The 60,207-nt window shown below is 42.3% G+C and overlaps 5 protein-coding genes across 5 annotated transcripts; 1 reads left to right on the top strand and 4 right to left on the bottom strand.

Moving 5' to 3' along the window:
• The first annotated feature begins 17,780 nt into the window (after positions 1-17,780).
• Positions 17,781-20,086, top strand: cox6a2 (cytochrome c oxidase subunit 6A2). The gene is made up of 4 exons (XM_080524424.1): positions 17,781-17,909; positions 18,824-18,895; positions 19,257-19,399; positions 19,835-20,086. Exons 2-4 carry the CDS (start codon positions 18,826-18,828, stop codon positions 19,922-19,924), a joined length of 303 nt encoding a protein of 100 aa, XP_080380550.1. The 5' UTR covers positions 17,781-17,909; positions 18,824-18,825; the 3' UTR covers positions 19,925-20,086.
• A 422-nt stretch (positions 20,087-20,508) lies between these two features.
• On the bottom strand, positions 20,509-25,534 carry armc5 (armadillo repeat containing 5; the record flags this gene model as incomplete). Its single annotated transcript, XM_080523389.1, has 8 exons — positions 20,509-22,473; positions 22,613-22,745; positions 22,829-23,297; positions 23,565-23,673; positions 23,783-24,677; positions 24,794-24,904; positions 24,997-25,027; positions 25,130-25,534. The coding sequence occupies 8 exons, from the start codon at positions 25,532-25,534 to the stop codon at positions 20,892-20,894; spliced, it is 3,735 nt and encodes a 1,244-aa protein (XP_080379515.1). The 3' UTR covers positions 20,509-20,891.
• A 2,360-nt stretch (positions 25,535-27,894) lies between these two features.
• LOC308150570 (putative nuclease HARBI1) lies at positions 27,895-29,868 on the bottom strand (the record flags this gene model as incomplete). Its single annotated transcript, XM_080523388.1, has 4 exons — positions 29,795-29,868; positions 29,191-29,532; positions 28,824-29,064; positions 27,895-28,616 (listed from the first exon to the last, which is right to left on the bottom strand). Exons 2-4 carry the CDS (start codon positions 29,491-29,493, stop codon positions 27,895-27,897), a joined length of 1,266 nt encoding a protein of 421 aa, XP_080379514.1. The 5' UTR covers positions 29,494-29,532; positions 29,795-29,868.
• A 284-nt stretch (positions 29,869-30,152) lies between these two features.
• elob (elongin B) lies at positions 30,153-34,459 on the bottom strand. Its single transcript, XM_080522557.1, has 4 exons — positions 34,419-34,459; positions 32,566-32,700; positions 31,645-31,753; positions 30,153-31,449 (listed from the first exon to the last, which is right to left on the bottom strand). The coding sequence occupies exons 1-4, from the start codon at positions 34,419-34,421 to the stop codon at positions 31,337-31,339; spliced, it is 360 nt and encodes a 119-aa protein (XP_080378683.1). The 5' UTR covers positions 34,422-34,459; the 3' UTR covers positions 30,153-31,336.
• A 12,143-nt stretch (positions 34,460-46,602) lies between these two features.
• Positions 46,603-51,951, bottom strand: rusf1 (RUS family member 1). The gene is made up of 13 exons (XM_080524880.1): positions 51,544-51,951; positions 51,373-51,450; positions 51,028-51,142; positions 50,857-50,935; positions 50,649-50,754; positions 50,436-50,537; positions 50,262-50,332; positions 49,890-50,074; positions 48,691-48,748; positions 48,532-48,596; positions 47,604-47,750; positions 47,418-47,483; positions 46,603-47,176 (listed from the first exon to the last, which is right to left on the bottom strand). Exons 1-13 carry the CDS (start codon positions 51,688-51,690, stop codon positions 47,091-47,093), a joined length of 1,305 nt encoding a protein of 434 aa, XP_080381006.1. The 5' UTR covers positions 51,691-51,951; the 3' UTR covers positions 46,603-47,090.
• Between the last annotated feature and the right edge of the window lie 8,256 nt (positions 51,952-60,207).

Below are 60,207 nucleotides of genomic sequence, written 5' to 3'. Positions count from 1 at the left end.
ACTATTAAAACATCCTTTTACCATCTAAGAAACATTACTAAGGTACAATCATTTCTCTCCCAGGCAGACACTGAAAAATTAATGCATGCGTTTGTTACTAGTAGGCTAGATTACTGTAATGCTCTCCTGACAGGTCTCCCCAAAAAAATGATAAATAGACTACAAATGGTTCAAAATGCTGCTGCTCGTGTCCTTACTAGGACCAAACGAAGAGCGCACATCACACCTGTCTTGAGATCACTACACTGGCTCCCTGTCAGTCATAGAATAGACTTTAAGATCCTTTTACTAGTTTATAAATCACTTCACTGTGATGCACCCAATTACATGGTGGACATGCTCATAAGATACACACCAGCTAGACCCCTACGGTCTAGTGGCACGGAACTTTTAATAGTGCCAGAGGCTAGGACAAAGAGATTTGGAGGATCAGCTTTTAGCATATATGCTCCTAGATTGTGGAACACCCTACCTGAGGGCCTGAGGTTGTCTAAAACTCAGGACATTTTTAAGCGTGACCTCAAAACCCACTTATTCAATGTCGCCTTTTGATACTACGGGAGACATTGGACATTATAGAACTAGGATCACTAGGCCATTACACCATACTCGTGTTTTGAGATTTGTGTTGACAGGAAAATGGACCCGGGTGCTGATGAGGCACTCTCAGCTCCAAATAGCACCTAGAGCAGTACTGGAACCGGTACAAGGATGTACCAGGACCACCATCAGGTTGTATTGCTGTCATCTTTATTGTCTTTATTGTGTTGTTGCATCATAACTATGCCTAAGATTCTCTTTTGGCAGGACCTGTGACCATCCGGATGCAGAACGATGCAAATATAACACTAAATCTATGGACAGAGTGTACGCCGATAATATGCAAGGAATTTTTCCTGGATACATGGTGTACAGGTTTTTGCCCTTGCTTGCTTGCTTTGTGCCGGTGGTCCTTGGCCTCCCCTTGGGGACCGCTGGGTACTGGTAGGCAAACTGGCTAGTAGTCGCTCTATTGGTAGAGGGCTGCAAGGGAATTTTTTCCTGGCTACATAGTATACAGGTTTTTACTTTTGCCTGCTCGCGGCTCTGTCAGTATTGATTGATTGACTGATTGACTGAACATTTTCATTGTGTGAAGCGCATTGAGTTGCATCTTGTAAGAAATGCGCTATACAAATAAATTTGATGATTTATCATGTTCAATTATGTGTTCAGACTTTATGTCATATTATTATTATTATCATGATTATGTCATAATGCAACTCACCGCCTCCCAGCTGAGCCCCGGGATAGCGTCCACCTGGGATGAAATGAGAGAGGCCATAAGGAATAGATGGATGGAAGATCAACTTCTCTGAAGTCTGTCTTTACTTTTACTTACCCCCAACACCTCCAGTCTTGGCAGGCTTGGCTCCATAACCACGGCCTCCCTGCATCCCCAAAGATCCAATGCCTAAGGTACATCAAAGAAAGACCACAAAGATAAGAGATATCAACCAGGCAAAGCATATCATCTATTAAGAAATTGTGATAAAACTATCACATATACAGTCAGATCCTATTAGTCTATTCAGTCAAATGGGCATGAGTCCAGATGTGTCTTCTGGACTTAATTGCATCACTTCTATAGCAACAACAGGCCAAAAGCAATGAAATCTCAGGCAATAAGATATGAGTCAGAGCAGAGATATGAAAGTACAAAACCACTGACCTCCAGGTTTTACCCCCCCCATTCCCTGGCCTGTACCCAGACCTGCACCTGAGGGAGAGAGAAAGAGAGAATAAGAGATAAAAACCAAAGGCCCAACCTATCACAAACATAAACACACGCACGCACACACACACAGTGAGATGTGGAAGACCTAGTAAAAGCTTTGCACTTACCCCTGCCTGGCATCATTCTCCCCATCCCTCCATTTTGAGGGTTCACTCCTGAGAGATAAAAACAGGATCATCAATCATTACAGTGTCTATCTATTACTCTTGTGTGGATGAGAAATAAGAGGCCATTTTGAAATATTGCCTGCAGTGATTAGAGGTTTCACCAGTAAGAGGTTACAGCAATAGGTTCCTCCTGTGAGCAAATGCCAACATTTGTAAGGTCAGCATTTGCATTTGATTAAATATGACGTCAAAGCGATGAATGGTGCACATCTCACAACCCTCTCATGCAGACTCCGTTCTAACTGGGCAGGAGGAGGAGAGAGAAACAGACCTCTATTGATGGAGCGGAGAGAGACGAAATGGAGAGACTGTGTGCAAGTTGTAAAGTCTCCTCTCACAGCGGGTTGTCAAATTTTGACTGCCTCTGCCATCTCCCATGCTTTGATTCAAAGCTATCAGATGATATAAACTACCGTCATTTGGCAAGATCACTTGACTTGGACGAGATCTATTTCACTGAGATCGAGGACACGTATTTTTTTTTACTTGATCTGACACCATCATCAGATATTTGACACCTTAATGTCAGCTGACAATAAATCAAATATCTGAGCTTGATATTCAAGATGAATGAATGAATGAATGAATGAAAGCATTTATTTCGAACATGTGTAGAGAGAAATAGTTATAACAACAAAAGACAAAACAAAAACAAGAAAAACTAAAAAAACTAAAAAACAAAACAAAACAAAAACAAGAAAAAAACTAAACAAAACAAAAAACACTATTTACTTCACATGTCCGAAAAGGAGTAGGAAGAAGCATAAGCTTATTTAATCCTACCCCTTCTCCAATAATCAGAGATTAATAATTAATAATCAGCAGTTGACTTCAATATAAATATAATATATATATATATATATATATATATATATATTTTAAATTAAATCAAATTTATTTACATATTTACATATTGACCAACAATAGAAAACAGATCATGTAAATAAACAAATAATCTGTGAAAACAACAACTATCAAAGCCCTTCTTCCTCCTCGTACCTGGTGAAAACCATGTTTTTATACCGCTTTTTGAACTGGGTCATGCTTGGACACCGCTTTAGCTCCACACTCAATCCGTTCCACAGCTTCACTCCACATATAGAAATACAAAAACTTTTTAACGTTGTACGTACATAAATATGTTTTAAATTTAACTCCCCCCTCAAATTATAACTCCCATCTCTATCAAAAAACTATTTTTGAATATTCCTAGGGAGTAGGTTGTTATTTGCTTTATACATTATTTGTGCTGTTAGAAGGTGGACCAGATCCGTGAATTTTAATGTTTTTGATTTTAAGAATAATGAATTTGTGTGATCTCTATAACCGGAATTATGAATTAACCTTATGGCTCTTTTTTTGCAATATTAATAGTGATTGTAGTCTACATTTATAAGTGTTGCCCCAAACCTCCGCACAATAATTTAAATATGGTAAAAGCAGTGAGCAGTAGAAAGTGTGGAGTGATTTATGGTCCAGAACGTGTCTTGCCTTACTCAGTACTGAAATGCTTCTTGACAGTTTATTTCGGACATTTTTTATGAGATGAATACTTAATGCTGTATGATAGGCCTTTCAGGCCCAAACAAAGAGAGAAGAACATATGCATATTACCAGGAGTTCAACGTTGAACCATTTAAATAAAACATTATATAATGAGAGACAGTATTAATATTTGCACAAGACCTATCTGGTCAACATTATATGTGTAATGGAGAAAACAAATGATCATTGTTCCCCCCCAAAATCAGCAAAATCATTACATGCCTACAAGACCTCTGAATTGTATAATATCACATGTTAACTACAGCTTTCTGAAGTCTTGATTATCTTTTTGTTTCAGATAAATTATTTGTAGTTTTGTACATGTCATCAATTCCTCTATGGTTATATGCTCAGTGAACAAGAGTTTACACCTGTCAGATTAGATAAACCACACCCAGAGAATTCTTATCAACTTGTAGAGTTTAACTGCTCCTCCTGAGACATCTTCTGACCCTCACCACTACGTCTCCTAAAGACACCCGCTTTCCCCTCTACTGTGTCCCTAAGAACTTCTATTGCCCCCCTTGTACTGTTTCTCAGTTTCTCCAGTAATAAAAAATAAAAAATAAAATAATTTTTTTTTTGGTAGAAGGCGATAATAGGGAGAAGGTTTTTCATTCACATGCTTAGTATTCAAATGTATTGATCGCTTTGGAATAAGGCGTCTGCTAAATGCCAAAAATGTAAATGTAAATGTTGTAGAGTGAGTTCAGTGCTTGTATTATTACTGCACCTAATTATGTCCTCTGTGGTCTTTATGCAATACAGATTCTGGTCTTACAAGGAAATTAATGTACAGCAGGGGAGGCTAGTGGAGGTAGAAAACAGAGAATGGGCTCATGGTAATGCATGGAATGGGATGAGGAATGGTATCAAAAACATTACTTTATATTAAAAAACATTACAAACATGTTTGTTACCATTCCTCATTCCGTTCCATGCTCCTCATTCCATTCCATGGATTACAATGAGTCTGTCCTACGATGTCTACCTCCACCAGCCTCCCTTGGTGTACAGGAAAAGTATGAGTGTGTGGTTTCCCTTAGGCAATTTAATATGATAAAGTATGCTACAACAGCACAATACAAATTAATATAACTGATGAATATTTTACATGATATGTGTTATTAATATCCATGGATAGTCATCAAAATCCCGTTATAAAATTACAACAAAACAACAACGTTAGCAAAAAAGCAAATCCATTGTTCAACAAGAATTACATTTAAAAAGAAATATGAACAGGCTCAATACTGAAGTCAAATTTAAGGTTTAAATAAAACATCTCTTCCTTCTGTTACAGTAGATGCTCACTAGATTATAGTGGAGACTTGAGTTGTTCTCCAGCTGTGCTGTGTTGTGCACTGTTCACATTGACAGTAGATGCTTTTATAACACTAATAGAAGAGCTAACACTTGTCTTTGAAGAACATATTTTGTCAGTTATAATCAATCATTTTTCATTGAGAAGGAAATTCCTGTTTCTGTCTTTTTTCTAATGTGTCTCTTCTGCAGCTTGAAGGAGGCACAACTGAAGTGGCACTCACTTGACTTGGTGTCGTCCTTCTCTTACTTCGGTCAAAGCTCTTTACTAGGCTAATGTTCCCATTATTTTTTCCATTAAATTGGGCCTGACAGGGCCTTCCACTGTAACCTAGTGTCTTTTTTCTCTGCTCTCACCTGCCATCTCCGTCCATCAGACAATAACTTCACACCCTTTCATATTTTCTCACATCCCTCTGCCCATTATTCTCCCCAAATACTGTATATCCTCCTTCTTCCCTCTCTCTCTCTCTCTCTCTCTCTCTCTCTCTCTCTCTCTCTCTCTCTCTCTCTCTCTCTCTCTCTCTCTTGCACACACACACACACACACACACACACACACACACACAGTCACACAACCCTATGCATGTCTTACCTCCTTTTTGCAGGGTCTGCTGTGCCAGCCACAGGACCAGCGAAGTCTGAAGGAGCGCTCGTACCAGCATGATGGAGGATACCTGGTCCGGGAGAGAGGAAGACACACAGACAGACAAGGAGAGAGGAGAGACTGGCCGACTGGACAGGGGCACAGCACAACTAGACAGCCCCAGTGTTTGACCACGTCTTTTATATGATTCTCACTCTGATACCCACCCCCTGATCAGCCCTGCCCTCTACCCTGCAACTGGGCTTCACTGTACCCAAGCACCTGCCCCAACACCCTCCTTTCTCTGGGCAAGGCCAGGCAGACAGCCCCACCTCTGCCCGCCCAAAGACAAGACACACACACACACACACACACACACACACACACACACACACACACCAGGCGAGTGATCAAGGGGAGGGTAGCCTGAGCCAGTATATTAACACTGCAATGTGATGTGTGTGAGTGATGAGAATTCCCTGTCCAAGATGACATACTGCACTTTGCCTTGGTCCCTCCATAGTTCTCCCCTATATTCAACAACCACCACCCCCCCCCCCCCCTGCCCCCTTTCTCATCCACTCACATCCTGACCATTAGTAACCATAAGTGCCCCTTTCTCGCTAAATGAATGAATGAATGGTCTTTATTGTCATTGATATAGTACAGGTACCAAACAACGAAATTTGGGAGGGGGGGGCTCCCCTGGTGCTAGGGGAAAAAAAAAAAAAAAAAACAAGAAGGGAAAAGAGCTGGTTTACATAAATAAAGGCTATGTACACTATCCACTATACTATACTATACAAATAAAACACTGTGCTGTACTCTATGCTATGCTATACCTATTCTAACATTTCCTATCTCTGAACCTTATGTACCCGAGGGTTGTCATATTGCACATAGTGTTATTGCACATTCATTTAAAGTGTCGCAGTTTGCAGGTTTGAAATGTTCACAGTTGTGTTTCAGTGTTGCACTTGATTTCAATCTAGTAGCTGCCATCAAATTGTCTAGATTGTCCAGGGCCTAGAACCTAGGTCTTTGCTGTGTTCAGGGCCTGAATGGCCTGAATGGCCCTGGGGTAGAAGCTGATCTTCAGTCTGTTTGTCCTTGCGAACATGGTCCTGAACCGCCTGTCCGAGGGCAGCCGAGCAAAGTGTTCGTACCCAGGGTGGGATGGGTCTCTGGAGATCTTGGAGGCCTTCCTGAGGCAGCGTGACCTGCCAGCGTGACCCCTCCAGATCCTCATCTTAACCCCCCCACCCTAGACTCAGAGCCACACGGTCACGCCAGCACTGCATTAGGTCACAGTGGCCTAGCTGGAGACATTGATGGACACAGACAGACAAAGAGAAGAACAGAGAGACTGAAGGAGACTGAGGACTGGAAAGGACATTCTTGTCAGTGAGAAAAGCGATGAAGATGCTTCCCAGAGCAAACACATTCAGTGTGTCTTGTCTGACGTCTTCACCACTTACTGCACTGTTTACAGAGAGAAGCCTGGGGATGAGGGGGGAGGGATACACACCATAGACACACACACACACAGACACACATGCACACACATAGACACACACGTATACACACACGCACTCTGTCTCGCACACACAAACACATGCACACACACATACACAGCGCACACACATACTGTATACACACACACACATACTGTATACACACACACACACAAACACACTTTGAACACACCACACACATTTGCAGAACATATACACACTCATACACGACAACACACAATCCCTATACTCCACTGACAGTTCTGAAATGGATGGAGAAGTCGTGCCAGACAGAGAGAAACTGTTAAAGGGAGCTTTCACAGGTGGTATGAACTGAACTTGCTCTTTGTGTTCCAAACAAAACCACAGGGTTCGAGTGACAATTAAGGTCTTGTTTTTGCTAAACAGGCGTGACGTTATGCCTCCTAAAAATTAAGAGAGGGAAAAGAATGAGAACATGCAAACAGAACGTCCGACATTTACACAAACAACCCAGGAGAGAGAAAAAAGCATCGTAAATTGCTGGATAAATATGACGTCATTTCATAGAGTAGTTTCTCTGCCAAGTACTGTTCGTAGTGAATGAAAAACACACTAGTATAAATGTTTAATATGGTCAACCAGTTTGAAATATTCCTCATAGCCGCCTCCTCTATTAAAACCCTTATTTTGAGGATATTTCCATGATTTTTCTAAAGTGTCCCATGATCATCCTTCAAAATAGCCTGTCTAAACTCATTGGGCTCTTTGTAACGACAACTGCTGTTAGTTTTTCAGCTACGGCCATAAAAAAAGAGAAATTGGACAAGAACACTGTGGTCCTTTATTTGAGATTCACCCATCGAGTCCCACAGCATCCACTGTCTGCTTCACTTCCTGCAGGAGTGCTGCTGCCAATATGACCACCTGTTCACTTAAACCACCAAGAGTGTAGAACGAGAGATCAAACTAGATCAAAATGACACAATATCGCAATGTGCTGATACCCAAACTGTGTGTTCAGCACCCAATTTAGTCAACAACACTATATCTTTATACGAGGATTTGGACAAACCTTCGGACACGCCATCACATTGTCTTTCATTGTGGTGCTGACAATCAAAAACAGGTCTTGTTTCAAATCGGAACGTTACATTTTTGCCAATTTTATTTTTGTCATGTCCCGTTTTTTCATGACAATACCCAAGACCACTTCTACCGTGTGCTCATTCATTGGGAATGAATGACAACAGAATGCATTGATGAGAAGACTTATTCCAAGAGCTCTGGTTATTTTCAGAGAAAAGAACGAGGTAGAGGGAGGAAAAGAGAGGTGGAACAGACAGTGTTGGCTCATTGACTCAGAGGAAGTGAGAACAGGGGCTGCAATGTGTGGACAGACATCTGGACAGCAATGTCTGTGCGGTCAGTCAAACTGAAAACACCTTGCCTCACTGAACATACAAATGAGACTGGAACAGAGACAGGAAAAACACTACATACTATCGAGGGTCTTCATATTCTATCAGGTGGCAGCTGAACAGGTCCCCCATGAAAGTCTCCCCCATGCCAGTTGCTGTGTATGTGTGTGTGTGTGTGTGTGTGTGTGTGTGTGTGTGTGTGTGTGTGTGTGTGTCTGTGTCTGTGTCTGTAGGTCTGTGTGTGTGTGTGTGTGTGTGTGTGAGGAACCTGTGCCATCTAGAGAGGCCATCTACACTGACTGCCCCACTCCTAATAACGTAATAACCTCTTACTAACATTTTCAACCCAGGGAAATATGTGATGGTGTTGCACTGTGACATAACATGTAGGGTCATGTCTTCAGTGACATGTCGTGGCCTACCACCCACAGCACTGTGTTATTGCTGGTTTCATGCTCTTCCAGTCTTACACTGCAAACTCCTAAGTTGCTCTGGACACAGCTGGAGGGTCTCAATATTAGTGTTCAGCTCTGTGTAGCATATCCAAAATGGGGTTAGAACACAAAGAACCACAGAAAAACATGAAACACATGCTCATCTTTCTCTCTCTCTCTCTCTCTCTCTCTGTCTCATTCTCTCTCTCTCTCAGTAGCAGGTGTAATGGGCAAAGGATCTGGCTGAGCTAACAATAGTTCAGACTCAACAACTGTAACACATGCTCATTTCTCTCTCTCTCTCTCTCTCTTTCTCTTTATCTCTTTCTCTCTCTCTCTCTCTCTTTCTTGCTGAGCAGCAGGTGTAATGGGCAGGACAAAATAATGAGCTGTTCTAACAATAGTTACGACTCAAGGCGTGGTGGGGGGTGTAAGATGTCAGATCTGTTTACAATAAAGCACTGCTCCGGTCTGTTTCGGTCTGAAAATCACAGTATAAATTATGCTGTAACATGTCTGATACCCACTCACTGATGGACAACTCAAACAGTCACCAGCTGCAGAATCTATAGCTGCATTAGTAATGAATACAGAAGAAGCCTTGACAACAGTAAAAGCATGGAGACATACCGTGGAAGCTATGGTCTCAATACAAACAAAGGTAACATAACTGAGGTCGTCAAGAACACACAAGGCTCATCATGGACAGAGGTTGGTCAGAAAGAATGGACTGCAGTCAGGTCATCAGAACAGGAAGAGCCTCTATGAATCTGGTCATTTTGTCCTAGCTCAGCAGCCTTCAGTCACACCTGATTAAGCTAATCATGGGCTGCGTTCCTAAATTCGCTCTGGAATCTGATCAGCACTCATGGAATGCCTTTTGTCCAATCAAATTACTTGGTCCCTTTATGACGTTGAACCCAGTGTGCGTTCCGGTGCTCTCAGAGCGAATTTACGAACGCAGCCATGGTCTTGAAGATCAGTTGATTAGTTCAGTCAGGTGTGATAGCACTAGGTTGGGACAATCTGCAGCTAATTTGAAGCTTTTCATCTAACAGGAGCTCCACCATTACCCAGAATGACCTCTCCTCTGAGGACACGGAGGGTTGGGCTATTTGAACAGTTCTATGGAATCCTGATTGATGAAAGAGAGTGAAAGAGAGAGGGAGACGGCCACGTACAGACAGGACGGCCTGCCAAATCCCTGTTACTCTGGCCAACATCCCAGTGAGAGAGAATGGCCAAGAGTGTGGCCCAGTCCAGCAATGTACAATGTCCAGCCCCATAGGTCAGGCAAGAAGCAATGGTGAGGTCCATTAACACTGGACCATCAGTAGAACTATTACTGAGGCTCACTGAACCCGCTGACATATTGAGACAATCAATCTTACAGTAATGGGTTGGCATCCAAACATCATCTAATGATTAATGACACTTCACAGCCTCTGCATAGCCATTATTCCCTGTTCAAGAGAATGTTTTATTTACCATGCAATCAACTTGTCAGTCAATTGTTGGAATTTTGTATTTTTTGCTCTAGGCACAGGATCAGCCATCGTCGGTGCCCCTGGAGCAATTATGGGTTAAGTGCCTTGCTCAAGGGCACATGCAGCTCACTCCTGAAGTGGGGATCAAACCAGAGACCTTCTGAATCCTAGCTGGCCACTCTACCCTCTAGGCTACCGCCGCCCCCTAATGTGGTAGAATTCCATTCCGCTGCTTTCAAGCCATTCAACCACTGGTTGAAGTAACTGAGCCCTAGCCTACTGTAGGCCTACATATTATCACTAACAATTTAAATGTAGACGACTTTGAACTTTATTATCAATAGCAAAACCTGTCTCGTCATCATCACCAAAAAGGCAGTGCTATCAGCACAATTAGGCTCGAAGATGAGAGGCATAATCTCGAGTTGGAGTGATTATCTCATATAGTTTGACGGAGTTCAAGTTCACTCAAATTATATATATGTATATCTGCGTGATTTGAAATATGTATAAGTAAATAATATAATATAGTATATATAAATAAATATAAATATCATTCTAGCATGGACTTGGTGTCATATTTATATGTTTATAATATTATTATAGAGGAGGTTGTGGTCTTTAAAACTAAGCAAACTTGTAATGGTAAATCTTCCTTTGTTTTATAGCTATACCCGTTTGTTTAGAATATGTCACAAAATGAGCATTTAACTTTAACTAATTCTCAGTCATCTACAGAAGCATTCTAGAATTCTATTGGGGGCTAGAGGGTTAAGCGCATACATTTTTAAGGTAGGCAAAATGATTTGATTTACTTGCTTCATCAGGCCATATAATATACCACAAATATTTTCATAAGGTAAAAACAATGATCTGACAATAGACACAAAAGTGCCTTTCCATCCACAAATGCCTCAGTTTCCATGCGCCCTGTTGATCCGAGAGAGACAGCTTATGGAAGATTCCATTGTAAAGTAATGTCAGCCCTCGCACCGTTCTCCCCCCTCCCCTCCAAGTCCCCTGCTGACTGAGTCAGACAGTGACAATATTGATGGTGGATTCTCAGTACTAAAGGTTTGTTCAAGTGTCTACAGCCAGGGTTATCCCCAAAACACAGACGGGAAGGATCCCTTTCAAGCACAGGCACATAAAAAGACAGTGAAGGAGAGACACACATTACATTCTTCAGACTATGCTTTTATAGTAGCTCCTTACACCCTTTTAAGTCAACTGAGCGCTTCGTCCATTCCTTGGGTCTTGCATTGGAACTGAATGCAGGATTGTTAATGGCAATGACTTATGGGGCTTTCGATAAGGAGAACATCATTACAGCTCTGAACCCCTTGATTGATGTGAGGCGAGAGTCTCCTTTGATCTTCTGATACAACATGCTGTGAGTCTGACTGTCGTATACTGATTGACGACAGTGAGCGCTTTCAATGTCCACTGAAGTGTTCATTGAAGTGTCCATTGAAATGTCCATTAAACTGTCCATTGCCTCCTGTGCTGTCCATCTATTCTACTTCTCCACCTTCTCCTGAACATCCTCTAGTGTTGGGCATGTCCAATAATACTGTATAGCCTAACCGTGGTATTACCGTGGAAATACTGCCGGTATGATTTTAAATACCATAAGACCTACATTGTTTTGTGTTACTAAATCAGAATATGTTGGGGACTACTGTTCATACTGTAGTAAACACCAACAGTATCAGTGATGCTTTCAAATCATAGATTATCAGGGCATGGAAAAACATCACCCCATTTTGATGTTGTTCTGAGAGACCTAAGATCATAGTATCAAGTATTTTCAATGTTGCTAACCGATGTTGATAAGTTTGTTTTCCATTATTACTAGCTACGGTGGACAGAGGTGTAGAAATGAAGGAAAATAATAATAAACAACACAAACAATAAAAAAAAATATATTTGACCTGACCACTCGGAGAAAGGAGTAAAAGAATGGCCAGACCTGTGAAAATTGTGTTAGTAACAGTTAGATTTTAAAAAATCAATGATACCGGGGTATTACTGTATATTAAGGTATTTTGCCAAGAAGGTCATATGAAACTAGAGAGGTACAATTTCTGTGGAAATTGTGAAGTGTGCTTGCCATGAAACACCATCCAAGCTGCCCATCCCTATCTTAGACCTTATGGTTACCTACCATGGTAACCGGGTCTCAAGCCACTGTGTTAGCTAGCCAACAAACAAACAGCCAAAACGTAAAAACTATTAATGTTATGGCTTATATATTCAAATGTAGAGTGACAGTGTGAAGGGCTGAACATTTTGATGTAAGGTATGTGAATGTGGACATAAAACTGTAGGTGTGGCAGCAGTTTACAAAATGTGTGGACATTTTCAAAAAACCCACAGCCCCAGAGAACACTCTGTTCTGAAGATTCTACCATTCATTCCTATGGGCCAGATTTTGCCACAAAAACCTATATATATTTCATAAACTGTTTGCTAGAACCTTCCACAAAACTATAGCAACAAAATATGCAACGAGACGCACGTTTGACACCTTTCATGTCTACAGTACGTAGTGCAAAAACTGTGGGAGGAGTAGCCGTGTGAAATCTTTTCTTCTTTCTCTCCTTGCCTCTGTATCGCCACATCTACAGCAGTATATCTACCTTGTCCATCCTGTTTGCAATCTCCACTTTCCTAGAATTTCACATTCAGGTGTGTCTGTACAGAGACACTTTATCTTCCTCTTTCACTTATTTTCCCTCTTCCTACTAAACGACAGCCAGACTAGAGAGGCTAGAGAAGTATTCAAAAGTTTAACACGTTTAACATTATGGATGTTATGGTAACTTATACAAATGTTCTATTCTCTCAGATCCTGATATGCCCACTCCCAATCCATTTGCTACACTCCAAACATTAGGTAAAAAGACAAATTATCTTGTATCATCCAAGACAATGATGCCGAAAAATGCTTGAGTTTAGTTCAGGGCCATATAAAAAACAGACACTGCTTTTGACAGATTAGCTGTGCGAGGCGCCCACCATCAAATGCTCAGTATACTATGTTTTGAAGGACCATGTTGTAATGTTTGGATATGCAACTCGGTTGCTAGTGACCATCATCAATAACTTTCAGATAACAATGGTACTCACGCTAGGTATGTTACAGAGAATATAGATGTGAACATGGTTGCCTAGTTGTCATGTTTGGCAGAAAAAGAGAAGGTGAATCTGTAGTGACTTAATTTAGGATTGAGAAGTGGAGAGTTGAAGGACCCATAGGAAGGGTATAGGAATGATAGTCTGGCCAGTGTGTAGTCCCACAGGAGCTGGCTGGGCTTGCTTTGACCCCCGTCCAACGAGGCACAGGAATGCTATAACTTACGCAATGCCAGTCTTTGTCTTGGCATTTTGAAGGCATACAGTGTGTGTATGTGTGTGTGTGTGTGTGTGTGTGTGTGTGTGTGTGTGTGTGTGTGCATTGTACAGTGTTGAGTCTAGAATACTGCAGCGTGTGCCAGGTTTACATAAACAGGTGTGTGAGGGAATGCTGGGCCAGAAGAAGTATGAGTGATTGTGAGATTGAGTTAAAACGTCTTAAAAGAGTTGCTGTGTGTGTGTGTGTGTGTGTGTGTGTGTGTGTGTGTGTGTGTGTGTGTGTGTGTGTGTCTGTATCTGTGTCTGTGTGTGCCTGTATGCAAGTGCATGCCTTTGCTTGGTCTTTTAGCCTTGATGAGTGTGTACACACACATACTGTAACACATGGCGTGTGCCCACAATAACACAGGCCCAGACAGCCAGACTGCCTGCCTGCATGACTGACTCACCCAGGCAGACTGACAGGCTGACTTCACGCCTGGCTGTTGCTGCTGTTTGCACTGGAGCTGGAAGCGCCTCAGACAGAGACGGGAAACGCTCAACAAATAGTGTGAAAATAAAGGATTCACACTTATAAAAGGACAGCCTTGCCATAGAGGAAGCACACTCACAAAGAAAGACAGTCTTCTTTGAAATGGGTTTAGAAGACCTACAGTATATCCTAAATATTACTGTACTACTAGGCAAAAAGTTCCTGGCAAAAAGTTCCTGTTATATCATGGACATATTGCACCATCTTGTGGCCTACCCCTAAAACAGTAGCCTACCCCTATTCTGTATCATGAGGCTAATGCAAAATTATATATTTTTTTCCTTTTGACTGTTTTGGACATTTTGGACGTCCCTATAATGTGTTTCTCTTTACAGTTTTTTACGGTCGCTAAGTCTCAGTGTTCAATACTGAAGTCACAGAGTCACAACTCTTCATACGTTTCATACATGTCTCATACATGCATTACTAACATGCTTGTTGGCCAATCACTGCATTCATGTCTCAAAAGAAGCTCGTTCAACCATACACTGGCAACAAAGTTCACTCAGAAAGCATACGCAGTCATTCATAACATTCTGACTTACAAAACACTAACAACAGGGAGCATTACAGTTTGAATGATTTTCACAAGAATGAATATTTCATTATAAAAATGGTTTGATTTATAGTAATCATAGATGACTGTACAACTGTAAAGTATTAGGCAACAAGAATGAATCACAAATGCTGCAATTTGCTTCTATCCTTTAGTGTATTTTTTTTCAGTATCTTTGCAGAAAGTAAGTTACACTACATTTACTTCAAAGTACACTACATTTACTTGTGTAAAATGAAAAGGAAAATAAAGTGGAAGATGCAAAGTTCAAACAAAAAAGAAAAACAGACATTCCAGGGCTACAATACAATAGCAATCACACCAAAAATGTCTCACTCCTGAGGGTTTTGGTCCACCATCTCCTGTCTGCATCTGGTCACATCTAATGTCTTCCCTGGCAATGCATCTAGTCTATTTCATTTCATTGTATATATTCTGCTAATATTTTCTAGACATTTCAATATGATTACTGCAAATAGTGAAAATACCACCACTCATCCGTTATCAGACTTGCTGAGGTGCTAGAACTGAAGAGTATCAATAGAGTGCAAAATAACAGCATCTGCACACTCAAACACTGTGCAAAAAAACAGTTTATTGCGAGCTTTCTGTCATATATGATAGGAATATGATTACTGCAAAAATGCACCAAATCATTCTGTTTTGAACGTGTTCTTCAGAGTTTTGAACACAGTATGTTAACAATGAAAACATTTGTTGTATAGTGTTTTGCAGGTGGGGGAGTTTGAATGAGAGAAGTGTTATGGATTTTGGAGAACGTGGTCATTGAATGCATTTTGTATGAAAGCAATGCACAAATCACAGAGTAAGAGTCACAGTCTGGTCCACATGGACTTCTGCTTTGCTGACTGTATGAAGAGTTGTGACTCTGTGACTTCAGTATTGAACACTGTGACTTAGCGACCGTAAAAAAACTGTAATTAGACCCCTATACTTTCTTTTATTTATTTGTTTGTTTCTTTTTATTTTACTACTCAATCTTTTCAGTCTGTAAAGCGTCTTTGAGTGTCTAGAAAAGCGCTATATAAGTCTAATGTATTATTATTATTATGATAGATTTATATAAACACACACACACATATAAACACTCACACACAGGCACATAGGCAAATGCACACAAGCACGCACATGTACACACACACACACACACACACACACACACACACACATACCTCCTCATCCTCACCTACTGCATTTGCGTGTGGTTCTCCAGCTGCACAGCCGCGGAGAGGAAAGCGCTACAGAGAGTCGTGAGATCGGCCCAGAAGATCATCGGCGCCCCCTTCCCCTCTGGAAGAGCTGTACAACACACGCTGCCTCAGGAAGGCCTCCAAGATCTCCAGGGACCCATCCCACCCTGGGAACGAACACTTTGAACGAACACTTTGCTCAGGCAGGCGGTTCAGGACCATGTTCGCACGGACAAATAGACTGAAGCTCAGCTTCTACCCTAGGGCCATTCAGGCCCTGAACACAGCAAAGACCTAGAATCTAGGAACTGGACAATCTAGACAATTTGATGGCAGCTACTAGATTGTAAACATAAGTGCAATATTGAAATACAACTGTGAACATTTCAAACCTGCTAACTGCGACACTTTAAATGAATGTGCAAAAATACTATGTGCAATATGACAACCCTCGTGTACATAAGGTTCAGATACAGGAAAAAGTTAGGATATTTATAGCATAGCATAGAGTACAGCACAGTGTTTTATTGTATAGTATAGTAGTATAGTATAGTAGATAGTGTACATAGCCTTTTCCCTTTTTTATTTTACCCTTGGACCTCTTGTTTTTTAGTCTTTTTTACAAGCACCAGGGGAGCCCCTCCTCCTAAATTTCGTTGTATGGTACCTGTACTGTATAAATGACAATAAAGACCATTCATTCATTAAAAAAATACACCTCATTGGTCTCCAATGAAAAAAAAAGAATTCTGACTTTTATTCTGAAAAAAAAGGTTGAGACTTTTACTCTGAAATATTTTTTTTCAGAGTTTTATTCTGAAAAAGAAAATCTGACTTTTATTCTGAAAAACTATTTCTGAGTTTTATTCAGATTTTTTTTTCAGACTTTTATTCTGAAATAAAAAATCTGACTTTTATTCTGAAATAAAAAAAATCAAACTTTTATTCCGATTTGTTTTTGGGCTTTTATTCTGGAAAAAAAAGTTTAGACTTTTATTCTGAAAAAAATCCCATGTTCATAGACTTCATCGATAACCGCCATTTTTAAATACCACAACAGATTTCACTCTGTAAAAATGTCCAATCAAATTACTTGGTCGGAACTAACTGTTGTTTAAAAGTTCAACAATAAGTTCAATATAAGAGGGGGGGGGGGGGGAGTGGCAGCAGTGATATCAATGTTACCCTGTGACACATAGTGGGAGCTATTTCTGACCTGTATGAAGTCCAGCTGGACGAAATTCAAGACAGACTTCAGTAAATTAAAGGGACGAGGGCCAAGCTACGTAATGATTAGCAGACGCACCTCTCAGTCATACTGAACTTCCTATATGGTGTCATGCCTGGGGCTCAATAGAAAGAAAAATGTCAACAGAACAGAAAAGAGACATATTTTAATTCCTAATATGTATATAGTTTGTTGGTGCAACTATGTCACTATTAACTGTTGAAAGAAAAGACGTAATTTCACTCAGAAAAAGGCATGCTTTGGTTTTTCCCGCCAATTATGTTAGTCAATGAACTTCAATGACGCAGAAGGCCCTCTTAACGGGAGGCAATATGCATTTTTAATTTTTAGTCCACTCTCATGTTTGATCAATGTATTGGTAGTCTGGAGATAGAGGATACACTTGTTGAACAATCTAGTTGGTCTAACTCTATTCCAACACACAATGTATAGGCATAGGCCTACTCAAGTGCAAACACACACACACACACACACTTGCATTGCCTTCCATGTAAAAATGTCTCTACTACATGTAAACTAAATATTTAAAAATAACCCCTGTTTCTTCCTAATGTTCTCTATCTCCTCAACACAGATCTGCCCGCCTTTGCACTTGACCAAATATAAACTTCATGTTTCTTGGCAGACAGACAGATTGCAATGGGGAGGAGTCTCCCAATTCAGTTCAGCTCAGGTCAGACCGAAGGACAAACAGCATAAAGGTGGAGAAATAAAAAGTTAGAGAAACAAAGGACTTACCAATTTAAAGGAGACTACACTATCAACTGTACAGTAAGTATTTATATTTACTTCAAGTATTTAAATATATATATTTGTTAGTTTTTTAATTCTCTCATTTGAGATCACAAATAACAGATGTAGGCCTCAGGCATAATTCCTGTTTGTTTTTGTCTTGCTTTTCGTTTTATATGAAATCCACCAAAATGTATTAACATATGTTTGACTTGATCTAAGAAGAATTGGATACGTCATTTTCTGTCAGTGAATATGTATTTTAAGTAATTCTCATGGAGGTCACTGCAAAGTTATTGAACAACAAACACTCACCGAACACTTTATTAGGAACAATATACGAATCCTGGGTAGGGCTCTATATATATATAGATCCTTTGCTCTCAAAACAGCCTCAATTCTTCAGGGCATTGATTCCACAAGATGTTGGTAACATTCCTTTGAGATTCTAGTCCATGATTACATGATTGCATCATGCAATTCCTGAAGATTTTTCAGGTGCACTTTCAAGCTGTGAATCTCCCGTTCTACAACATCCCAAAGGTGTCTATTGGATTCAGATCTGGTGCCTGGGAAGGCCACTGAAGAACACTGAACTCACTGTCATGTTCATGAAACCAGTTTAAGATGACTTTTGTTTTGTGACATGGTGCATTATCATGCTGGAAGTAGCCATTAGAAGATAGGGACATTGTGGACATGAAGGGATACACATGGTGAGCAACAATACTCAAATAGGCTGTGGCATTCAAGTGATGGTTGATTGCTATTAATGGGCCCAAGGTGTGCCAAGAAAACATTCCCCAGACCATTACACCACCTCCATGAATGAGAAGGTGTACAGGTGTACCTAATAAAGTGTTCAGTGAGTGTATATGACAAATTGTTAAAACTCACACACAAACACACTCTCTTCCCCTGTACATTTCTGAGAGTTCTTTCTTTTTGTCAAGGGATGTCTCCTCCTGCGATGGCGGCCCGTCGGGTGTTCGCAGCTGCTTCACACGCAAGCCATGAAGGCGGAGGTCAGTGTGAAATGGCTCTCATTGTTTCTCTCATTATCTCTGCCGTACAGCCTGTGCTAACCATGCATATATAGTTGGAGTTTTGGGTTTAATATTAACTGTGGTGTTTAGAGAGTTGGCAGCCTACCTCCACATTCATGTCATGTTTGTCCAGGGCTGCACTATAATGCCAGCCAAGTTAAATGCGTTATCGATGTCTGTCTTACTATCGTTGTGGTGCTTTTTCCCTGCTGTTCTGAATGTCAGTGCAAGAGACAAGGAACCATGTTTGTGTATAATGATGTTGTAGCTCTGCTGTACCCTTTATTGTGAGTCCAGACTGATCTGCTATATACTATCACTTTGTGTTTCAATTCCACAGCAAAGACCTGGAAGATCCTGTCATTTGTGTTGGCCTTACCTGGTGTGGCCGTTTGCATGGCAAATGTCTACATGAAGATGCAGGCGCACAACCATGAGAATCCTGAGTTTGTGGCCTACCCACACCTGTTCATCCGCACCAAGGTGAGACAGAAGGTGGCAAATGCACTTGAACGCCCTTATGCGCTTGTGGAGATCTGAGATTAGTTCATTATGGTAATGAACTATACTTTTATAGGCCAGATTGAGATTTTGCATTTGGCTTTCACCTGCTCAGTCCTCTTAGGTCCACACAAGTGCATTGGAGGTAGGGGTAAATGGTTGATTTGGGGTTTAGGAATTGGGTTTATCATTTAATGGGGAAAGATAACAAAGCAACATCCTGTGAGTGGGCATTGGGAGTTGTTGATGTGGTACACCCAAGTCTGCCACTCTCCCTTTATTTCAATGCTATATATGCTGTATAAGTATATAAATCTTATCTTAAATAAATGTCTGTCTATGAATGTGAGCTACCTTATCCAATCTATCTAAAACACAATATCATTGAATATCTCTCTCTCTCTCTCTCTCTCTCAGAAATTTCCATGGGGTGATGGAAACCACTCTCTCTTCCACAACTCTCACACTAATGCTCTCCCTGATGGCTATGAGGGAGGTCACCACTGAGAGGAGCACTCCTAAACGTCCATGCTGAGCTGCGTTCCCAATACTGGCGGCTTCAAACTGAATAGCCAATCTGCACTGTATCTGGCTTAATGATGCTGCCCCAGGGAACAATATGCACTTCCACTGTGTGGTCAGATAGAAATAAACCTCGACTTTCCACTGTGTGAGACTTGAGTGGCATTTGTTGTGTTTAACTTGCACTATATTGTCTAGTAGGATAAATAAGAATGGTTCAAATGTGAGGAAATTAAAACACAAAAACATGAATGTTTAAGCAGATTTATTGAGGAGCCTGATTCTACGAGAGAATTGTAATCTCCTTATGTGTGGTCTTAACCTCAACTGCTAGCTAAATTTGCTATATTTACAACATTTACAAAATGACACCTGGTCCAACCCTGATTACGCCAGTCATCCAAGCCAATGCATGACATTTATTTACTGTATCTACATTTGTCAAGTCAAAGGAAAATAACACAGAAACAGTACATAACAAATGGCGTTAGCATATTACATGAAGCTCATATCAATAATAATAATAATAATAATAATAATTCATTGATTTATATAGCGCTTTTCCGAGGCTCAAAGACGCTGAAATAAATTATAATACAACTTATGTTACAGAGAGATTTTCTAATTATACTTCTATATCCCTTTACATGGCAGCTAAGCTCATAAAATCAAAATATAAATGAACTATTTCTGAATTACAAAAATAAAACAAAATTCCAATTACTTTGTAAACATCAATGCTGACATTAAAGCTATGCATTTGAGAAAAAAAAAGATTATATTTTCCAGGTAATCATTTTTGGAAAAACCTATATTATATATTCCTCACTATTTTTGAAAATTAGATATCATTCTATCGATGATTCGATGATTCCATCAAAATTCCATCATAATTCCATCAAAATCTAATTTCTCCATAATACTGTCCTCAAATCCACTCTCCCCCCTCAGCTCAGCTCAGAGCCATGGTAGCCAGGCTCACTAAGTCACGTTTCAGAGTCTCTGTACAGTCTGCCTCCCTGGCCAGTCTTCTGAGGCAGTCGGTAGAGTCAGAGAAAAGCTGTGGGGACCCCGGAGAACCCAGCAGTAAAGACAGACAGGCCCGGCCCAGACCAGGGTAGCTGTAACGCTGGGAGAAGCAGTACACCTGGGGTAGGAGAGCACCAAGAGCCCATCCTCCAGGGCCATCTTCTGAGTCCTGGGTGGGTGCTGAATCTGAGTCCACAACCTGCTGTGTGTTTGAGCCAGTCTGTGGTTTAGAGTGTTTTCTTGAGCGCTTTGAGACCAATCGTGATTCCCTGATTCCCGTTTGAGACACACAACGTGGTCCTAAAACTGATTCGACACAAGAGATTGTCTCCGTGTTTGAGGTTGCATTTGCTGCCTTCTTGCCCTTCTGGTCTGGTCCAGTGGCAGGATGCGCTGTACTCTCTCTTTGGTGACAGGATTTGAGTCCAGGACCGTGAAGTGTCTTAGACTGTCCTACTGTGCGGGCCTGAGAAACTGTGTGTGTGACTTTCTGTGCCTTAGAACCACTGAACTCCAATCCAGATGTACGGCTTGCCAGACTCTCATCAGCAGACTCTCCCCCTGATCCATCATATTGGTTTAGGTTAGAGGTAGACTTTTTTCCAGTGTTTTTCTCAGTGTGAAAAGATGCAGTTCGACCAGAAGACTTTGTAGAGCAGGACATGAGTAGAGCCACACATAGATCCTCCACCTCCTTCTGCAGCTTGGTCACCAAAAACCTGCAAGCACCCATCATTATCTCTGCTATGGGTGTCGTCTGGAAACCCTGGGTCTCCACCACTGAGTGTTCTTCTGCTCCCTCTGTACAGATAACCAGTCCTTTAGAGGCCAAAGATCCCAAAACCTGACAGAGTCCTCTGCCTCCTATCCTTGTCTCACCCTCCTGTTGCATTGTGTTCTTTAAGTCCTTGTTCAGGCGACAACCATGCAGGTAGTGCAGAACTGGTAGCAGCATACCTCTGCTGACGTCCCTAATAGGAATGGCCTCCTTAGTGCTGCCCTGTGCCTCTCCAAAGCCACCCCTCAACAAGGCCCTGAAGTACTCAGACCCCACCTCATCTGAGCCCTCCGCCCCAGCCACTGCCTCCCTGTTGGCTGAAACCTGGGTTCCATCGTCCAGCAAGAAGAGGAGGTCAAAGGTTGATTCATGGTAAGGGCATAGGTTCTCTAGGCGAGGCTTCTTCAAGAGAGGGGGAGAATCTTCAATGATTTCACACACTGATGGGGTTTTCATGGGACTGGGTGCCACAGGCCTTTTTTTGTCCAATTCTGCTTTGGGACCACCCACCAGACTGGAGAGGCATCCAATCAGGAGGGAGAAGTGCAGAGAGTGGTGCTGCGGGGCTGAGACTTGTTGTGGTGAGTTAAGACAGTCTGAGAGCAATCTTTGACACTCACTGGTGTGATGGTCTTCCTCTTCACCATCGTCATGACAACTGAGAGGCTCCAGAGCCAAGAGTAGGCCGCCGTTGTCCAGTAGAAGTTTCTTCAGGAGAACCTTGTTACTGAAAGGGAACAAAATATAATGTTAAGGATTTGAATGAACACACAACAAAGTACTACACAAAGTACTACACATCAGCAGAATGTTAATCAAATTCTATTATCATCAGCAGATGATAAATGATGCAACACTATAATTACCTATTCATAAGTGGTAGAGAGAGAGCACAGTTCAGCTTGTCGGACTCTGAACCAGAAAGCATCACATGGGACAGGACTCCAGTGCCAAATCCAGACTCACACTGAACACGCAGATTACTGAGGAGAGCAAGACCTGTAGAAACATAGACATATAATAATAACTGAATCAACCAAATATAAAATAGAAATATATGGCAGAACAACAATGAAACTTACCAAGCTGTTTCACTTTGGCTTTGACTCTGTCAGTCTGCTTCACTCCCCCTTTCTTGACCCCTTGCTCACCCCCTCTCTCGCAGAGATGGTGCCGGATCAATGCCACAGACCCAGTCCTGACAAGAGCCTGCAGGCAATTTGGGTTGCAGCTCAGCCGGCACAACATGCGAAAGCATCTGCCACTGGGGTCTTGATGCTGGGTGAGGTAGAACAGCAGTCCAGAGATGATGCTGGAGTTAATCAGGGCAGCGCTGGGGTCAGTAGCATGAGAGAAGCGTGAGAGTAGAAGCAGAATGGGAGACTCTGGAGCCCAGGGTTCTGGGTGGTAGGGGTGGTGGTATGCCTGTGATCGTGACAATGTGGGAGGGGTGTCAAGAAGGACCATACTTGTGTGGGCAGCTGGCTGAACACGGGGTCGTTTCCTTGGAGGGGAGGTGAACTTGGATGGGGAGACAGGGGTGAGGTGTGGCTTAGTGGGAGAAGGGAGAGACGGGGGAGAGGAAATGAGCAGGACTTGAGGGGTGGAAGCAGAGGAAGGCTGAGGGGTGCTGGGAGGCGGATCTGTGTTTTTAGAAGGAGATGACATGTGGACCTGAGCTGGGGGGCTCATTGAGGTAGAGGGAGCAGGCAATTGCTGACGGCCAGGTTTGGATGGGGCCAGGGGAGTGGTGGAAGAGACAGATTGGGTAGGGGAGGAGCATTTTAATGGGGATAGACCATCAGAGCAAGGATTTAGGGGAGAGGAGGAGGGAATGGGAAGGTTTCCCCAATCTCCGTCCATGCCCCCAGGGGAGTCGAGAAGATCCCCCTCAGGCGAGATCAAACCCTCAGATACTAGCCAGGACCTGGAGAATCAGGACAGAGAGGTCAGATGACTGAAAAAAAGAATAACAACAATAATAATTTAAACATCATTCTTCCAAGGCCTAATTGGAAAAGAGAGTGTTCACTTACCTCAGGCTAAGAAAGCTGGATGACCCAGGACCCTGCTCCTTCCCAGCTTCCTCTTTCCTGCTCGCCTCGAGGGACGGGAAATCAAATGAATCAAAGCATGATGTGGACAGAATCTCTGAAGTAGACATGGTAGAGGTGAGGTTTATGTCCATCTTCCCAGCAGATGGCTCTTCGCCTTTAGCAAGCTCAACTAATCGAGCAACTAGCAGAGGTACTAGTCCCAATTCTTGCAATTGTTCCAGGGCACTTTCATCATAGACAAAGTCAACACAGGCCAAAATGGCCAATCTGGCAAGGGGGTGGTTCAGATGGGCCCCTAAAATGCCAATAAGCACCTCCAAACCACTGCTCTCTTTCACCTTGGCACGGTTTACTGCCTCCTTGCAACACAAGCAGAGCGCTTTGAGGTACACCCCAGACTTCAGAAGGTCCTTCTTGACCTCCTCAGTAAATTTCGGTATGACCCCCAGTGAACCCACCAGAGGACGCAGGCAGCCTTGGGAGCATAAGTTAGCCAGGGTTTTCAATGCTAGTTCCTCAAAAGGTTTGCCTGCCTCCCCCAATGCCATGACCCCTAGCTGAGCAAGAACCCCAGAACGGGACACCTCTCTGGCACATTCTACTCCGCAGCCTCTGGTAAGCTCGTGGAGGGTCCTAAGAGCTGTCCGCCTCAGTCCGAGAGGGTATTCTGGAGCAATGAGCGGGGCAAGAGCAGGCAGAGTGCCCTGAGTGAGCAGCAAGAGGCGGTTGGAGGGCGTGTCTGACAGGTAGAGGAGAGCACGGGCGGCTGACTGAGCACACTCTATTTTCGGAGAGGCGGCTTCAGAAGAGTCAACAGAGGGAGAGGATGGAGCAGAAGGCAGAGACACACAGAGGAGGAGAAGCGGAACACCACCTGGGTCAGAGAGAAAGGTAATTTACGTTAAATGTTACATATTTCAAAAGGAAGCAAAGAAAAACACAAGCAAATTGTGTGTTCATCGACACACCAGCAGCGATTCTCAGACATACCAGCAGAGTGGATGAGTGTTGAACTCTCCGGGTCCATGGCCAAGTTGCCCAAGGCACGAGCAGCTCTGTTCTGAACTGTCTCCATGGCTACATTCCTTTTCAGAATATCCACTGTTAAAAGCAGAAACACAATTAATTGTCATTGTTTATAAAATATTTATTAACATGGGCATAGAAATGCAATTCCTGGGACAGCGACTTACCCATAATAGATATTCCCCCAAGCTTACGAACCTTTGGAGGGGAGAGAGAAAAAAAAATGTTATCACATGCAATTTAAATTCACATTTAAAATGTGTAGCCCTTATTTGTCCTCCATCTATCATTAAAACTCACCTCAACTCGTGTCGATCTCTCAGTGCAGCAATTGGCCAGGATACTTAGAGCCAGGTCCAGGGTCTTCCTAGAACACTCAGGGTGTTTGAGCAAGTTCAAGAGGGGCTGTGTTCCACCCTGTGTTCTGAATAGGGCAATCCCAGCAGTGCCTCCTTTGATGTGCTGTGTACGGATGGCCACTAGTGCTCGCCACTGGCCAGCTTTAGCTCTCTTCTCCATCTCTCTGCCCCCACCTGTGTCCGGCCCTGGATAGCCTTTGCTCTGGTCCTCGGATGCCAGTCCAGGTTTAGAGAGCTGAGAGAGGCACCACTTCAGCGAAGCCTCTGGGGAGGATGAGGACACTTCTCTAGAGGTGCCCACCCCTGTCGCATGTTTCCGACTTCCTTGTACTGGCAATGAAGCCATGGTACCACTTAGACTCTACCTCACCCACTCCTCTGATCCTATCCTCACTAACGAGTCACCTCAGGCAGATTGTGATGACATGAAGGTTGAGAGGGGGTCTGGGAGCATATGTGGGGATAGTTACTGTTGTATATAACAACTTCCTCATATGTTGTATAAATATCAAATATTGCAAACGATTATTAACATTATTTATTGCAAAAACATTATTGCAAATAATGGTGAGACATCTCCTCTAATTCATTTTTTAAACTGCAACGTTCCAAAGTTAATACACAATTATGGAATTCAACAAAAGACTACAGATACCGGCATGACAAGTGGAAAAATTACCCTCTGACCCCACCTCTCAGCAAAGCTGCTGGGAGTTGAAGTTCGTCTACCTTCGGTCCACTCCCTTAAAAAAGGCCTACGTATGCGAGAAGGCCAAACAAACAAACCGGTTCTTTATGGTGGGAATACAATATCCCATTCTATATTTCAAGCCTATATCTAAAAGATTATACGGTTTTGTCTAGAATTCATAATTTCGACCGGCCTAATTATTTTGTATCAAACTAAAAACAATCGGTGTGGCTAGCCGCTAACGCCATCTTTAGCTGAACGACAAACAGGGGGCGGTGGCGAAAAGGAGGGAGGGATATGTGTAAGGGTACTTTATTTAATCGTGGGTCTTGTAGTCTCCAATTGAAGCATATAGGTTAGATCTCGTTCTAATGAACTACATCTCCCAAAAAAGCACTTCGCATTTCCTCGTTGCTAGTCATAGCTCAAAGTATTCAGGGATTGTAGTTGATAGATCGCACAATAACGCTTCGTTCATTAGTCTACAAGAACTAAGAACTACAATTCCCAAACTCCTCTCCGATGCAATGGATACATGCTGTTGTTGTTATAATCATCGTTTTAGTTGATGCGGAAAAAATCATCGGTGCCATTGAGGAGTTGTTAAATTCGTCGATATCATTGGTTGTTCTACTACAAACAGCTTAAAGTATTTGTCACTATTAGGACTGGTATGGAGGTTATTGAGTCAATTGTAACAGAGAGCGTTGAAGTGGTTGAACATGCAACTGTGTCAAATTTGGATTCTGAAAAATCGAAAGCAGGTGAGTGCTTTCCAACTTATCTCGTCAGCAGATTGCATCCACCGTTAGATGCGAGGAGGGCTCGATGACTTTATTACCGCCAAGCATTGTGTCTGTATTGGTCAATATCTCAATGGTGAAAGTTTCTGTAAACTAACATACCTATGTGAAGCACTTCTGATCATTACAATTATAAAAACAATAACACATATTAAGTAAGTTCAATTTCTTTCATTCTTAATTCATTGAAATCTATTGATTTTAACTTAATATATTCAATATTAACCAGTAACTGTTTTCCAGAGTTTGTGTGGACTTTACAAGCCACATGGGAACTTGTCCATACCCGACTTGAAATGGACCACGCTTTTGACCAGCCAGTGTGCAAGAAGAAGAAACTGTGGGAGACTGTGGCTGAGAGGATGACTACCAAGCTGAGGTCAGCAGGAAACCCTGATATCACCATCAAGGCCTATGAGTGTGACCTTAAGTGGAGGAACATGCTTGCCACATACAGGAAGAACGCTGAGCGGGCTAAAAGACTGGGTGTCCAGAGTGTCCACTGGGAGTTCTTTAAGGCCATGCATGAGGTCCTGGGCAAGAGCAGGGAGGAGATAGAGGCACAGCGCAGGGCCAAACTTCATGGAACCAAATTGGGCAAGGCTATCGCCAGCAAGAGATTCACACCCATTCTCCCTACACCTTCCCTGACAACTGCTGCCCCCTTCCCCTCCAGACCCCCACAGGATGTCCTACAACTGTACATGGAGCTGCAGGAGAGGAAGATGAACATGTGGGCCCAGCAGAAGGCCCTAGAGGAGAGGAAGATTGAGGCCATCAATAACCTAGCCCGTGCCATCTCAAATCTGTCTCAAAACAATAGTGCCCAGCTGTCAGAGTAACAGCACAGCACACTGGAGCAGAGGAACAATAGCTCTGAACTGAGTTTTTTGTGTGGTTAAATTAATGCAATTGTGTCCATGAACAGAAAGACTATAAGGGGGGAAAAAGGTGTACTAAAAAGTTATTTTTACAATACCTAAAAGATGCGCAGTAGCCGCAGTCTTGATTGTTCATAAGTGTATCAGTTCTTGTTAGACTATACTTATTACATGACATTCAATATTGTACATAGTATTATATATAGGGTACAAATAATCCTATATTTCCAATCCTATAAGACTGTGTGGCTATGATATTCTTTATTTAGAGAAGAATATGAAGGCGTACATGTCATTTTATTCAACTTCATGGAAACCAGAGCTACTCATTTCACGTACTTCCTGAATCCAATTCTTTATACAATAAATCTGCAATAATTTCCCTTCTTCTCACACCCTCCTCTTGTATCTCTCCTTCACCCTCTTGTGTCACAGCCTCCCTCTCAATCTGTCCTTTGACCAATTCCCCCATGTCCAGAAACACATTGTGTAGTATGCAGGCAGTAAGGACGACTGCTTTGGCCCTTTCATAGTTCCCCATGTCCAGATATCTGAGTCTTTGGAATCTGGCTTTCAGGTCTGCCACAGCCTGGTCCAAGAGGTCAAAATGGGTCTCCAGGGTCTTATTATAAAGATTCTCCCTGGGTCCACGACCAGATGGGTATGGGGTTATAATCTGGTTGGAGACTGGGTACCCCACTCTAGCCACTAGGCAAGACCCTGGAGGCATCATGTCAGGCTGCTGTTTGAGTTTGTCTCTCAGGGCACTGGCTCTGTCCATGTCTGATCCCTTGCTGAGTCTGCAGTGCATGAATCTACCCTTATGGTCACACACAAGCTCCAGGTTCAACCAGGAGTCAGGATGGGCTTCCTTCTTCATCCTCTTAACCTCCGGAACCATGCTCTGCACATCTTGTTTCCCAATGGGCAGGCGGATGGGAATGCGGGTGTGCCCCAAGACTCCTAGAACCCTGGGGACACCTTGCTCTTCCAGCTCCTCGGCTTTTCCAAGCAGGCTAGAGAGGGGGAGGAGGTTATCAACAGCCTCTTTGTCTGGAAGAGAGAGGGGCAGAAACAAATATGGGTGGGGGTGTGAAAACAGTGTAGATAGTTTTAATGTGCACATTCACCATTTCAAAACCAGCCAGAATAAGACTGCACCTGAGTCCATATGAGAGCAGTTGTTCAATGGGTAGTGATCATAGTAGAGATTATTAAAGAGAGCTTTTCAGTTTACATTTTAAATAGACTCATACATACCAGTCGGCCATCTAATTTGTTGGTCCTCCAGCATGTTAACACGCTCGCAAAAGGAGAAGAAGATCCTGTGGATGTTTCCTCTCTCTAGGCGGAAACTTGTAGACACAGAGCGATAGCTGAGGCGCTTGGAGAGGAGGGTGAGGGACAGGAGAACAGTGTGGGACATCGACAAGCGGGCACGCCCAGCCAAGCGACTCCTATTGTAACTTGAGTTGGAATTCTGGAGGAGCTCTGTAATGTACTGGGGGGGTAAAGTTAGAAAAAAGTGATTGTATTGCAAGTGACAGAAATGGTTCAATGTCAATGCAGATAGGGGGAGGGGCGACATACTCAAAGCACATCGATGAGATCAAAACACTGAACCCACCTTAACTGAGGCGTTGTCCTCAGCGTCACTTGACTGTTGAGTTTCAGACCCATCTTCTTCCTGAGAAAGTGTGGCTGATTCGGGTAGCTGCATATGGGGTTCTGTGTGCAACTGAGGTTCCACCAGATGGAGGGAAATGGGTCCGAGCTGAGTTTGAACCTTGGCTATGAGGTCGGCCTCCAGAATTTCCTCCACGGCCTGGTCCAAGCGTTGCTCCAGTTCGCCCTGAGAGAGAGGCTCCCATTCCCGCTGCATCATTTCGAGCACAGCTCGGCCAGCCGACTCTACACAGCTGCTGTACATCGTGGTCGTGCCGGCGTCGGACAGACTAGCTGGGCAGACCTACCAGGATAGACCATTGTGTGACTTATTATGGCAAATGTTTTATGTTGTGTTTTGCATAACATATCAATCCGGACGTTTAGCCAATATAGATTGATGAAACACTAGAATGAAAAGTAACTGCACCGAAGCTCCACTAGCATGCCACCCATGGATTAGCTACTACTACTAACTTTTGTCTCATTTTTAAAAAAATGATCAAGATTTGTATAGGACTGACTGCGACGTGTTGTTACATTAATAACTGATGAAGACCACCTACCGGCACTTCGATTCCAGTTAGATCAGTCGCATATCAGACTTTCGGTTTGTTCGTATCTGTCTTGTTGTTTCGTGTTTCAGATCTGTCTCACTTCCTCGAGCCTGCACAAGGGAGCCAGTAGCTAGACGTCGCCCCCTGGCGCTATGAGCTTGTATTCACACTGTTAAATTGCTGACATGAGAGTTCCACCGTAGCTTTGGTTTGTTGTATACCGTCTCAAATTCTAGAGCATGTTGATTGACATTTCCAAAACCCAGACCTCTCCGACTATGCCTCCTCCAGACTGAACTGACCCATGGATGAGAATGGCATAAAACGCATTTATACAAAAGACCACAGCCAACACCACATAGGGTCTGGAAAAGAAAAGGGTAGTTTTTTTTAATATAAACGCAAGACAATTACAGGTGCTGCTATTATGAATTCCCGCTTTCGAGCTTAATAGTGAACAAATCCAGTTACATTGCAACCTTTTCACCTTTTGAGCCTTTAAAATCATCAATGACAGGTTAATTCATGTCTCTTTCCAATATCCTTCATATTTTTTCAAAACACCTCCACTAAGATTTCAATATACAAAACTTTGTATCTCCATTTCTCCTTTGATTAAAAAAATAAGGATATTTTGTTGGGGGGAAATCAAATGACTAATTTGTGTACCTTTTGAATATACATAGAGAAAAAAACAGTAGACACAGGAACTCCAGTGCAAAGGTCAAAAAGACCAAAAAATATCAAACAAAAACACCAGATAGTGGAAAACTGAGTATCTTTTCACCGAAATGACAATTTCACCAATTCTAAATCTTCACAACAACCTCTCACTGTGTACGTGTGTATGTGTGTGTTCCACTATACATGTTATATCATGTCCTGGCATTAACATGTTAATCTGTTTTTATTTCAGATCCATATCATGCATCATGTTCTCTAGATAAGCTAATGACAAACTCACACCCCCTGTGGTTGCTCCACACACAACAGCTCAAAAAGTAATTAAAAAGGCTAAATTATAATATTAATATTTAATAGAGAAACACTCAAACATAAATGAAATCAGCAAGAGGGCATTCAAAAAAATGTAATAGCCACTCCATTCTCAAATTCCCACCAAACCAAAAACACACAAAATGCACATAAGGCTACACCCTCCCAAAACAATTTGAATTCATTAAACAACTTGAATTCATTAAATAAGAGGTATGATTCATATGTTCAGCCTTTTTTTCTTTTTCTACCAATCCCCAAAATGACTGACAGTGGCCAAACAAATCAGTCAGAAATCTTTGTTGACGGGTCATGGTTGTATCTAAACATGCGTTAGCCTAGTTGAGAAATAATGTGATGCCATGAACTGGCAAGTGAATTCATGTTTTTCCTGCAGAGTGAAATATCTCACAGGTCCACTCACATGTAACCCATACTACAGTCTGTGAAGCCCCCCCCCCCCCCACCTAACCCAAAGCACAACTTCCCAGATATCACCCACTACCCTTCCACATGTCCTCCCTCTGTCCCTCCCTCCCTGCCTACTCTTTTCCTTCACTGTACAGCCTGCTCGTTGGCTGTGCTGCCAGAGTCCTGAGGCTTCATGACGTCAGGAAGCTCTGGGGGGCTGGAGAAGGGCTCAACTCGCAGCTGCTCAAATGCATCATCTAATAGAGAAGAGGGAGAGAGTGTATGACAGAAAGAAGAGTGTGATTTGATTGATAAGGAGAGGGTGACAAATGCCAAATTAATTAAGGAAAAGGCAACGGCATCTGCTTAATGGCACACATCATTATCATTATCTGAACAAAACACAAGACAGGTAGGTACTGCTGGACTAAAACATCAACGTGAGCACTCACCACTGAGGCGGAAAGCTAATCCAACAGTGCCTGGGGCCTGAGGTCTGGCTGTTTGGTTTGTGAACCCACAGTCTCCAAGAGTCTTACTATCTTCCAGCAGCATGTCATCCTGACAAAAGAGAATGCAGAAAAAGATAGTAAGGTTCAACAACATTACCAGGGCTTAACTGATACCCCCTTTCTACCAACGCAACCCTAGTTCTAGTTCTGAGCTGGTGCTAGTGTCGGTTCGCAGTTGGTGCAACTTGAAAACCTTCTGAGAAGCAGTTTGCTTTCTCCAGGGGCCGGTTTGCTTTTAGAGAGCCATGTCATTACGTCACTTTCCCAGAAATGCACCAACTTCAAGCACAACAACAATATTTATAGGTATTTGTGCTGCTTGTCACAATTGCTATGGACAGCGATTACATTCAAGAAGAAAGGTAATTGCCTAACATGTTTTAATTATTATTAACACTGAACACAACACATGTTGTGTCGCCTTTGTTGTAAGCTAGCTACCTAGCATAGACTGTCCTGGTATCGATCACAATGCAGTTAAACATATCTAATAAATTCTTGGTCTCAGTTGGTCACGATAATCCCGGCCCAGCCCCTGACATAAGTGGTTCTTGGTTCTAGACCTGGCCAAGAGCTGGTTCTTTTACAGTCGAAACACGAAGAACTGGTTCGAGATTAGGCACCGGCTCCGAACTGGCCTTCAAACTGTCTTGGTGGTAAAGGGGTAATACAGACCCTCATACATATCAAGAAACTGCTTACACAGCATAAAGGGGCCAGTTGAGAAAGGACAACGGGAAAGCTGAAGCTGATGTATCCCATCCAAAGGAATGCAGTTTCTTTCTATTTCTTTCTATGACAACACCTTTCTCTCCCACACTTGTAAATCTTTATCATTCTTGTGTGATCCACCTTACTTACCTTATAGAGCCTCTGTTCCTCCGGCGCCCTCTTCAGGATACCCTCCACAATGCGCTTCAGCTCATAAACAGTAGTGGACTCTTTGGCATCAGTGAAGATGGTCGTCTTGTGACGCCGGATCATCAGAAACACATCCTAAGACAACAACAAGCAAAAGGGTTAGAGGTTTGGTAGAATTGGTTACCATCATGAGTACAAAGACTGTGGGAAACTGAGCTGTCAACAGCTAAGTCCACACAGGACACTGACTTCAGGGTGGCAGCTGTAAAAGCAAAAAGTGTTAATACAAGGATCCACAGATGCAAACTGGGAAGTAGGCTTCTCAAACAAAAAAATTAACAAAAAAAATTTCTGGTCAGAGCTACAATGCTGTTAGATTTTACAGTTGGATAAATTATCTCGAAATTGGAATAGAAAGGGAGTAACAGTTTAAGAAGGAGCCCAGAGGCAGAGGGCAACATCATTGCATTACCTCAGATTGCGGGACAGAGCTAGGGAATAGTTTGTAGAAATTACAGATTTATATTTCATGGCAATGACTTCCGTAGGCAATTGCACTGCCTTAGAAATTCATGTTTTAATTGAAACAAACATTAAAGAGCTCAGCAGAACTAGGCCTCAATTCCAGGCCTATCCATTTTCCAACATTCACTTTGCTATCTAAATAGAAGCATTGAGGGAGATCTTGCCTTATGTTGAGAGGGTTAACACTCTGTAATACTACTAATAATAATAATAATACTAATACTAACAACAACAGCAACATCTTAGAAACGTTACTCGTTAAAGCCCTCTTGAACCATGTAGCTAGCGACCGTAACCACAAAACAAAAGTTTAACTGACACTCATAGGCTTGACACTCCCGGATCACTGGCAGTTTGATCATTGAGGGGACATGGCTGATAGTGTCCATCGATTGGCCTACAGTCATTAATACAAACAGTAAATACTATACATATATTCTAGCATAGTTCAGCTACTAGATTTCAACGTTACAAGGCTCAAATTGCTCATACGTAGCTAGCTAACAGCTAACTTCAGCTATCATACACAGAGACAGTGCCAGACAACTGTGTCTGGTCTGGAAATCAAATAAGCTGGCTGGCTAGTGTTAGCCATGCGACAAAATGCGTTGCCATTTTAATTGGTTTTACTATTAAACCAACGTGGCTACATAAACAACATGTAGATACACATTCTACATGTACTAGCAGCACGAACCACAACATAGCAAGAAAGCTAATTCAATCGGCGACGCGTAAATTAGTATCTGGCTATAAACGCTAGCTAGCGTTATCTGGCAACAGTAATGTATCAGTTTGGATCATTTGTCTCTCCTAAGAAATCATGTTGGAGTTAAGTAACAACATACTTTCCATTTTATCGTGGAAAGCTAGTGGACAGAATGTTATTTCTAGCATTATGACTGCCCCTGGCCCGAGCAGATTACTTTACTTGCGATGAGTGATTGCTAGATGATTCACTTACTTAGACACATTGATTTGTTTTAAGTCGATTTGGATGATGGCGTCTGCTAAATGCTCAAAATGTAAATGATATCTGCTTCAAATGACACCAGTAACGTAAGCTAACATTAGCTAGCGACCCTACAAACCCCTGTACCCCTGGTTCAGCTAGCTAGCTAGCGCCTAGTCCCCATTTACCGACATACGCTAGCGACTACGAAACAAAGAGATGGCCACATAACTAGCGAGCTTCTTTGGCTATAACTCAGTGAGTTATACCGGGTCCTGGTGTGTCAACGTTTCTTTGGCAGCAAAAAAGCAATAGCAACATCAAGTCATTGGTAGTTTTAAAATAATTATTTCGAGCTGGTTGTCTGTTCACTCACCATTTCTCCTGATCGGTTGCACCTACGCCTCCTCGATCCCACCCTGCACTGCGAGAATCATAACACACAACAGCTGTCCGCTGAAACAGTACATGTACTCTCACCATTTCCATTAGCATGATGAAGATGAGACAATTAATACCGTGCAGTGCTGTTATTTTATTAATTTGTTTTTTTATAATTATTTTAATTTCTTTATTTTAATTTATTTATTATTTATATTTTCATAAATGTTGTATGTAAACCATACTTTCTGCAAAACAATCACACATATAGCCCCATATCTCACAGGTCTGGGGGTATTCCATCAACGTCGCTAAATGAAAATCCTGGCTTATTTTTGATAACTCTCGCGAGATTTATCAGAATATGCCTGGATATTTTTAAGAACTCTCGTGAGACCTGTCAGAATAAACCTGGATTTTCCTTTAGTGATGTTGATGGAACACACTGATCGTCCATATAACATGTTTTCTTATAAATATACACACACAAAGTACTCAAAGTACTTACCGGCTTTTCCTGGTTCTCATTTCTCTCTCTCTTGTTGTGTCCCTGAAATTGACAGGTTTTAGTTGCCAGTTGTACAAATTCAACATTTAGATTAACTAGGGTTTTAGAGGCATTTAGGATGCAGACATTTGAAATATTCACAATGATCATGAGTCGTTGTTCATCAACCATTGTATTCATTGACATTTATCATGCTGTCAAACATGGGCCACTTACATACTGCGCCCTCCATAAGTATTGGAAAGTGGAAACATTTTGAGTTTATTTAGCTCTATACTCCAACAGTTTGGATCTTAAGTACAAAGTATATAACATGTTTTCTTTTCTTTACCTTTGTAATATAAATAAACCAAGGACTACTCCCCCTTACAAAGTATAAGCCTAAAGGACATCATGTTGAACAACAATTGCATTAAAACAGTTGTTATAACAGAGGATGGCCATCTCATTTGTTAGAAAAAGTATTCCTTGCGTCCTCTCCTCAAGCCTCCAGACACGTCCTACTCAAAACGTCACGAGGCAAGTAGCTATCCAGCTAGCAGCTATTTGCCATTGATTTTCGCAAAATGTCAGTGCTTCTACATGTTTTATACATATTTTTTGCCTTATCACGTTAGATTTCGCTGACTAGTGAGTTTAGTTTTGTAGTCTAGATTGTTAAGCAAACGGTTAGCTAGCTATCACCGAAACAATTCAGTGAAACGCAGACTCATCATCCGTCATAATGAGATCCGTTGCCGCTAGCAAGTGCGGGCTTCCTGTTACCTAGGTCATCAAGTCATCAAGTTTGCTATAATAATAATAATAATAGCATTTAGAGTTGATTAAACTCCATTATATTGTGTTTACAAACAGATAGATTCTCTACCTTGCGTTTGCGTTTCTTGTTTGCTCCGATGTTTAAGCCACGGATGTCAACATCCATAGCTGCCGCCATCTTGAGGTGTAGTGCAGGCACGTAGTGCAATCGCTCCACGATATAGAACATGGTGTAATACCATATATTTCCACCAGATGGCATACATTTGATACTATTAATAGGGTCCAAAACCAAAATTCCGCGACCACTCTCTCTCTGGCTAACATGTTTTGATTATTTATTTGACCTTTTATGAAAAATTTAGCCTCCAGGTCCCTCCCAAAAATCCCGGGGTTTTTTGCCAGAGGGCCAAATTGCATGTTTAAATATGCAAATGAGGTGTTACCTAATTAAATATGCGGTAATTTGCATAACATTCAAGAACTTAAATCTAAACATTGGATAAAGCCAGGTTAAAAATTCTTGTTCATATTGTTGACATATTAGAGTCAAAGGCTTGATTAATAATTAATAATGGTAGCGTACGATAACAATAGGTATGGGAGGTTGCTGCCTGACTTCTGGGCAATGCTGACTAGCTCTCCTTGCTGATCAGGTCGCCTTCCTTCGGACTGATTTCACTCAGTCCATCACAGGCAACCCCTAGTCCTACATGGCCTGGGACATGAGTGTACAATGAACAAGGGCAGCAAAATGAAGTCTGGCTGGCTCTCCATCCTCTAGAATGAGAAGCAGCTGCTAGTGCACTCCAGAAATATGAACAATGTGACCCAGATCCGGGCGGCTCACAACACGCTGGCCAACCGAAAAGAAGCCAAGAAGAAGCACATGCAATGTGGCCACGGATGCGAGAGGATGAGCAGTGTTTGCAGGACCTGGTCGCATGCATGCATGAGTTTGACTCCTTCCCGTTCGACCCGGCCTCACCCACCCTCCGCACCCTACAGTCAGCCATGCCTGCCTCTGATGAGCTCATTGCTGACTTCAACTCAGCCCGTGCTGCAGGAGAGGAGAAGTTGACCAGCATTTTACGAGACAGAGTGTTCAGTAAGAATACCTCCCTCCATGCATCCGTCCCATTGAGCAAACGCTTGACATTGCCAAGGGGCCATGCACGAAGAAACCCGGGGAGGAACCCAAGGTTCTGCTGAGATGGAGCAGGATGCTCTCAAGGCAGTGATCGACCTGGTTGAGGTCAGTTAACTTGTGAATCTCCCAGAGTTGTTGGAACACTGTGTTGTCGAGGAGACAGCCTTATTCAACTCCAATGGCACATACAGGAAGACGCAGAAGAGCAAGCTCATCCAGAAGCTCTCTCTCCAATCTGTAGTTCTGAAAGGACCTTACATCGCTCTCGTCGACATGGGCATGATTTGGAGGATCAGCAGAAGATCGACAGACACAAGATGACACAAGATGACACCCCATACAAGTGGTCGGACGACGTCCACAAGGTGTCATCCATCATCCTTGCCCGCCATGGTGATGCTGACCGTATCATCTGTGTGAATGACCCTTACGATGGAGCATACTCAACGAAAGATGACGAGCGAGACCTGCGGGTACAGGGTAAGGCACATGTCCCCAACACCTACATGAAATTGGGTGACCCCTTCCCCTCTGCCAGAGTGTTCAAAACGCTGCTGTGTAGCGTCAGCAACAAGGTGCAGCTGCAACAACTAATATGCAGCTACCTGACCGACCTTGCACAGACTGTAGATGCAGATATTGTTTACTCTGTTGGCTCTCATCGCACCAACTTGTCAACACAACAACCAATGCAGAACAACATCTTTGACCAGTCTGAGGCTGACACCATCCTCTTCTCTGCTTATGCAGTTCTGCGTGAGTCAGGCTACAGTGGCCCTGTTGTCATATCTATGTCGCAGCAGCGGCCATCTCACAGCAGTTGCCAGGTATGCTCTATCTATATCAAGAGAAAGCAGGAGATAATTGTATGCCGTGGCCTAGTGACTGAGGAGATGGCAGACTGTATTGTGCAGCTACATTGTATTACAGGCTGTGATGCCAACTCAGGCTTCTATGGAACAAGGAAATTGTCGGTGTATGACAAGGTGGCTAAGAGCCCTGTGGCAAGACGGCAACTCTCACGGTGTGGAGATAGCCTTCACCTTGAGGAGGAGGTGGTAGAGGAGCTCTTCCAGTTCACACAAGATGTCATCTATGGCCACAAAAAGAGCAGCACCATGGCTGAGGCCCGTGCCGAGAAGTGGAAGAGAATGAAAAACAACTCTTGGACTTCATCCATCTCCCTCCAGATGCAGAATGCCAACACTGTCTCCGTGCCAACTACTTGGCATATCTAGTGCGCCACCCCTAGCTGAAGCACCACCCCACGCCCCTCGGACATGGCTGGGAGCTGGTGGGTGGTGGTCACTGTCATCCTGTCCGCCACAGGTTCACCTGCCTTAAAGGTTACAGGTATTTTGGATTTGGCCCTCTAGCAAAAAAAAACGGGATTTTTGGGAGGGACCTGGAGGCTACATTTTTCATAAAAGGTCCCTAGAAGTCAAATAAATCATCAAAACATGTTAGCCAGAGAGTGGTCACGGAATTTTGGTTTTGGACCCTACTAATAGTATCAAATGTATGCCATCTGGTGGAAATATATGCTATTACACCATGGACTCGATTGCACAGCTAAACCCTCTTTTTCAATGAAAGTATACTATAGTCACAAAAGTATCGTTAACCCTGTGAGACCCAAGCAATGATCAAAATGACAAGAAAATAAAGAAAAGTCTGATAAAGAAAATAAATCCACCTTCTGAATCTCGGGTTTGTATAACAATTTTCCAGAAATGTTTGAAAAATTAGTGGGATACAAATTATGGGGTATTGTAGTGCCGAGAGACGGGAGTCGGAGGCGGCGTATCAAATGTCACAGCTAGACGTTTATTGACAGACATGAACGAGTCTCAACCACATGCTTCAAGCAGTAACTATAACTGACGTAACAACTTGGGTACCACGCACTTAACTCTCCGTGCGGAACAATACTCCCAACCCATAGTTCCGTGGGTGAATTATGTCAACCCACCACAGTATGAAAATACAGAATGCTTTAAAAATATGACACATATAACACAATAAGACATATTTTATCAATAATTAGAATATTGAACACTCCAAATGTAGTGCGGTTGAAGAAGTTTGGCATGGAGTTGAAAACCCTGCGGGCCTTCTACAGAGGCACAACCGAGAGTATACTGACTGGGTGCATCACTGCCTGGCAGGGCAACTGCACTGCCCTCAACCGCAGAGTGCTACAGAGGGTGATGTGGACAGCCGAGCGCATCACTGGATGTGAGCTTCCGTCCATCCAGGATATATAGGACAAACGGTGTGTCAGCAAAGCCCGGAGGATCATCAAAGATCCCAGCCACAGCCTGTTCGAACCAATGCGTCCAAAAGGCGAGGCCTCTTCCGGAGGCTCAGGGCCAAAACTCAGAGGCTAACCAACAGCTACTTCCCCCAGGTGTTCAAGCTCATGAACAAGCCCACTGTAGACAATTGACTATCATTTCCAAGCACACCACATGTATACGAACTACGTGAACCTTAAGCTCACAGCCACTTTACTATTGAACTATCCATTATTACTTGTTGCACCACTAGTGTATCCTGTCTTACCTGTACTATTGTCACTTTTAACTTGTATTATGCCTATTGCCTTATTGTCTGCAAATTGTCCAGATACTGATAACTATATCCTGTCTTATTATTCTTTGTCACTTATGTCCTGTACTACTGTTATTTTTGTTTTATCTTGAATTATGCCTATTGCCTTATGTCTTGTGTTGCAATGTCAGGAACCGAAGCCTAAGAATTTTACTGTCTTACTCTTGTGTAATGTGATGTAACAATAAACTTGAAACTAGTGTGTAATGTCAAAATCATAAAATAACATGAACATTTCAAAAAGAGAAACTTCTAGAAATATTTGGACAGTGACACAATTTCCATCAAGATGCAATTGAAGTGGAGACTTTCAGCTTTAATTCAAGGGGTTGAACAAAAATATTGTATGAACCCCTATTTTCAGGGGTTCAAATGTAATTGGACAAATCAAAATAATCATAAATAAAATGTTCCTTTTTAATAAATGTCGAGAATCATGTGGCCTTACGGCAACTGTCTTCAGTTGTTGTTTGTTTGTAGGTCTTTCTGCCTTTATTTTTGTCAAGTGAAATGCATGCTTGATCGGGTTGAAATCAGGTGATTGACTCAGGTGATTGACTCGGCCATTGCAGAATATTCCACTTCTTTGCCTTAAAAAACTCCAGGGCTGCTTATGCAGTATGTTTTGGGTCATTTCCATCTATATTGTGAAGCGCCATCCAATCAACTTTGCTACATTTGGCTGAATCTGAGCAAACAGTATTTTTTCTTTACCATATAAAAGATCCTGTGATCATCCACCATGTTGTCTTCCATGGACGTCCAGACCTCTTTGTGGTGCCGAGCTCACCAGTGTTCTTTTTTTTCTCAGAATGTACCAAACTGTTGATTTGGAATGGATCTTTTGTTTTGCAGCCTAAGGATGGTCTGTTTCATTTGTATTGAGGGTGCTGTTGATTGTAAGTCGATTTGGAGTAAGGCATCTAAATGGCTAAATGCCAAAAATGTCAAATGTAAAAATGTCTGTTGACCACATGCTGTGTGTATACAGCAACAGCTTCCAAATGCAAATGTCACACTTGGCATTAACTCAGACCTTTTACCTGCTTAATTGATAAAGAAATAATGATGGAATAGCTCACACAGGTCCATGTTTTGGTCCCTTGAAAAAGGGTACATATTAAAGAGCTGTAATTCCTAAACCCTTCCTACAATTTGGATGTGAATACCCTTACCCTAAAGCTGAGAGTCTGCACTTTAAGCCCATAAACAGCTAAAATGACAAAAATGTGTCCAAATATATGTGGGCCTATAACTGTTCTTCTCAAAAGTAGCACTCTTGCTTTTGAAACATTTATTTGCTCACTTCTGCAGAATGTTGGTAGGAATCTGATTTGCGTATCATTAATGAATCTATCCCTATGGTCACCCTTCAGGACCACAGTTTTGCAACATTAACGTAACTGCCTAACTTAGGAGTGTTTTGGGTGATATCTTTGTTCCTACATACTAGAAGAAATATCTTAGCAATATCGTAGCAAATGACCCGAGCCGTTTTTAATGTTTCAGAAGCTGCTGTGTAAACATAATTGATATTAACATAAAAAAATACCTATTCATGAAAGCTTTGGTTCCAAGGATATGCCGTTTAACCAATACAGGATGCCATTTAGGTAATTTAGGCAAGTCTGACAGAGCTAATTCCACCCTAAGTGTTGTTTTCTATGTTTCTAGGTTCATTGGCCCTAACCATGCCATTATTAGTCAAAGCTGGAAAAACAGATAGGAAATCAATCCCAAACATTATATTTCTCATTCCAGTGTCTTCTTGTTCTTTTTGGTTGCAGGTACCACAGGGTTCCTCTGGGGCTTGGCTTTGGTCTTGGTTGGTTTAGCTTTGGCCTTTACAAGTTTGGCTTTCACTTTGGCCTCCTTGAGGACACTTGGTTTGCGTTTGCTCGATTTGGGGGCTTTGGGGTTCTTGAGGGGCTTGCCAGGAGGGGCACTCTCCCCTGGACAGCTCTTGAAGGCGTGGACGTCTCTCACACTCTGGCCCGAGAGCTCAGGAGGGTGACCACAGGTGGCTGTTACCTTCAGGGTGACATTCTCCATCCACCTGACGAGAGAAGGAGGGCACAGTGGTTAGGGCCAGAGAGAGAAGGAGAGCACAGTGGTTAGGGCCAGAGAGAGAGAGAGAAGGAGGGCACAGTGGTCAGGGCCAGAGAGAGAGAAGGAGAGCACAGTGGTTAGGGCCGGAGAGAGAAGGAGAGCACAGTGGTTAGGGCCAGAGAGAGAGAGAGAGAGAAGGAGAGCACAGTGGTTAGGGCCAGAGAGAGAGGAGAGCACAGTGGTTAGGGCCAGAGAGAGAGAGAGAGAGAGAGAAGGAGAGCACAGTGGTTAGGGCCAGAGAGAGAGAGAGAGAGAGAAGGAGAGCACAGTGGTTAGGGCCAGAGAGAGAGAGAGAGAGAGAGAGAGAGAAGGAGAGCACAGTGGTTAGGGCCAGGGCCAGAGAGAGAGTGGGTGTGTTCTTATTTATTTTATTTTATTTAACCAGGAGGTCCCTTGAGATTAAAATCTATTTTTTCGAGACCTGGCCAGGATAGCACATCCATACAAGTACAAGCCTACAAAATTGGAGAAAAACCATAATAAAAATGGGACAACAGATATATATTATAAAATCCATTTTAGGAATAGCATGTTACACAATTCTTAATCAGAGCTTTGAACTCTCCCAGTGAGACAAGCTTTTTAAGATGTAGTGTGTTCTGGAGGTTATTCCATGACCAGGTTATTAAGCTGTAGTGTGTTAGAGCAACCCTCTAGTCTAGTGGCTTTGTAAATAGAGATGTACCAGTGATGCTGTGTCCTTAGGCTTAATGAAGGCCAGGAAACCAGATCGTAAAGTACACAGTGATGTGTATGAATGAATGAATGAATGAATGGTCTTTATTGTCATTGCTATAGTACAGGTACCAAACAACGAAATTTGGGAGGGGTGGCTCCCCTGGTGCTAGGAAAGAAAAAAATAACAAAAAAAACAAGAAGGGAAAGGAGCTGGTTTACATAAATAAAGGCTATGTACACTATCCACTATACTATACTGTACAGGTAAGACGACTAGGGTTGTCATATTGCACATTCATTTAAAGTGTCGCAGTTTGCAGGCTTGAAATGTACACATTTGTGCCTCAGCACTACACCTGATTTTTTCAATCCAGCAGCTGCCATCAATCCGTCCAGACTGTCCAGGGCCCAGAACCTAGGTCTTTGCTGTGTTCAGGGCCTGGATGGCCCTGTGGTAGAAGCTGTTCTTCAGTCTGTTTGTCCTTGCGGCCATGGTCCTGTACCGCCTTTTCGAGGGCAGCCGGGCAAAGTGTTCGTACCCAGGGTGGGTTGGGTCTCTGGAGATCTTGGAGGCCTTCCTGAGACAGCGTGTGTTGTACAGCTCTTCCAGAGAGGGGAGGGGGGCGCCGGTGATCTTCTGGGCTGTTCTCACGACTCTCTGTAGCGCATTTCTCTCCGCGGTTGTGCAGCTGGAGAACCAGTTGCAGATGCCGTGGGTGAGGATGCTCTCCACTACGCCGCGGTAGAAGGCCACCAGTATCTCCTGCTTGTTGTGTTCCTTCCTGAGGACTCTCAGGAAGTAGAGCCGCTGTTGTGCCTTCTTGATGGTGGCTGCTGTGTTGTTCTTCCAGGACAGGTCATCCTGTATGTGCACCCCCAGGAATCGGAGGGTTGAGACTCTCTCCTCGCTCTCTCCGTTGATGAGCAGGGGCTGGATCTCAGATGTTTTCCTCCTGAAGTCCACGATGATTTCCTGGGTCTTTGACTTGTTCAGCACCAGGTTGTTAACCTTGCACAGCTTGCTCAGCTGCTCTACCTCATCCCTGTACGCCGCCTCGTCCCCCCCCCGAGATGCAGCCCACCACGGTGGTGTCGTCTGCAAACTTTACGATGGAGTTGCTGGGGTGGACGGGGGTGAAGTCGTAGGTGTAGAGGTTGTAGAGGATGGGGCTTAGCACGCAGCCCTGGGGGGACCCAGTGCTGAGTCTGAGGGCTGTGGAGGTGTGGGAGCCCACCCGCACCCTCTGGGGGCGGTCGGACAGGAAGTTCTTGATCCATGCACATAATAGAGTGTGATAGTCCCAGGTCTAGTAGTTTGGTCACTAGCCTGTCTGGAAGGATGGTGTTGAAGGCAGAGCTGAAGTCCACAAAGAGCAGTCTCGCGTAGCTGTTTCCCCTCTCCAGGTGGGATAGAGTGGCGTGGAGAGTCGTCGCGATGGCGTCCTCTGTGGACCTGTGGGCTCTGTAGGCGAACTGGTATGGATCCAGGTTGGGCGGGAGGCGTGTGAGTATGTGGGCCCGGACTAGTTTCTCGAAGCACTTCATGATGATTGGTGTGAGTGCCACCGGGCGGTAGTCGTTTAGGCAGCTCACCGTGCTTTTCTTCGGGACTGGGATGATAGTTGAGGTTTTCAGGCAGGGTGGGATGGTGGCCTGGGACAGGGACTGGTTGAAGATGTTGGTGAAAACCCCGGCCAGCTGGTCGGCGCAGTCCCTCAGCACCCGTCCCAGGACGCCATCCGGCCCAGAGGCTTTCCGGGGGTCCACCGCCTTCAGCACGCCTCTCACTTCATGCTCTGTGAGGGTGAGGCTGCTGAGAGCTGGAGAGAGTGGTGTTTGTGTTGTGGTTACCTCCGTTCGCCCCTCGTCGAACCGGGCGTAGAAGGAGTTCAGCTTTTCCGCCAGTAGGGGGTCGTCCTCTGCGGCTGTGAGCCTGTTGGCTCTGAAGTTTGTCATGTGCTGAACCCCCTGCCACATCCGCCTGGAGTCGTTGCTCAGGAAGCATTCCTCAATCTTCTCTCTGTGGTCTGCCTTGGCCTCTCGGATGCCGCGCTTTAGGTTAGCCCTGGTGGTGCTGTACAGCAGTGTGCCCTTCCCTGCGAAGAAGGCGTTGTCCCTCTCATTGATCAGTTTTTGGACCTTCCCAGTCATCCATGGCTTCGTGTTGGGGTAGACCCGGACCCGTTTGTCCACGGTGACTGAGTTGGTGCAGTTCACTATGTGGTTCAGAACCGACGACGTGAACTGTTCCAGGTCCTCATGCTCATATTCCTGCCATGAGGTGTCATTTAGGCAGATCTGCAGTGGAGCGGACCCTTCTGGCCAGGTTCTGACAGTCTTAGTGGTGATGGGAGCACTTTTCCTCATGGTAGTGTAGGCTGGGATCAGGAGGATTGACACATGGTCAGACATGGGACAGTGAGTTGGATATAAAGTGTAGAGAACTGTGTCTAAGCTGTCTCAACAGGCCTAGCCAGGTCAACTCATGCCAGTGAAGCTATGTCAGAGGAGAGGAATCGAGGAGAGTACGATCACATGAGGGTGACAGAAAAGATAGTTTGTCGGAAACTAGATGTTCTTCATCTGAGGGGAATGGAGCCCCCCTGGGGTCACATGGTAGAAAAAAATTATTTGATGTGTGAATCCATTCCCTCGATGTAGTAAATCTGTTCCCTCGGTTTAGTAATCTGTTCCCTCGGTTTAGTATGCTTCCACAAATGTTCAATTGGGTTTAAGTCAGGTGATTGACTGGACCATTCCAACAAGTTGATTTTCTTTCTCTGAAACCAATTGCGAGTTTCCTTTGCTGTATGCTTTGGATCGTTGTCCTGCTAGAACGTCCACCCACGTCTCATCCTCAGCATCCTGTGGATGGCAGCAGGTTCATCTCAAGAATCTCTCTGTACATGGCTCCCACACCATGATACTTCCACCTCCAAACTTCACTGTTGGTATAGTGTTATTCGGCTGATGTGCAGTGCCATTTCTCCTCCAAACATGGTGTGTTGTGTGACAGCCAAAAAGTTCAATTTTGGTCTCATCTGACCAGAGTACATGCTCCCAGTAGTTCACTGGCTTGTTCAAATGTTGTTTGGCAAACCTTAAACAAGCTTCAACATGTCTTTTTTTCAGTAGTGGAGTCTTGCGGGCTGAGCGTGCACAGAGGCCATGGCAGTGGAGTGCATTGCCTAGTGACTTGGTTCTTTTTTTTTGTTTTCATATAGGTTTGATCTTTGGAGTTAGGAGTTAACAGCCAATCTAGGCACTGACTTTCTGACTTAAACAAGGAGTATGATAGCCACCAACTAGGAAGCTTTTTGGATGAGGTGCAAACTTTCTGACTCCCACTGCTCCGTAGTAGAGAAAGGGGTCTTTGTCCATTGATGGGATGCTCCTTACAGCAGAAGCGGACACTGGCAGCGAGGTACACATCCCAGGAATCAGGATGGTCTGCCACCAATTCTTACAGCATCCTGTCCAAATACATAATGAGAAATTAATCAAAAATATTTAACATAAATACAGATCTGCTTGGATCTACTAAAACACACTACTGGATAGTAGTGTAACAAATGGTACACAATTGTCCAAGTCACAGTTGATCTGAAAGACAAATAGAGAGAAGCTGCTTAATATCATTTTGGTGCAATGTTTCTGTGAGATGATACTGTGCTCAGCCCCCAAAATCACTGCTGCAGCTATTATTACAATGGCTATAGAAAGTCAACACACCCCTTCACTTTTTTTTAAATAACATAACAAAATGTGGAAAAAGTGAAGGGGTGTGTTGACTATAGTCACTGTATGTTATGTTGGTCCATCGCATACCCTTAAAAAAACTGAATTCACCTTGAATTTAAATCAACATGACTAGGAGGCAAATGCCTTGAAAAAAAAGTGGTTTTGTCAAAAATAAACATTCCTATATGGGAAAGTGCAGATCTCAAAACAAAGAACAGCCTAACTCAGAAACAATACTTGGATCTAGGTGAGAAAGGATTCCATTAGGGGGCAGGGCCAGAGTTATCCACCACAGTAAGGAACACGGGTCCATCAAATGTTGTGTTCACACCATTGGGTACACCCAGATAGATCCTTTCCATATGAATCTCAGAAGCCTGCTACCCTAACCCATCTTCTCAAAGTATACACTCAAGTCCTTCTTCTTAACAATTCAAAAGAAATGGATCTAAGACATTTGGTGTTAGGGTCAAGTTTTTATCTGACTTGCTTTTGGGGTCTACACTTTGTGACAAAGGTGTTTTTGTAAAAAAACAAATAATAATACACAAACACATTGGTCTAATGTAATTTATTTGCAACAAAACAGATTTCTTTTTAATAATATGTAAAGATGGGGCTTATACATCAGGCCTTATTCTTTAAAAAAAAGAGTTTACAATTAAGATTACAATGGACATGATAAACAGAACATGTTTAAAGAGAGAGTTTAAAGTTTTATAGCAGAGCTCTTCTGTAGCTAATGGAGAATGGACACAGATTATTTAGGCATGGAGGGAGATGAAGATGCTTCGATTGTCTGGTTGCATAGATGTGAATTTTTGAATTTAAATTAAAGGACAAATAAAGGGCATCATGTTAACCCCTTCAACATAAGCTTGTAGCACAACACTGAGCAGTATCTCCAGAGAGAACAGCCAGCGATCCAGAGATAACAGCCAGCTCCAAAGTTTTTAAATTCCAGTTGGACCACTGGAGGGTTGCTCAGTCCATGGAATATGAAGTATATAGCAAGAATATAGGTTCCGGACGGCAACTTGATCTCTTCAAAGATGTTTCATTTGCTGACATGTTTCATGTCAAGCAATGTTTCCATGTCTTGGTCTACTTCAACTGCTTTTCCTCTTCCACTCCACCCTCCATTCATCCCAGCCCAGTAGTGTTCGACCTGTCTGCCATCCAGCTCCCTCCAGCCCTAAGAGTTGCAGCAACAAATGTTTTAAGACACTTATTATGTATTACATAATGATGTATTACAAATTACACATACTGTATTTTATTTGTTGTGTGGCCTGTGGGACTTTTAATACATGGTTGTCAATGGACTGAGACGTCAGTACCTTCTAGTCATTAACCTGAAACGTAAGTGTAAAAACAAATGTGGCATGCATTAGTGCCATGCTGAGCTCTAAGTATCTGAGGTTATGACGTCCTACCTTTAAGGAATGGTTGGAAGGTTTGGTCCATAAGCTTGTGACTCTCATACACCAGTTCCCAATGATCTTAAAGGAAAAAAGAATAACAGGAGATGTGAGACACAATATACCAGTAATGGAGACATACTTTTGTTTAAATCATAATGTAAAGAGATGATTTGTATATCAATAACAGTTTAGGCTCACTGTTGCTCTGTGACGTTGAGAGTTGATTGAGAACACCCTCTAGGGAGGAGGGAGGGTGCAAAACGGTGCCGAGACAAACGGCTTGGCACATGGCCCTGATTTCATCATGAACTGATGCTTCTGGTCCCAAACAAACACACACACTGCCTAAGGGAGAAATTGGCACATATTATCTAGAATTTTGGCATTGGCAGATACATCTGTAAATCTTAAGCCCAATGCACACGGCCCCGATTTTGTCGCACCGCCGAATTCGATTCCATTGTTTTGAATGAGACAATGCACACGGCGTGCGATGCGATTTTATCGCACGACAACATTCGATTCTCCATTCACACCAATTGAAATAATTCAAAGAATTGAGAATCGAATGTTGTCGTGCGACAAAATCGCACGCCGTGTGCATTGGCCTTTACCCACCACTTTGGCAGGTAGTCAATAAAGTTTCGCGACACACTACACAATGCTTCAAACTAAACTGGTAGAGCCACAATAATGGTCATGTCGATTCAACCTTTGTGACAACATTCTTGCTGCTCCTGCCTCCTCCAGCTGACTATGACTGCTGTGCGCATCATTCACGCTTCTTCTGATTTTCATACAAACACTGAGTCTATGTGCTTTCTTAGTTACTACCTAAAATAAAGCATAAGTAATATTCAACAACACGTGACAGCTCAAGATAGCAACATACACGCGACTGCGTGACATAGGAAAATATTTTTGCAGCATTTTGACAGGGTTAGGTCTGAAACTTAAAGCTTGTTCTGTGCAAGGAGCATATTGGTTTAAAACAATGTGGCTGTTATTCAGAATGGGTTAATTTCATGCTCTGATTACATCATATATACAGGAAAACATACAATATGACATAATACATTTTGGGGGAGGTGGGGAGGATCAAGATGGGGGGGAGGAGGAGGCATACCATGTTTGACTCCAATGAGGTATGGTTTGTGGTTGTTGTTCAATGCCAAATCGAGTTCCTCTGGGCTACATAATGAAAATAATGTGTTATTTCAATGGGCATAAACATTAAAAACCAAACACACAGCGTTCCCCTTCACCAGACAGTACATCAACATACGTGTAAATGAGTTCTCCAAGCTTCACTCCCAGTTTGATTGGCACTGTTTTCCTGAAATCTAGAAAAACAGAAAAGTAGATCATAGCCTTTGACATTCAAAGTGGACACAATAATCAACAAGTATATACAGTGCCCTCCACAATTCAGGGCTCTCAAGTCTCACGCATTGGGCGTGAGACACACGCATTTCAACCCGTTCACACGCCACACCTTGTCTCACGCCACTAATAAAAAATAAAAAAAATCACCTTTGGGTGAATTAGCTTACAGTTTTTCCTCAATTGCTTACACACTAACAGTGGAACTTGAGACACAATGACCAAAACCTGAAACTCATGTCCTTTTGTGCATGTCCCATCCAAACACATTTCCTGCTTTTCACTCATTTTGCAGTTCTAAACCACACTTTTTGCAAAACACTACACACAATTACATACAATACATTTGGAACAATCGTCATTGGTAAAATCTCTTGTGTTCACATGGAAAACACTACCACTCAGAATGCTTAACTCAAACCACCAATGACACCATTGACTCCTCATATGGGCAAACACCTATTGCTTTTCAATTAGCAATCATAGCTTTAGCAATAAAAGGGCCAAAGGTAGAGAGAGATAGAGCAAGAAGAGTGAGAGGAGGAGGAGGAGGACGAGCAAGAGCAAGAGCAAGAGGACAACCAATACTACGACTTATGAGAGCAATTGCCTCTGATGAGATTTGGGCCACTTTGGTTGACCACCTATGATAATAATCTTATCATAATAGTGTTTTCTGTTCATCATAGTGTTTTCCATTGAGCACATCAGTGTTGAATTGATTCTTAAAAGTCTATTCATTTGATGGTTTGTGTGTGTCATTTGAAGACAAGATTTCTTTTTGAGACATAACATTGTTTTTGAATGCAGTGTTTGCTTTTGCAAGAGATTTGTGGAGTTCTTCTATAATATTATAATAATTTGAAATAAATGTACTTCTATTAAAGGTTGGATGTTTCTCTTTTGTTTTCTCAGTGTGACATTAAACTAATTCATCAAAAGGTGAATTTTCTAGAACCCTTTTTATTCATCTTTACCAATAGTTGTGGAGGGCACTGTATTTATAGAGCTTATCATTGACATCTAAAAGATGCAGAAAGAATTGCCCTCCATTGATTTGGAAAAATATGAAGTATGATCACTGAATGCAATGGTCTATACCTAGGAAAACAGGTTCTTTCTGATTTGCCTCTAGTGGACTGAGGAACCGTCCATCTCTCAGGTATTGGTGAAGAACAATGGTAAGCCGAGCCTCATTGAGGGTGTCCATGACAACGGAACGCACTGCTTTGTAATTGGCAAAGAGGTGGAGGATGGTGAAGAGGAAGAAGAGGACATATGTCAACCTGAGGAGTAGAAATGGGCAGAGATGGAAAACAGATCTCATGCATGGACAAAAAGATCTGCATCAAATAACCAATAAGTAGGAGATATAATGAGTTTGTGAAATCACATACTATGGCAGCAATGGTGTTTTGACCTTAGACACACAGGTACAAAAATAAACAGCTCACATAGTAAAAGAAGACTCACAGTGGATTGCCAGTGACCAGAGGAATAAGGATTAGGCTAATCAGCAGTCCAGCCAAATTAACCAATGTCTCCTACAAAGAGACAATGCATCATAATAAGACAATCTTCTTAAAGTAGCCATTCAAATGCAGTGAAAAGCCACTTTCACCCAGGAGAGAAATACAGGTTGCGTACCTGGCTGCCATCTTTGGCAGAGATATCTGCCATGTTGTCTCTGCGAGCTTGGTGAACTGTCAAAGCAGCTCTGGTGGCCCCACCTGCAACTCCAACAATGGACTATAAAGGGTACAGAGAAGGCAAAAGAGAGAGGTTTCAAATTACACAGCACCGCGTATAAGAAGAACATCAATATAAATCACTTCACATGAAATTAATATTAAGATTTACCTTCAATAATCCTGCAGTGCACACGATAAAAGTGAAGCATGCAGGGAAATTAGGAGCCACAATTTCCATGAACATGGCAATGTCATTGAGAACATCAGCGACAAGCCTGGTAGGGAGAAAAGCACAAGCTTTGACATCACAAATGATACAATAAAACTCAATGAGCCAATTAACCTTTTATGTTTTCAATGATTGGCATCTGTAGTACCTCCATTTTTTGGCCTCAGAGTCCAGTTTACTTCCTTTATGCCAAGCAAAGAGAATTCTTCCCAACATCCCTGTGCCATCTAAAAAAGAGTTTGATTTAGGTTTTTTTTTACAGTAAAATTCTGTGATGGGAAAGAAACAATGTCAATGTCATTGTCAGTACTACTCTCACCTCTTAGTAACCAGGTCATTGTTGCTGCAGCAACAGTTGCTTCTTGGTTTCCAACACCAACACCCCTTAAAGAGGCTTGAGTGGCAAGAGTTCCTGAAAGGGAACTGGAGAAAGCCTGTGTGTGCGTGTGCGTGTGTGTGTGTGTGTGTGTGTGTGTGTGTGTGTGTGTGTGTGTGTGTGTGTGTGTGTGTGTGTGTGTGTGTGTGACAGAGAGAGGGAAGGTAAACAGATCGCAATATCAGACATGATACACGTTTGGTAAACATGAAACCAATGCTGAGGCTAGACTCACTATAGTCCATCCGATGTAATAACAGCCCATAGCCTATAGATTTAACCAAATACCTGCATAGTGTCCCAAAATTGATATTGCAGATAATCCTCACTGACACTCTCTGGATACCCCTGTGGCAGGAAGACGCTCTAAGGGAGAGGGGAGAGCAAACGATGCATCCATTCAAATCAATGTATGGGTCATTCTAAAGATTCGTCGCACCTGTTGCTTAGAATTCTCACTTTGAAAAAGCCGATGATGGAATTGCCTCTTGTCCCACCGCCACCTTCCCATTTTCTCTCCATCACTCCATTGCTCAACTGATATTTCCATGTCTCAAGGGAGCCGTATCTTTCCGTTGCCAGCACTAACGTTTTCTCTTTTTCCATTGCACCGATCAACTTAGACACAGTTCAGTTAAAGCAAAATGTAAGGAACGCTGATTTCGAGGTTGCCTAGTGAGTGAAGAGGTTAATTCTTCCCTCTCTCCACACAGTTAGCACTTTCTAACAGCCCTGTTCGTTTATGCTTCATCAGATTGCCCAACAGGAAATGTTTAACTATAATTGAATACATCAGTTTCAAACGGTATCAATATCTCATGCGGCTACTTTAGGTTATTATAACAAATGCTTTCTCGCACGCTTCCACTCCACAGCCGAATTTAATTTCCGTGTTTACTTCAAAAGCCACGTCAGCTGCACATTTTCTGACGTTTCTATTGGCTATATATTTCTATATTTAAGCCAATCCTGCGATGGGGTGGGAAAATATCAGCAATATATAGTAGCCAGTGCCTGGATAATCCATCTCGTTTTAATATTACTTCCACGGAGGAAAAAACTGGGGGGTAGTCTACTTGATGGAATACCCCCAATACTATCCAGGGTTGTATCGGAATGCATGTATTTAGAATATGTATTCATTTTGTACATGTACACTCAGTATACATTCAGCATTATTTCACGATACATTTTAAAAATGGGTAGGCCTATTCATAATTCAGATACTTAAATAAGAGAATGATTACTTTTAGAATAGGCCTACGTTTAATCTAACTGTTTTGCAACTCAATCGATCTCACAATATTACTGCTTACTCGGCACTTGTTTTGATGATAATGGTAAATGGACTGACTTATATAGCGCCTTATTCCAAAGCGCTTTACAATGGCCTCTCATTCACCCATTCACACACACATTCACACACCAATGGCGGCAAGCTACCATGCAAGGCGCCGGCCCGCTCATTGGGAGCAATTTTGGGGTTCAGTGTCTTGCCCAAGGACACTTCGACATGTGGCCAGCCGGGATTCGAACCGCTGATCTGCGACTCTACCTCCTGCGCCACAGCCGCCCCATGATGATCTGCGTCCACCTGCAGCACGGTTTTTGCACCATGTTTTTTTTTACACAGAGTGGCTGACACTGATATATAGGATGTATCCCTCCCACCCGATGTACTGCGAGCTGGCAGGGATGAGGAGCAAGTTCAGCCACAGATTTGTTCTCCCCCGTCAAAGTACAAAAAGATTTGGACAGTCCTTTATTCCAGCTGCACTCCGACTCTACAACCAGGCCCTGCAGGGTGGGGGAGACCTGGAGATGGAACTTTTGGAACTTTTTACTTATTGAGCCTGCACTGTTTTATGTTTTTTATTGAATGTTTTTCTGTTTTCTGTACTGAATGTTTTCTGCCCTAACTGAGCTGTTTGACAACAAAATTTCCCCATTGGGGACAATAAAGGTTTTCAATCAATCAATCAATCAATCGTACGGTCATGTCAACTTTGTTTACCAGCTACAAAAACAAAAGAAGACTAGTCAGTGCTAGTTAGTGCTTAAGCCTTAACTCCAGTCCTGTCTCATTTGAGGTACATCCATTAGCCTACATCAGTTAATTTGTTTTGTGCTGGACAGAACATTCTGCACAAGTTCACGCCTATTTCACAAGCTTGCCAGTGATATGATTTCCTACCAAAATACCGCAACACTTCCAATGAACGCAGTCTCCATTAAGCGCCTGTTTCCAACAATAGCCGGATTACTAGTGTCATTTAACCAAATAACCGCCTCCCAAATAAACGGCAGGTTAATATAAATGCTCGGTAAAAAATCTTACAGAGGCATTTGATTCTGAGCGACCGATGCGACATTAGGCCTTTGATGTCGGTATTTATTCGACAGCCTTGTATAGAAACGAGAATACATTATCATATAAATCAAAGGTTAATCTCGTTTTGACTGATTTGTTGTAGGCTAATAATGTTGATATAATGCTATGGATATTTATTCTCAATAGGTCTGGTAGGCCTATACAGTATTTCAGTTCAGTCATATCGCGAGTTTGAGCAGCAGGTGCCAATAGATTAACCGCGCGTGTCCATACGCGCCGAATGCGCTCTGTGGTAAAAGCAAATATACCTCGGCTACTAAAAGAAGATTTACGCTATATTGCGAAATATTTGTTTACTTGTTGTTAAATTGTTTACAATTACTTCCGGTGGGTTTTGTATGCTCCTGTGTAGCCTTCAAATTAAAAAGTATTCAGAAAGTATTGTAATACTGGATACATTTTGAGCCATGTAGGAATGTTCAGTATACAGTATTTAAATACATTTGAGCCATTAATTCAGTATTCAGTGTGTGTGTGTGTGTGTGTGTGTGTGTGTGTGTGTGTGTGTGTGTGTGTGTGTGTGTGTGTGTGTGTGTGTGTGTGTGTGTGTGTGTGTGTGTGTGAATGAGTGTGAATGAGTGACGTCACTGTTGAGGAATGCAGTCAGGTAGTCCCTTATTCAACAAGGAGAAATACATATTCCTTATCTTCAGGTCAGAGAGCAGAGTGGGTTGGCGGAAACTGTGTGCACATTAACTTGTGAGCAACGAGAGAGAGAGAGAGAGAGAGAAAGAGAGAGAGAGAGAGAGAGAGAGAGAGAGAGAGAGAGAGAGAGAGAGAGAGAGAGAGAGAGAGAGAGAGAGAGAGAGAGAGAGAGAGAGAGAGAGAGAGAGAGAGAGAGAGAGAGAGAGAGAGAGAGAGAGAGAGAGAGAGAGAGAGAGAGGAAGAGCCAACATAATACCAGGATCTTTTTCACTTATGATGGACTAAAATGATTAAACATTTTATAGGGAGGGAGACAGGTGGGTACACACAATAGCACTAATAGCTCATATGCTATCATTCACCTCGAGGAGGTTAGAAAAGGTAAAGGACTGACAGAAATCCAAGACAGCTAGATGACTGTTTTGCCTCAAGGCAGGCAAGTTTAGACTCACCTACTGTATGTAGGTTACTCAGGAATGTAGCACAGAGAAAGAGACACAAAAGGCACAGTATTCTGTTTGATTCAGGGAGGAGCAGTGAGAACAGTGGGACAGTAGGATAGAGGGACAGTTTACGGAACAGGAGAAAAGGAAGGTTTGTGGGAGGAAGAGGGAGAATGACACATTTGGTACGAATACTTGAAGGGGCGTGGTAGTTTCACACAGGAGTTTCACTCCTTCCCTCTTTTCATTCACCAACACATGGTGGCAACTACCAAAGGCAGAAGTCAAACAGATAGAAACATCAACATACTCAAGACAATTAATGGAAGAGGTGGAAAAGTATTCAGATAACAACATTTGGATAATTCAACTACATGGTATCCTGAGGAAGAAGCCACAACTAGCAGCTGTTCTGTACCAGATCTGGTGTCAGCAATATATGACAAATAACGACAAAACAGAACTGAAGTGGGCATATAGTGGCTCGCGAGGGTTGTCTGGGGGAATTCTAAGCAGCCCTTTTCAAATCTAGATCAAGCCTAGACAAGTATGTAAGTAAGTAAGTAAAGCTTTATTTATATAGCACCTTTCATACAAGAAATGCAGCTCAAAGTGCTTTTGTAAGCACAGCAAAGTGCTTTATGTAAGTACAGAATCATCAGTGGTATTATGGTTGTTGTTGTTGTTGTTTTTTATCTTTGTCATACTATGTAAAATATACCACTTGCTTTTCATTCAGGATACTTTGTCTATCCAAAACATAGTGGTCTGTAATTTGTTGACAATGTGAGACCATATGGTAACAAGGCCACATATTCTGCTTCAGCCATAATTCACATTTACAGGCGTCATCTATATTGTTCATTTTAAGTTAAAGAAGAAGTTACAAAACGAAAACCACACAGCATTAAACACACTCAGTAACACCTCTTTGCGACTATGTTACAGTGATCCCTTTTAAATGCCTCTCATCTCTGTTCAGTTAGTGAGGAAAGCTCAAGAATGGTCCTCTATAATGGTTATCAACTTGGGTATTGAGTACCGAACGTAATTGTCCTGGGTCTTGTTCAACACCAACAGGATTCAACGAATCATCAAACCTTTGCCTTTGGCATATTCATGTGCGTAGTGTGATCATACCAGTTCTTCAGGCTCCTGTGAGACAGATAGCAGACACCATGCATACCACATCATATCCAATGTTACATCAGACTTCACTTTCTGTTCCCTGTGTTGAAAATACCCTTGGGAGAGAAAATGAAGATGCTTTCTTTTTGAAATTAACATGTAATGCAATACATGATGTATATTCTGTTGCTTACAACAATTATCACTTGAAGTCTACAACTAGCACTTAGAGATCCAACATTTCTTATTACTTCTGTAATAAGTAACCCTTAGTTTGTCAAAAATGCAACTATCCTCTCTGTGCTCTATACTGCCCTGTCCTGTCTCCTCAGAAATGTCTCCCCCTGCCAAATCCACACCAATGACAGAGGAAGACATTCCACTGAATACTGTTCCAGGGGCAGCTGAAACGGCAGATGTCCAAAATGGGAGCATTTGCACACGAGTAATCACCTCCTGTAGCCGTACTGCTACCTCCTGTGCCAAGGACAAGGACCATAGGAAACTAGCCATCGGTAGCATCATCTGTGGAATCACCTGCATTGGCATTTTAGCTTTGATAAACTCAGTCAAGGTATTTTCAGTTCTAATTTTCTCTCTTGTGTTGGTGCACAATCATTGATAGCTGAATAGAACACCTTATTTCATTTGATTGAGTTTCCTACCATTGCAGTTGAATAAGCATTGAGAGAGAGAGAGAGAGAGAGAGAGAGAGAGAGAGAGAGAGAGAGAGAGAGAGAGAGAGACAAAACTATATCCTTGAGGACAACACTAATGGGCATGTCCTGTGGAGTGTCATTTTCACAAAACAACTAGTTAGGCATGCATGAACCATGCAAGTGTGACTGAACATCAATTGTATGGTAAAATAAATATTGGGATACAGTACATACTGTCCAACTTTCCTTTTAAATGTGTACATTCATAAGAAGTATATGAGTCAAAATGTTACAGATATGCACAAATTACATTGTTTGGCTTTTAAGAATGCTGGTATGCTGAATACAGACATAGACAAATGTAGTGTTGTAAGTCGCTTTGGATAAAGGCGTCTGCTAAACGCCAAAAATGTAAAATGTAAATCTTCAAAGCTAGACATTATGAATAGTTCAAGTGTTAACCTAAAACATTACCTTTCAACAAATCTTTTTTGTGTTTTTTTCTCTATCTTCCCTGTGACAGGCCCGGGAGAAACGGGAATGCGATCCAGAGATGGCTCAGCAATATTCCCATCGGGCAAAGAAGTTTGGGATCATCTCTATTGTGGTGTGGGTGTCAATTCTGATCCTAACACCAATACTACTGGCACTTGTGTCATTCCTATTCACTCTGATAGACTGACCAATTGAGATGAACCTAAAATCAGCTCAGGACAGGATTGTGGTCCACTTTCATTCCTTTTGCACCTTCCTGGCATACCGCAAATGGATTGAATAAGGATAGCAACTCAGAAGTGACTCAATGAGACTCCTTTGTCACCAGCCTTAGTGATATCAGTTTAACCCTATGAAAACATGATGAAGATATGCTCACATTCATCAGTGAATGAACCAGTCTGATTTGAGCAGTTAAGAGTAAGAACTATTGCATTATGAAGAGGTGAGCGAGGGGTCACAAAATAACCAAGTGTTTAATATAGAATCTTGTACAAGATCTTGACTGAAATACAAGGATCCATAAAACAAAAGATACATATCCAAGATAAACTCAATACAATCTCGATGGCATACAAAACATCGCCACGTTAGACATGTCTCCACACTTTTATATATATATATATATATATGTATGCTATATACAGTATGACATACTGTATATATTGAGCTGCAACATTTGCAGGAAGTGCTATACAAAAAAAAGTTATTATTATTATTTAACTTGGGCCATTTGTGAGACAATGAATATTGTTTATCATATACTAATTGGAAAAAATTATGTCAGAGAATGTCAAAGTGAGGACAGATATCAGGAGGGCAATGTTTGTTCACTAATGGTAACAGTGGAAGCCTTTGGCTTAGCCACAAATTAACAGCAAACATCACAATTTCTTCACTTTGGTTGTTTATCATTTCTATTTTAAATGTATTAATGTTTTGTTACATATTAAAACAGTGCATTGTATGTTGTAAAGTATTTTTTAAATAAAAAACAAATTGACATTTATGCTCTGCTCATGCGATTAGCCTCATTTACATAATAACCTTTACTTATTTATTATAAAGTAATCCTTTAGCTGTAAAGGGCTCTGCACACAGCGTGCGATTTCTGTTGCGCGTCAACGTTCCATTTTGAAGTTTGAATGGAAGTCTATGAGAACATCGCATTTACCCACACACGGCCCCGATTTTAATCGCACGGCGAACATTCGATTCCATTCATTTGACAGTGCGACAAAACTCGCACGCCGTGTGCTTTGTCCCATTCAAAATGAATGGAATCGAATGTTCGCCGTGCGATTAAAATCGGGGCCGTGTGTGGGTAAATGCGATGTTCTCATAGACTTCCCTTCAAACTTCAAAATGGAACGTTGACGCGCAACAGAAATCGCACGCTGTGTGCAGAGCCCAACTAAATTCATACAAATACATTAATTCAATGACAAGCCATACAGTTTAAAAAACTATGCATGTATGTACACACACACTGTACTGACAAATATTACAGATCATAATACAAATATTAACAACACTTACCAAATCACAACGGCAACAAACAATTAACCTAACCTACATTGACTTAATCATGTTGTTTCCACAGAAATGCACATTGGAGTGCCTTTAAATTACATGTGAAACTTCAAAACATTTTTACACCAAAAATGTAAAGATAAACTTGTTTTTGCTTCCAATAGTTACTACCCTGAGCTGAAGGAAACAACCAAGATTTTTACGACACAAAAATCCAATGAGTTGATGCCAATAACAACAAAAAACACAATGCTGAGAATGGTAACACATCACACAAAGAGATAGCTGCAATTTGGCCACACACACTCTTGAAGGCATATTTAAATGAATGCATAACATAGTATCTTGATAAAGTAGCTGCCATCTGAAAGTTATACTTACTGATGCCGGTCTTCAATTGTACACATGTTGCATTTTTCTAGGTAGGTACTATATAAATTATTTTGTACTTACAGCAAATTAATCATTAACATCAGAAACGTTATGGCTTTAACTGTGAGGCAGAGCAGAGAGGGCAGGGCAGGATATTTATTTGAGAACACATAACATGTATAAATAATGACGGATAATGTCAATGGAACATTTGCACCAACACTTGTTTTGCACCTAAGCATCCCACGTATGGATTTGGCACAGCAATGATGCAAAAGGTAGTTAAAAGCTCACACCTATATCAAAGTGCAGCCAAGGAAGGAGGACTTAAGTACCATCCCAGAATGCAGAATATCTTTGAGTACAGAAATAAGTAGAGTAGCAGTTTCTTAAGTACACACACAGTTACAAATGTAAATATTATAATAACAGTACATTCCACATCTGTGTCTATAAATGCTACACAATAAAAACACAAACTCTTCAATTATCAATTAATTAATCTTAATAAGCTGCTGTTATATAAAAAAAGAAAAGTGAATGGATGGATGAAGAGCTTGTTGGCTCAAGACCAACATTTAAAAAATATTATATATGCTATCTCCAAAGTGCTAATAATTCATGCGGTTCATTGGACAAACTAGGTCCCTTTATCCGTGGACTGGAGTTTGTTAACACATTTCCTGGTCAGAAGCTAACCAGGAATCCAGCTGATCAAGCTTAGAACAAAGCAGTGAGTCAAGCTCCTGCAAATTGAGGGAGGGGTCATCTTTAGAATTGGGGAAAATCCCTCGTCGGGGCCTGGCCAAAGCAGAGGCAATCCCAACTTTCCCAGCACCAACAAGGGGTTTCCTAGGTTTTCTGGCGACTCCGACCTCTGGGAACTCCACAAAACGCTTCATACGCTTCTGACCAATGAAAAACTGGGAACCATCGCGTCGCTTTTGTGGCAGCTCATATATGGTCTCCAGACGCCTGAGATAAAAAAGAAAGAAAGAAAACAAATTTAAAGCAGGAGGGTAATGACAGGCAAGTTAAAAAGTAACAATCAACGTAATGATGGTTACATCTATTATATGGTTACATCTATTATATATAATATGCTATGCTATATTTCCCCCTTGTGGAAAGGAGGATGAACAATAAGATTAATGAAATAATAGTCTCACGATTCCGAAGGCTTGGTGAAGTTTTTATTTGTGTAAATCTCCTCCAAACTGAACTCCTTCTTCTTCAGCCTGTTATAACACACAAATCAGATCATAAGTTGGGTCTTACATCCTGTTAACTGTTACCACTAGACACGTATTGTACAACATATGCAGGCATCAAGACCATGAGAAGTAGACAACTGCAAATATATAAACACACATGTAGGCTGTCATGCCATAGTAAGACGCTTCAATACTACAAAAACAAACATCTACTTTACCTGATTGCCTTAGGCAGACCCATC

The sequence above is a fragment of the Nansenia antarctica genome (genome assembly GCF_963989245.1).
Source record: "Nansenia antarctica genome assembly, chromosome: 2".
In the NCBI taxonomy this organism is placed as follows: domain Eukaryota; kingdom Metazoa; phylum Chordata; class Actinopteri; order Argentiniformes; family Microstomatidae; genus Nansenia; species Nansenia antarctica.
This window is presented reverse-complemented; position numbering and strand designations above follow the sequence as displayed.

Coding starts and splice junctions, on each gene's coding strand:
- cox6a2 (XM_080524424.1), top strand. CDS start 18,826: ATGTCTCCTCCTGCGATGGCGGCCCGTCGGGTGTTCGCAGCTGCTTCA. Junction 18,896..19,256: donor CGCAAGCCATGAAGGCGGAG/GTCAGTGTGAAA, acceptor TCAATTCCACAG/CAAAGACCTGGAAGATCCTG. Junction 19,400..19,834: donor ACCTGTTCATCCGCACCAAG/GTGAGACAGAAG, acceptor TCTCTCTCTCAG/AAATTTCCATGGGGTGATGG.
- elob (XM_080522557.1), bottom strand. Junction 31,754..32,565: donor AGGAACAGAGGCTCTATAAG/GTAAGTAAGGTG, acceptor CTCTTTTGTCAG/GATGACATGCTGCTGGAAGA. Junction 31,450..31,644: donor ATTAGCTTTCCGCCTCAGTG/GTGAGTGCTCAC, acceptor CTTCTCTATTAG/ATGATGCATTTGAGCAGCTG.
- rusf1 (XM_080524880.1), bottom strand. CDS start 51,690: ATGGAAAAAGAGAAAACGTTAGTGCTGGCAACGGAAAGATACGGCTCC. Junction 50,333..50,435: donor CTGCCAAAGATGGCAGCCAG/GTACGCAACCTG, acceptor GTCTCTTTGTAG/GAGACATTGGTTAATTTGGC. Junction 48,749..49,889: donor GAAAGAACCTGTTTTCCTAG/GTATAGACCATT, acceptor CTGTTTTTCTAG/ATTTCAGGAAAACAGTGCCA.